The sequence below is a fragment of the Pyrus communis genome, chromosome 1 (assembly GCF_963583255.1).
Source record: "Pyrus communis chromosome 1, drPyrComm1.1, whole genome shotgun sequence".
Lineage (NCBI taxonomy): Eukaryota > Viridiplantae > Streptophyta > Magnoliopsida > Rosales > Rosaceae > Pyrus > Pyrus communis.
Genome location: NC_084803.1, coordinates 32430270 through 32502358, shown reverse-complemented (window position 1 = coordinate 32502358; position 72089 = coordinate 32430270). Strand labels below are relative to the sequence as shown.

At 37.7% G+C, this 72089-nt stretch overlaps 5 protein-coding genes across 5 annotated transcripts; 2 read left to right on the top strand and 3 right to left on the bottom strand.

Moving 5' to 3' along the window:
* Positions 1–4207: 4207 nt before the first annotated feature.
* LOC137728435 (E3 ubiquitin ligase BIG BROTHER-related-like) lies at positions 4208–5154 on the bottom strand. The gene has a single exon (XM_068467221.1). The coding sequence runs from the start codon at positions 4998–5000 to the stop codon at positions 4353–4355; it is 648 nt and encodes a 215-aa protein (XP_068323322.1). The 5' UTR covers positions 5001–5154; the 3' UTR covers positions 4208–4352.
* Positions 5155–6603: 1449 nt separating this feature from the next.
* Positions 6604–9556, bottom strand: LOC137737794 (proteasome subunit beta type-3-A). The gene is made up of 7 exons (XM_068477353.1): positions 9341–9556; positions 9048–9229; positions 8814–8921; positions 8602–8691; positions 8316–8400; positions 7597–7691; positions 6604–6942 (listed from the first exon to the last, which is right to left on the bottom strand). Exons 1-7 carry the CDS (start codon positions 9344–9346, stop codon positions 6894–6896), a joined length of 615 nt encoding a protein of 204 aa, XP_068333454.1. The 5' UTR covers positions 9347–9556; the 3' UTR covers positions 6604–6893.
* Positions 9557–24849: 15293 nt separating this feature from the next.
* Positions 24850–33290, top strand: LOC137733886 (beta-galactosidase 16). The gene is given in 20 exon segments (XM_068473094.1): positions 24850–24950; positions 25204–25421; positions 28959–29054; positions 29160–29272; positions 29451–29517; positions 29641–29733; positions 29908–30051; positions 30177–30271; positions 30382–30421; positions 30424–30486; positions 30588–30669; positions 30814–30932; positions 31029–31190; positions 31268–31449; positions 31533–31621; positions 31741–31850; positions 31989–32189; positions 32268–32413; positions 32500–32854; positions 32960–33290. Coding segments are annotated over 19 exon segments (2433 nt in total). The 5' UTR covers positions 24850–24950; positions 25204–25253; the 3' UTR covers positions 33068–33290.
* Positions 33291–33327: 37 nt separating this feature from the next.
* LOC137733893 (N-glycosylase/DNA lyase OGG1) lies at positions 33328–35631 on the bottom strand. The gene is made up of 3 exons (XM_068473107.1): positions 34896–35631; positions 34205–34415; positions 33328–34033 (listed from the first exon to the last, which is right to left on the bottom strand). Exons 1-3 carry the CDS (start codon positions 35561–35563, stop codon positions 33779–33781), a joined length of 1134 nt encoding a protein of 377 aa, XP_068329208.1. The 5' UTR covers positions 35564–35631; the 3' UTR covers positions 33328–33778.
* Positions 35632–40934: 5303 nt separating this feature from the next.
* On the top strand, positions 40935–49780 carry LOC137709587 (SWI/SNF complex subunit SWI3C-like). Its single transcript, XM_068448649.1, has 9 exons — positions 40935–41103; positions 41276–41812; positions 42355–42893; positions 44185–44548; positions 44645–44718; positions 45559–45686; positions 46006–46079; positions 46153–46337; positions 48855–49780. Exons 1-9 carry the CDS (start codon positions 41085–41087, stop codon positions 49314–49316), a joined length of 2382 nt encoding a protein of 793 aa, XP_068304750.1. The 5' UTR covers positions 40935–41084; the 3' UTR covers positions 49317–49780.
* Positions 49781–72089: the final 22309 nt, after the last annotated feature.

The following is a 72089-nucleotide window of genomic DNA, read 5'->3' as shown; positions in this document are numbered from 1 at the left end:
GCTTATGTTGTACTTTAAGAACAATTAGCTGCAAAATAAAGCAGTTGAACGTTTGATAAACTTTATTTTTAAAAGTGTTGTAAGTATGAAAAGTAGTGTAAAAGCGTTTAATAAATTTTAATGTAAAAATTTTAGAATTGTATATAATGACAAATATGCATGATGGCTTGGATTACCAAAAAAATATATATATATACATGATGGCGTGGGTGATGACAACGACGACGATAGCAAGGGCCATGGTTTGTGATGGTGCCAATGATGGGGGTGTGGTTGTTGGGCTGCAGAGGCAACAATGGTGGTAGGGGCAACAACAACAACAATATTGGGGGTTGTGGTGACAGTGGTGGCGGTTGTGGTGGCAGTGGTTGCGGTTGTGTTTATGGTGGTGCTGGTGGTGACAACGATGGTAGTGGCAGTTGTGGTGATAGTGATGGCGGGTATGGCTATGGTGGTGGTTGTAGTGGTGTAAGTGGTGGCGCGATTGTGGTGTGGTGGAAGCGGCAACCATGGTGGTGCTAATGGAAATGGTGACGTAGGAGGTTAAGGTTTGTAGTGGTAGGTGATGGTGGTTACTTTGCTCCAACGTTCTAAAAGAAGTTAGGTGCTAATTGGGCGGTGAGCTGGGGCTTAGCGCCTCATCGGCTAGGCGGGGCTTAGGCACGCGCCTAGGCGGACTAGGCGGATTTAAGTAAATCTATTATATTTCGTGTAAATAAGTGTCTTCTTATACTTAAAATTTATATACTTTCTTCATAAACCACAATATAGAATGACATACATATTATTAAGTATTGGAACATAATGAAAAAATGGGGAACAAGGATATAATGTGTCTTCATTTAAGTATGCAACAAGTCTCTTACAATTTATTGAAAAAAATAAAATTTAAAATGAAAGTTATCTATTTTTTGTCTAAGTGAGTCGCGACCTAGGCAGGTGCCTAAGCGGGTCTGGAGAGTTAGGCGGTCTAGACGAGCGTCTCAGCAAGTCTAGGCAACCTTTCTTAATTTTCAAACGCCTAGACATTAATCGGGGCTGTAACCAGCCACCTATTATATTGAATGCATCTCACATTAAATTTAATACTAAATAACTTATTTAACCTACTATACAATGACAATTTCAATCTTAAAATAATTAAAAAAAATTCTAAATACACCCCAAATCATTTTAAATTGTTTATCTCAAAATTATTTATCTTCTTCAACTCTCAGACAAAGTGAATGTTCTTGATGATCTTTAGATGAAGGCACTGGTTTTTGTTGATAAAGCTTTCTCTTGCTTATGAGGCAAAGAAAATAGTCATGAAGTAGTGATATCAATGCATCTCCAGGAATAGGGAAGGAAGTCATAACATGTTACAAAACATAAGCAGTGCCCATCAATGCTCCGTTGGTTTCTTGTGTGCTGTTTATTAAAGCAATGAAGATATAAGAACGTGTTGAAAGTTTTGTACTTTCTGTTTTTTATTCTTGGGTTTTTGTTTTTGTAGTTGAATGAAAATGCATAAACAAAAACTGCAGTAATTGTTTGACACCCAAGAGCTAGACATCTCTTATGGCTCTCTCCATATGTCTCTTTGTGCACACATAATAATCTTAAAACAAGAAGAAGGATACTTCCTTGATCTTTTTTCAATTCCATGTTATTTCTTTACTTAAAATAAATAGAAGAATGATACTTCCATGATTTTTCACTTGCACCTAAGATGTAAGATGTGAAGAGTGTGAAGTGTATATAGAAAATATGGGGTATAGAAAATATAAAGTATATGTTGAGAGTGTGGGGTGTGAGGGTATTATGGGGAATTACGTGGGGTGTATTAAGTATGTGGGGTGCATTAAACAAAATATGGGGTGTTAATATAAAAAGTCTTTATTTTTTTAATATTAGATAAAATCACATGTGGATAAGGCTTAAATAAATAAATAAATAAAATAAAATTATTGATCATATTTTTGTTTCTGTGATAGAAGAATCAATAGTCTTTTTACCGTTTTTCAGTTAATAAAGAAAATTCTATTAATATGTAATTTAAAATGCATTGACATCAACAATTGACATCATATATACATGCCTAAATACACAATGCATTAATAATAATATCTCAATATTTTATATTTATACCAACGATCGACAATTATCTACCTTCAACATTGAAAACCTTCCGACTCATTTACACTAAAAGAAGAAAACCTACTCGTGCACTATCTAATTTTTCTTGTCGTTTGTGTGACAAAGTAGAGCATGCATGAACAAATTAAGGACATGACTTTTATTCACAATAGTTGAAATTTTAGGTGTTTGCCAAATTAAAATATTGCGCATATGTCCAATTAAGGGTCTAAGATTTGTAGTGGCCAACGGTGCAGGTGGCGACAAAATTAGACCTGCTGAGACCGACCCACAGGGCAGATACAACCTGTAGGCGATTAGGTTAATGGCGGCGCACATGAACCTTTCAAACTTTTAATAATCCTCCACTTTCCTTGTAGTCTCTTCTTCTTGTGTCCGTATCGGATTAAGATATAGCTGTTAATCTTGACAATTTCTTCGTTTCCTTGCCATTGAAAGGCTTCACGTTGGAAGGGGATTCTTCTACCCTCCTATTTCCATTTACTTCTTTTATATATTATTTTTTATCTTATTATTTTTATAAAAAAATCAATACAAAATATTGATATAATTTAAAAATAACCATTCAAATAAGAGAGCATAAAAAAATAAAAAAATTAAGAAAATAGAGAATTCTCCTCTCTTCATGTTTACATCATCTCCTTCAACATATGCTCAAAGCAGCTCACCATTTAAATGAGAGCGGATTGGACAGTTCACTTTATTCTAGGTATTTAATCAATAGAATGTCAGATTCTAGATTTTATGAAAAAAATAAATTAGTCGTGGAACTTATTAGATTCATTTTGGTGATTTGACCTGAATTCGACTGTTCAATTAATTTAGATTAATGTATTGATCTTCGTTTGATAAACTTATAAATATTCGAACTTGAGTGTTTATTTATTTATTTTTGAACAATTGATATTATCTATATTAAGGCGATGTAAGGTGATGTGGGAGTGTGTTAAGCTTTACAATGACTTAGCAATAATGTGGTTCAAATTTGTTTTTAACGAGAATCAAATCTAAGACATCTCACTTACAAGTGAATAAGAATACTACTAGACCATAATACTAAATGGTCGAACTTGAGTTATGAAAAACAAAATATATTGTGTCAACAAGTCTCATCTAATAAAGCGGGGACTCTTGGTACTAAATCGGTCATTTAGAATTAGTTTGGGATTGCTGTGCTTTTTTTTTTTTTTAAATTGCTTATGTTGTACTTTAAGAATAATCAGCTGCAAAATAAAGCAGTTGAATGTTTGATAAACTTTATTTTTAAAAGTATTGTAAGTATAAAAAATAGTGTAAAAGCATTTAGTAAATTTTAATGTAAAAATTATATAATTGTATATAATGAGAAATATACATGATGGTGTGGGTGATGATGACGACGACGGTAGCAAGGGCCATGGTTTGTGATGTTGGTGGTGATGGTGCCAATAATGGGGTATGGTGGTTGGGCTGCATAGGTAACAGTGGTGATAGGGGCAACGACAACAACGATGTTGGGGGTTGTGGTGGCAGTGGTTGTGGTTGTGGTGGTGACGGTGACGACAACGATGGTAATGGCCGTTGTGGTGGTAGTGATGGTGGATATGGTTTGTGGTGGTGGTTGTAGTGGTGTAAGTGGTGGCGCGATTGTGGTGTGGTGGTGGCAACAACAATGGTGGTGCTAATGGAAACGGTGACGTAAGAGTTTAAGGTTTTTAGTGGTCGGTGGTGGTGGTTACTTTGTTCTACAAGGATTAAATATGTCTAGAAGGATAAATAATATATTTTTAAAAAATTAATAAGCGTATTACAGGAATTAAAAATATTCATTAAAAGGCTCAACTTCGCTTTTTATTAAAGCAGTTGCTGTTGTCTGGAAGTAATTACTTTTAAAATAAGCAGAATATTTAATTTTTACCAACATTTTTTTACTGCTTAACTTTAAAGTGAAGTAGATTTTGGTGGGAAAAAAAAAATAATATCAAACTGGCCCTTAGTTGCAACTTGCAACCTCAATATGCATAGTTTTACAAAATTATTTCAGTTTAGAGAGAAAATTATAGATAAAGTATATTCTATGGTCTTTTATTTCTTCATTCATTACCAAATTCCAACTAATTACACCATTCATTACCAAATTCCAACTAATTACCTAGAACTGAAACACAAATCTTGTACATTTATACTTTGCAATCAAACCCATAAAATAAAATGAAATGCATAACCCTAATTATTTATAAATTCTTGGTCTTGGATGATGAGGATGGTGATGAAACTTCTGTGCTGCAAATAGGACAACTCTTTTTAATCTGAAGCCATTGGCTTATACACTCCCAATGATAAGGGTGTTCACAGGACAATGCAGCTAGTAATTCACCATCTTCATATTCGATCTGACAAACCACACACCGATCGATGCTAGTCTTGCTCTGATCGACCGCTAATTTGCAGGTGTAGGGATGCAAACATGTAGAAATCTCACTGCTGGGAAGTCCTCTTTTTTCTTCCCCTATGAACTCTCCAAGTGCTAACAATTCCTCATAAGTTAGTTCATCCACGTCCAAATCATCCATTTCTTGGTAGCTGCTGCTGCTGCTGCCAATTTCTTCGTCCTCAAAAAACCTGAAATCACCAGCATCAAATTGTCTGCTTTCGGAGAAAGCAGCGTTGTCTGGATCATAGTTTTCATTAGAGGACGAAGAAGCATCATCAATTTCAGCATCGTCTTCTTCACTATCGCTTTCTATGGTTTCGAGCATTGTGTAGGCCTGCTCTTGCTCTTGCATAGCCATGGCTAGAATGAAATCTGCGCTCACTTGGTTGAGTTCGGTGAAAGGGGTCCTCCGGGAAGATTGTTTGGCTCGTTCTTCTTCTCCGTCCATTGAAAACTACGATCAATCTCTTCCAGAAACGCAGTGTCAAAAAACCAGATTCATTTGAGATATATGAGGGGAAACTATTGGATTATTTTTATGAGGTTTCTTGAGAGAAAAGGCAACGTCCCTTGGAAGCAATGGGAAACCTATTCCTCATCGATACAAGTATTCCAGATTCCTAGTTCAAATTCGTGTGCCAAAGAAAATGATCTCCCATAATTTACAACTTCTTAGTCCAAAATTTTGGGCTCCTAGGTTGTGACTTGTACCCTACGCAATCGGCAATTCCCTCTCCGCTGGGCAAAGACAATCCTCTTGTCAACTTGTTCACATCCATGGTCCCCAGAATAATTAATTATGAGGTTAAGCAGATGATTAGCAGAAGGCCTTTAATCATAAAGAGATTTTCTATTTCTAAAGACTAACACAACTCTCGTAGTAGAAGACCAAGCGATCAGACCGAAAACTGTTTCGGTGTTATCTTTTGTTTTCGTTTAAGAAATTGTGCGAGATTACCTTTGTGTTCTTGGTTTCATGGGTTGATTCAAGGTTTCTTCATGTCTACTTATGTGAAACGGGAGGAACTCGTGAATAGAGGAGAGAAAACAATCTAATTATAAAAGGTTCAAGTATTGTTAGTGTTTAAAATATCGGTATACGTGGAAATATCGATATGCAAATATGTGAAAATATCGACGGATATGTCGAAATTGATATTGGTTGCCTTCGATGGAAATGATGGAAATTTAAGATGAAATTTTAAGAATTATCAAATATTGGTTTGGACAAAATATAAGAGACTCTCCGATATTTAACAGATGTATCAGAAATACCGACGATATATGTCGATTTTAGCCTAAACTTAAGAGTTTGTCCGACATGAGGTGAAATTTAGACTTTCCCCCATTTCCATATATTTCTCTAATTTTTTTATACTTCCATCAAAATATCTCATATCAAAAAAATATTAAACATTGAGTATTGTATATTACGCAATGTAACATGAGATCCACATAATTTTTTTTTTTTTAATTTTATTCAATACAATAATGGTAGAAAAGTCAGGAATCAAGTCGTTGTGATATTTAAAGTAAACAGGTCAAAAGAATTCAACCAATCCCATATGGGGTGGGGTATAGCGTAATAATGTTCGTGTAAAACGGTGGCTCGGTGAAGGAATATGCTTTATTTGCCACCACTGACTTGCGTATGCCACAAGCGAAGCGATGACACCAGCATTGAACTAGTTGAGAATGTTGTGAAAGTGTTGCTGAATAGACGCCAGACTAATCCATTCCTGATAAAAAGATCAAGTTTCTCCCCAAAACATTGCTCTCATGGACCTTGTAGCTCAGTTGGTCAAGAGTTTTCATCCCCTACACCCGAGTTTCAAGTTCGATTACCCCTCTTCCAATGTCTTGCTTACGTCAAAATACGAAAATAAATATCGAGCTTATCCAGTACCGATTAACACGTCGGTCGGGTTCTCCCACTCTCGTCAAAACGCAAGACTTTTGTTAACAGCATGTCTTTCACCATAACACCACTTCTACGAAACAGAACTGAACACAAGAGAGTAACATCATGTGTTCCGAATACGCACCACGAATAAATTCGAGATAATGCTTAGAAACAGCAAATACATCTGGATAAATTCGAAAACTGTTCAGAAACATTCATGAGCGTGCCAACTGAAACATATTTGAATTCCCGGCATTTTCTCCAAGTGACCTATGATCCCAATGTCTATACTCGTCAAAGTACATTAAATCAAAACATAACAAGGGGCCTATGATCGCCAAGAATGCTTATGTTCACGTCAAAGCTACATAAACACTTGAGGAAAAGATGCAGCCAGAACAAAACGCAAGAGGATTCACTAAAAGGCATGCAGCGAGGTCAGTCCATTCTTCCCTTCAAGATCTTCTCCTGCACTTCAGTTGGTGTTCTGCAGAAAAATGAATGCACGTGTTAAAACGGGTAGTGTTACTTCTCACATAAATGAAGGGAATTAAATGACCCTCACAAATCTTAATTACTGTGAAGTCGTAACATAGGGAGAATAAGGATATAAAGAACATGAAGGAAAAATCAACAACAATGGATTTGAGAATTCAGACCACCAAAGAAATTGATTCCTGAGATTCCAAATAATGTTAACCGGTTAGGGAATTAGGTTTTATTTACGCTCTACTGTATCACCAACATGATAACAAATCCAAATGTAACGGTAAGAGTAGCCACTGGTAACGACAATGTAGCTTTAACCTTCAGGACAAACAACATTCCTGGATTTCACATAGCATTAATCATATTATGTAAAGCACAATGTTACAGTGTTTCACAATTATTTCCCCGATATCAGGTTCAGCTGAAGTATATATAGCTACTTGCTTTATTTGGCAGGCAAAGAGATGGAAGAAATGATTCGAATCCTATATCAGCATCTTGAAGTATGAATGACAAAACGAACAATAGAATCTTACAGTGCTTCAAGAGACATTCGCTCTCTATGTACACACCTATCTTCATTTATAATACCGTTTGTATAGAAATTGCATGATAAGAATATCTGAATAAGTAAAGAGAACGTAAGGCTTACACGACAAAGACGTGGCCTCCCCAACCACTTAGACAGTCTCGATCTACTGATGAAAGCAATGCTTGAGAGACAGTCTCAAACAATTCCTCTGGTTCCTGATTGACAATTGGTAGACAAACTCCTGTTAGAGGCTTAGAGCTGTTCTCATTAGTAATAAATATAATAAAGGAGATGGGCATTTTAGCGGTACTAGGAGCAAACATTATCACAATGATCTAATTGATCAGACAGCAATAAATTTTCAGCCCCACAGAATCCTCTACATGATTATTGAAGTTCAGTTGGCAATGGAGCCAACTGTTTATCTCTATATATGCTTTTATTTATGTAGCATTTCCCCTGAATTATATTGCCCCTTCCCCAACTCCTTTCAGTAGTAGCAACACACACACACACACAGAGACAAAAGGGTGCAACTGATTGGAGATCTCTCAGCTTGTTTTTTTTCTTGATTTGAAGAGCCCCATTCTCAAAGCAACAACACATCTATACCATTAAATATGAATCACAGTGGCCTGAGACAGCGTGTCACAGTTACGTGCCTGAATGTTCATTATATATGGGAGACATATGATTCAACAGAATATCTGAAGCACCTAAAACTGAAATTCTCATATCTGAAGAAGTACATAAGCAGATCAACGGCAACAACAACCAGATCAAATAAAATATTGACCAACCATTGATAAAGCTAGTGCAAATTGAATAGAGAAACTAACCATATCAGGCTTGAACATTGCCTCACAAGCACCATAAAGGGACTCGGATGCAGTACCAGCAACAACAAAGTCTTTTGCTAGTTCCCTACATATACAGAACACAAGTAACGTCACAACAAGAAGCAAAATCCACATCAACACACAAACAAAATAGAAGTAGCAAGCATGAATATTTATCCAATTTGGGAAGATGAAGAAACAATTTTGAAGTCCTTAGCATATGGGCAGCTAAAAAGTTATGAGAAAGTCGAAAAAGAAAACGAGTGAAAGACAAAAAATAACTTACTTGGCTCCAATTGAATCCATAGTACAGATGAATGGCTTGTCTTCATCACCTAACCCAGCAATTACAGGCTGAGTGAAGTAGGGACCAAACCTAAATCACAAAAAGCAAGACAAACCTTTAGTTCCTCATCACATTAGACTAAAGTAATCAATACCCATTAAACTTCCTAAGTATATATAAAAAAAAGGATCAGATTTGAGCAAATTCCAAACCTTTTCTCATACAGAATAGCCGAAACGAGGCTCGCAAAAGTCTCGGGCTTCATATCCCTCTCCTCACGAAGCTGGTACAGCTTGTGCCGAAACATGAGCCTCTGATACCTACAAGTTCACACCAAAATCCCCAAAAATCACACGAAGGAACGCAAAAATAATATATGTACATATATATATATATATATAGAGAGAGAGAGAGAGAGAGAGAGAGAGAGAGAGAGAGAGATGTACAGAGTCTGAGCGTCCGTGGCGAGGCCGGAGAGGCCGATGAAGAGCCTATCATGGACTTGGCTAATCCTCTTGAAGTCGGTGGCGACGGTCTGGAGCTGAACACCGAGGCGGCGATCGCTGGCGATGGCGAAGCAGTTCTTCCCCACCATTGCGACCAGTGCACTCCCATTGTACTCGGTGATCTGGCAACCAAAATTTTCAAAACAAAAATCAAAATCCCCCGTTGGGTAATTACGAAAACCCTAATCAGCATCTGTGCGAGTAAAGAATCAAGCTTTGCATCTTCAACTTACCGACATCGGAGAATTAGGGTTTCTCAAAAATCAGAATCGAAATCCAATTGCTTTCACAGACAACTGAAAAGAGAGGGGGAGAGAGAGATCGTTTCGTTCGTGGAAATGCGTTGCGCACAAGAACACTAAATTATAGGTCGCTTGATTTCTTCGGCGTCACTCCAGCCCTTCCTTCCAGTGTTTGTTTTTTTTCTTTTTTCTTTTCTTTTCTTCCAGTTGTGTGTATTGGGTCAAAATTCTAGATATGGGCTGTGCCATTTTCTTATGCATCAAAATATTAGATTGGGCTAGGTAGAGCAAATTTACCCAACTTGTTCCAACCATTGGGCCAAATATGAGTTTTAACTCAAAACTCTTCTTTTAGGGTAAATTTAGTCCAAGATTCCTCTTGGATTAGTGGACTGACCTACCATATATGTGTATTTCGTTTTAGTTTTATATTTATAAATTTATTGAATCCAACAATTAAAATCTAAAAAATCTAATGATCTAAATTTAAATCTAACGTCTAAAATAATTTAAAAAAAAAAAATTCTTTCATGTGTTTCATATTCTTTCATAGTGTTTCATGGTGTCAGTTTAGTGATTTTCAATATTTATCGGAATATAAATATTTTTAGGTTAAAATGTTCATAACATTAAACTATATAGTCTACATAATTTTTTTTAAAGTTACTTTAAGAACAAAATTATCCTAAATTCATTCTTTAAAGTCATCTCCAATAGAAAGTGTGACAACCCATCCCAAAATTTACCTTCGATGGTGTGGAATGATGATTTTGCCCTTGGACGTTAGTTGGTGTTTTGGGTGATTTGTTTTCTTTTGTTTTGGGTTGGCTGCCTTCAGGACACACACAACCCTAAACCAACCCATGGACCCTCCCTCTCTCTTCTCCCTCTCGGATATTTCTATAAATTCCGTACAAGTTATACGGACAACCTTTGATTCAGCCATTTCCTGCACGGATCGAGACCTTGAAGGTGGATTTCATGTTCCTTGTAAGCTCCTGAGTACATCCATACCATTTTTAGAACTTGAAACCCTTAAAAACCCGAGAACCCGAGATCCCAGTTTGAGGTACTGTTCATGCATACGTAAATACGAAGGTTTCAGAGGATTCTAAGGTTATATTGAGCTTTAAGACACTCTCACGAAGCTCAGAGAAGCATTTTGGAGGAAATTGGACGTCAGGAAACTCGAGAATAGTGAGTTGCAGAGGTGACCGGAATATCACGATTTTTCCGGCGATATTCCATCCTTGTTGGGGTTCAAATAGGTAAGGGAATGTTCTACTTGTTGTGAGCTTCAATTTGGTACTGATTTCATGAAATTTGGATGAAAAACGATTGAGATATAAAGGTTTAAAGTTTTTCCCAGTTTCCGGCGATAGCGACGGAGTCTCGCGACTAGCCAGAGAAAAAAGGGGAATATTCCGTTAATCTTAATGGAATATTCATAACGGCAGTTAACGGCGTCAAGTTAGTTTTAACGGAATATGCTTGCTTTTGGACGAAATATTCCTAACGGCGTTAATTATTTTAAAAATATGGGGATGTTCGTGAGGTTGAGTAGATCACGTTGGTATATTCAAACACCCCGTTTGAGCAATGTATGAGAAGTTATTACCTAGTTTTGGGTTATGTGCGTTAAATTAATGTTTATATGGTTGTTTCGCATATATATGAGACCTATCATGATGACGAACACAGTTACTCGAGGCTAGGGGGCTACAACCCTTCCATATACCAGTGAGTGGGTATTTTCCTTTTATCGTATTTATATGACTGATAATTCCACAAACGTTTACAAATTGAATTTCATATAATTTCTGTTAATGCTTTGGAGGACTAGTGTGAACTACCAATGGCTTGATCCCTGTTTAGGGTACGTAGGCAGTCTAACGAGACGTTAGATACAACCATACAATAAACGAGACTAAATAATTGAGACAATAGCCTTGCTTGTGGAATTGAGCTATGTCACATCCTCGCCCGGAGCGGATCGCTTCCCGGGCCCGCTCTACCACCGTAACACGATATTGTCCGCTTTGGGCTTACTATTCCCTCACGGTTTTGTTTTTGGGAACTCACAAGAAACTTCCTAGTGCGTCACCCATCATGGGATTGCTCTAGCCCCCTTCTCGCTTAACTTCACAGTTCATACGGAACCCGAAGCCAGTGAGCTCCCAAAAGGCCTCGTGCTAGGTAGGGATGGGAATATACATTTAAGGATCACTCCCCTGGGCGATGTGGGATGTCACAAACTATGTGAGGGAGATCGGTGAAAAATGTGAGATTTAACCTTAGGTTTTGGTATAACTAATGTTGGTCATCAATTAAGATGTGAATAATCAAGAAATTGAGGTAAGGAAAGCTAAGTAGTGATAGTTAATTTAATTACTGTCTATTTGGACTTATCACTGATGATTCTTCTCGAAAGTAAATAGTTCGGGAGTGGGGTGTTACAGTTATGCATTTCATGCCATTTGTATATATGTTTATATATCTGGTAATATTATATATATTTGGAAGCATTACGAAATGTTTAGGTTTAGATTGTATCATGGTATATTCATACATATATTACCTGAATCTAATTATTGTGAATGCTTTGAAGTGTCAAATGACGCTGTGGACGCTCAGGTAAGATTCAGGTATGTACACTTTGATGGTAATGATGGTAGTGAGTACGATTGTATTGAGATATGTTAGAGCTCATAAACCTGCACCTCGGTGTTAGTGCTCCGGCCCATGGCCAGGGCCTAGCCTTCACGTGATTGTTCACCTCTCGCACCACACGCTCACCTTGGATCCAAGGTAGGTGCTAGCCTGTCGTACAGACCACTTTAAGTGGTTCCGACTCGTAGGTGACTTACGATACTTCGCACAGCCTTCACGTGATCGTAGCACTTGAGCGTATTTATTTACACCCAGCTTGTTGTACAGACCGCTTTAGGTGGTTCTGACTCGTGTGCAGGATTTGGTAGATGAGCTATTGGCTATCATATTATTGAGCTATTGGCTAGCATATTATTGAGCTATTGGCTAGCATGTTGATGAGTTATGGGCTAGCATGTTATTGCGCTATTGACTAGCATTTATTTATGAGATACAGATAAGTCGTACAGGTCACGATAGGTGACTCCGACTTATGTATTAGTATTGATTGATATGATATGTGTACAGTTGTACAAGTCACCATAGGTGATTTTGACTTGCATGCTAGTATGGTTTATTAAGCACGTGATTATTTGTATTGCTATTGAGATGCTGGATAGTGGTATATTTTCGGGTTTACTATTAGTATGCTTTTGATTTCATACTCTTACGTAGTATGATTTGTTGGAAACTAAACAGGTTTTACAGCGAGGGGTTACTACTTTTGATAATGGAAAATGATTTTGAAAATCCTTATTTCGATCACTCACTCACATTTTCTATTTATGCACCCCTCCAGGTACTAGCAGCAGAGTTTCCATATCGACGAGGATTTGTGGCACTTCCTAGTACAAGTGGCTTTTTTTTATGGCATAATCATTATCTTACCTTACTGTACTATATCTATGCTTTGTATCACACCTTAAATGGGTTCAGACCCGCTCACCGCGCACTCGTGTACTTAGGCACTTTAAGATTTTAATGTATTCACATTTTATACATTATCCCACTTTATGGCTTCGTCACCTTCCTGGTGTCGGCCAACATGCCTCAATTTAGGGTCTTAATGGATATTCCAGATCAGGGTGTGTCAGAAAGGGCTATACATAGTCCCGTCCAGAATTGTAGCCTTGCAAAAAATTATTTTCAAATGAACAATGCCAGGAAATATTTACCATCTCTAACCGAAACGTGCTATGTTTTATCATTTCAATAATTTATCATTTTTAAATTTGTTCTTTAACTTATTGGTTAATTGATTATTTTTAAGTTTGTTCTTAGACATTAATTTTTAAGATCACAATTTAATTGAAATACATCTCAAATATTAAAACTACAACAACTTAAATATTGAAGATTACAACATCTGAAATGTTAAAACTACAACAACTGAAATATTACAACAACTTGAATATTAAAACTACAACAACTTAGATATTAAAGATTACAACAACTTAAATATTACAGACTACAACAACTAATAACAAGGATCTATCTGCCCTTACAGGAATATAGTCAGATGTTGAAAACAACTACCGTCGGGCAATAATTTCTTTTTTTTTCCTTTCAAAATATGCCTTACCCATTAGTGTGACAGCTCGTCCCGGATTATTTGTACCGTAGGTGTGAAATGACGTTTTTACCCCTAGTGGATATTTGTCATTTGTGTGGTTGTTTTGGGGATTTAGTTGGCTGCATCTAGACCACACACACACACCCTCTCATCGCTATCTCCTTCTCGTATACCTTCCCTGTCCCGTCTCTCTCTCTCTCTTTTTCTTCTTCGTATGGATAAGACCCAAAACCCGTGAAAACGTTGTAGATCGAGGTGGAAAGTTATACCTTTGTGTTTGTGAGGATCATACGAGTTCAACGATTTCACGTTGAACCATGGAACCCCGATTATGGTTACTGTTCATGCACACATGAAATGTTGCTTTTCAGGGAATTTGAAGCTTGTAGGAAGTGAGGTCTTTAGGAAGCTTGGGGTGGTTCGTTGGAAGGATGGTTCGTTGGAAGGATTTGGACGTCGGGATCGTGAGTTGCAAGTTTGGTTGGATTTTGTGAAGTTTCTCTGGCGTGATTTCGTGAATTTCAGGGCTTGAAAGTGGTAAGGTTTTGTTCTACTTGTTGTAAGCTTCATTTTGGTACCAATTTCATGGAATTTGGTTGAAAAACGAGTGAGAAACAAAGGTTTGAAAATTTTTCGATTTTTTGGCGACGGCGATGGCACTGGAGGTATGCTGGAGAAAAAGACGGAATATTCTTAACGATGGAATCTGTTAGTTTTAACAGAATATTCCTGACGGCGTTAATTGACTCCGTCAGTGTGCCTGGCACGTGGCGGCGCGTCTGGCTATGCCTTGGCCTGCGCATGACGGCGCGTGGGAGGTCAAAAAATTATTTTAAAAATATGGGGATATTCGTGAGGTTGAGTAAATCACGTTGGTGTATTCACACACCCCATTTGAGCATTGTATGAGAAGTTATTACCCAGGTTTGGTTATGTGCTTTAAATTAACGTTTTTATAGTTGTTTCGCAAATAGGTGAGGCCAATCCCGAGGACGAGCGTAATCACTCGAGACAAGGGGGTTACGACCTTTCCACATACCAATGAGTGAGCTTTTAGTTTTCCGTATATACCTATATACTGTGGTTTTTCCCAGAAAATGAAATGGAATGTTTATATGTTTTAAATGCCATGCATTGTGTTTGCCTATTCATTTATGCATTAGTAGTTGCGTATATGTATATTTGGTGTTGCGGACGCACAGGTAAGTGCCAGGTAAGTTATGGTATGATTGTGATTTGTAGTTATGTGAGATGCATAGAGAGCTCATAACATGCACCCCCGGTGTTAGTGCTCCCGCCCAGAGCAAGGCATAGTCCTTCACGTGATGTTCACCTCCCGCACCACACGCTTATCTTGGATCCAAGTTAGGTGCACAGTCCTATCGTACAGACCACTATAGGTGGTTTCGACTCGTAGGTGACCCGCGATTATTCGCCCAGTCTTCACATGATCGTAGCACTTGAGCGTATTTATTTACACCCAGTCCTGTCGTATAGATCACTTTAGGTGGTTCCGACTCGTGTGCAGGTATAGTTAGTGAGTTGGGGATTTGAGCTCTAGATTCAGTCGTACAAGTCACGTTAGGTGACTCCGGCTGACATGTTATTTGCATTGTTTGACATTACCTAGGTTACTTACATTTTATGTGGAGGCATTCGACATGGCATATTTATGAGCATGTTTTCGATATATATGTATATTCTATTTTCTGGGAAGCTATACAAGTTTTACGGCGAGGGGTTATAACTTTTGATAATGAAATGATTTTGAAAAGCTTTGTTTTTGCCCACTCACACTTTCTATTTTGTGCCCCTCCAGGTTCTAGTTTGGATTGCTCTTTTGGTGGCTCACGAGGAATTCACAGCATATCTGACAGATTATCACCAGTGTAGGACCCCCTCTGGGTGTGTTTTAGTTAGTGTTGGTTCCTCTGGACTGCACTAGGTTTTCTGTGCTCTGAATATTATTTTTCACACTTACGCTTGCACATGTATGTTAACTACTCTATGTGTAGTTTGATTTTTATTTATTCATACTTTTATTATTATTCTTAACTTCCGCATTGTGCACATGGTTACGTCACTCTCACGTGACGGCCAGCATGCCTTGATTTCGGACGGGGTGTGTCAATTGGAGTATAATTCATGGTGTCCATTTCCATGTTCCTTTTTCTTACTTTTTTTCTTCAATTTTCTAGCCTTGTTTCGTCCCATAGCCTTGGGTATGGAAGATTGACTTGGAGACAGATTTTCTTCAATGATAGAAGATACTTCTTCATCCCTAACTATAGCGGAAACATTTCCAATCACTGGCGTAGGACCATATTTTTCTTGAGGTGGATCATGAAATAATACCCACCCTTTACAAATTTCCCAACAACCTTGATGAGTAAAGGGTTTTTTTCATGTCATCCATATACAATTGCTCCGCCTGGCGTTCCCAAAAAATATAATTACAAAAATTAAAGAAAATTAATTTATGGAATTAAATGTAATATAATTAAATATTTAAAAGAACTTGTGAAAACACTTACTTCGTCGTATAGATTGGCTCCACTAGCATGTCTTCTTTCGGCCATTATCAAGACTTGATGTCATTTATTCAACCTTGGATGAAGTTGTTTTTACCATTGTGAAGAACAACTCTCGTGGTTTCTAGGGTTCAGTGGAGTGGTGTCTTCGTAGAACTCAAAGTACTTTTTGGACCATATTGTTTGAGAAATACCCTTGATACTATCTTCTGAGACACATCTATAAGCCTTGCAAAGAGCTTCATCTTTTTGGGTTCAAGTCTTTCCTTTGGTTGAATATGTGGTCATTTGTCAAAATATTGAAAAATTTAAATTTAGATTTAGGCTGACATTACCTTTTTAAGTTAAATTTGATATTCTGATTTCATAGTTGATACTTGTTTAATGTGATTCGATTGTTTGAGTCTAGTATTGAACATATCTACCACTTGAATATTTTTAGTAAACGGTTTAAATTTGACGGCGAAATACGAATAGCTTAATCCCGTTTGAAGGTACATAGGCAGTCTAACGAGGAGGTTAGATGCAGCCATAAAGTAACCAAAATAAAATTTAGAATAATTTTTTTTTTTAAGGAGATTTAATATGGTTAATATAGTAAAGAGTAACCATGACTTTATTTTGGCCTATCACCGATTATTGCTTCCAAATAATTTATGGATTGTTACATTTATTCATATGAGCTTTACCCTGGTAGCAATTTACATTTTTAAAGCTCAAGTTTGGATCGTGTCTCGCACCTTGGTTGTAAAATTGAACATCATCGTTCTTATCCTTTCGATTTCATCAACCTCACTTGTAGTCACATCATCGCCTTAATTACTGCCACGAAATGAGGTGGTGATTGCTTCAAGGGAAGCAACATTCACTTCTAAGAGTGGTGCTGATCCAATTGGTCGAGACTGATGATTTTTCATCAGGAGTTCATTGTTCTACTCAACCACAAGAAGTACTGATATCAACTAGTTGTACTTTGTAAAATCGCCTCTCTATATTGTTGCTGCATGAGCAAACTAGAGGCATGAAAAGTACTAAATGTCTTTTCTAGCGTATTTTCTTCATTGACATCCTCTTCACAAAGTTTCATCTGAGAGCTGATTCTAAACATTGCATAGCTATACTCAGGGACAGACTTAAAATCTTGGATTCACACATGTGTCCAGTAATAACAAGCTTTTGGGAGAATCACTGTTTTTTTGGTGATGATATCTATTTCTCAATGCATTCTGGAAGAGCCAGTGGATCTTTAACTGTCAGGTATTCGCTCTTAATCTTTCATGAATGTGCCAACGAATAAAGATCATGGCTTTCGCCCGATCTTAGGAGGATGTTGTGTTTCCTTTCTTAATGAGGTCCCCAAGATTTCCTGCCTCAAGATTGGCGATTATACTGCACCATCTAAAATTACAGTAAAATTAAGTATGTAGTGTAGGATGGGTCGTTATACCACACTATCTAAAAATGCAATAAAATTTAGATAAATAAACAATAGGTTAGTAATTAGGAGCTACACCAAATAAGAAATAAAAAAATATAAGTAATTATTATGTCGAGGACTAGTAGAAGACATGTGGTAGCAACTCTTCCATGTGGTGGCGAAGGATCACAATGCAGGTGACGAAGAGAATGAAGAGAAACAGTAAGATCCTTACGGGAATCATTTTTTAGCAAGGAAATGAAAAATGGTTAGGGTTAGAGAGCTGTGCTGATAATGTGTTATAAATAGGCAAAAGTGAGAGAGAAAACATTTTTACTAGAGATTAAAGTGGAGCAGGAGCAATGTTTCACACTGTTTTTGTAATTGTACCATACAATGAATGCAAGTAAAGAAGGGAGGGAGATTAGGTATTCACTTTCTACCAAGGACGAAGCTAAAGATCTGCATGGATGGGGCATCTTTAAACAACAAAGTAACAAATTAAAAAGCTCAAGAATATACTAAACAAAACACTTATAAATTAGTCCATAAGGTTTTTCATACAACATATCACAATATCTATCGATGTGTTTTTATGTTTTGAAAGCGTTGCATGACAACCTTATTACCAATATCATCAAACATCCGCCCCCTCTGAGCCTAAGGTGGCTCCGTCTGTGCTTTCTACCTTTGATCTTGTGTGTTGTACTGAGGACGATACAAACATATCTCTATATCGCAGCAGGCGGCGGTTTCTGGCGAATGAAAACCTCATTTTTCGACTAACTCCAAAAATCACCAAATTTCACAAAATTGTAGAGCATAACTAGGGGAATAATTTTCATACTGAGCCGAAGTTCAATTTGGTCAAGAAATACCTAAAATTTCCCTTAATCCTTCGAAAATCTTAGAAATAGGTGTTACTCGATTCGTTTTCTTCGCTGCTCCGCTGCCCCCACTCTTGTTTGGGATTTGATCCATACCTCAAGGGGAGTTAAACAAGGGTGGTGGTTGACGATGGTAATTGCAGAAACGGCGGATTGCCGCCATGACACCCACGAAACCGACGAGTTTCATTCTTCGCGAATCTAAGGTTAAATCAAATGGAATTTGGGTGGAAATGGAAGAGTAGAGGTCTGGGTGAAGTGTGTAGGTGGTGGTTGGGTGGAATTCGTCAAAAAAATCAACGAAAATCATCAGAATTTGCCACCCAAAACCAGGTCGTGTCACGTAGGGAAAACAGATCATGGGTGGATTCGATTCCTTCTTTTTTCTCGTTCTCTCCTTGCTTCCTCTTCCCATTAGTTAGTTTTCCCCTTCCTTCCTCTCATTTTCTTTCTTTCCACCATCACAGCCACACACGTGGCATCATCTCAACGGTCTCTGCTCCAACAAAGTGAAAGCCTTCTAGAAATGGGGGTCAAATGACCAAAATGCCCTTATCTTTGTTCGTTTCTATCTCCTCCATTATAACTCCTTTTGTGAATGGTTTTCGCCTACACATTCGTGAGATCAAGCTCTATCCAAATATGTCCTTGCATAATTATGTTTAGCCAACAAGGGGCATTTTCGTCTTTTTGACTTATTGAAATAAAATTATATGCTATGAATATAAATGCGTTGTAACTCCGAATACGACTACAAAATATTTAATTAGCGATAAAATTTAGAAGCGGGATTTCATTTCCCCCCATTTGAATTTCATAATTAAATTATATATTTAAAAATAATCAGGTTATTACAATAACACTCATAGGAATCCTGAAGGAGTCTATAATAGGTGTGGTTGGAATGGGCATTGAGCGCGTACCTGTTGTACACCGAAACATCCTGTAGATCTTTATCAAGCCTCCCTCAAAGGAAAGAATGTCGAGACTAATTTCATCGACTAGGCTAATTTAATGGATATATCTAATCTAGTATTCGATTTATTAGGTTAATTGAACACAACCGACTTTGTTGTGGAAAGGGGGAATGAAGTTCATGGGTCCAAATAAATCATTTTTATTTTTATTGTACTCTTGTTTTCATTATCTGAACTTGTTGTTTAAAGCTTGCATTTCAATTCAATAAAGGTGGCATTGCAGCTTCCCTTTTATTATGAATAAATTGTTTTTAATTTTGATTGTCTTACTCATAAAGGATGGAAAAAAATTGTGGCAGTTCTCAAAACAAGAATAATGGCGAAGATATCTGTCTCGCAGACTACACAACCACACATACGATACTTTGAGATTGAAAATATTTCTCAAGCCCGATGCTTACAAAAGAAAAAGTAATAACAATATCTGGCCAATTAGACGCAACTAAAGGCTCAGGAAAAGCTTAGGTCATGTTACCAAATGGAGCAATATTCTCCATACAAAATAAGTTATACGCTACTTGATCTACAAGAAATTTATTAAGTTTTAAAGATATACGTCCAAATCGATACCACATTGTAACAAAAAATGCAGATAATGTGAAATATTTGTGCATCACCTCCAATGATACCCAGAAGTGTACATTGAAGAAGTTGTGTAGTTTATCAAGTGAATTGTATTATACATATATAAAGACAATTGAAGCACATAATGTCATAAGTCAGAAGTTCATTGATCCAAAAATTGACATGTTTTGGCATGACTATTTGGGTCATCTAAGATCCACCATGATGCGTAGGATCATTACCAGCAGGGCTGGCCCAAGCCCAGTGCAAGCAGGGCAACCGTCCGGGGCCCAAAAAAATTAGGGGCACCAAACTTATTAGTGTACAAATTTATATACGTTTTCATAAGAATATAAATTTATAAAATTGGTTTAATGACAAAGAAATTTAACCAGAACCGGTGATTTTGTTGTTGGAAATTAATGAGGAGGTCTTGGGTTCAAAACACCATGTGCGCTTATTTAGATTCCAATTTTTACAAATTTCTTTTCATAACAGTATAAATTTATAAAATTTGACTAAGTAATTAGAAGTTTAATAAGAAGCAATGATTTTTGTACTTAAAATTAACGAAAGGTCCTAAGTTCGAAATGCTATGTGCATGTTTATTGTTTTTAATTTTTACGAATTTTTGGTTGGTTGTTAATTTATGTGACATTCCACATCACCCAGGGGATCATCACTACCTAGCACGAGGCCTTTTAGGAGCTCACTAGCTTCGGGTTTCGTAGGAACTCCGAAGTTAAGTGAGAAGGGGGTTAGAGCAATCTCATGATAGGTGACCCACTGGGAAGTTGCTCGTGAGTTCCCAAAAACAAAATCGTGAGGGTGTGGTCGGGGCCCAAAGCGGACAATATTGTGCTACGGTGGAGTTGGGCCCGGGAAGTGGTCCCGCCCGGGCCCAAGGGAGTGATCCTTATATGTATATTCCCATCCCTATCTAGCACGAGGCCTTATGGGAGCTCACTGGCTTCGGGTTTCGTAGGAACTTCGAAGTTAAGCGAGAAGGGGGCTAGAGCAATCCCATGATGGGTGACCCACTGAGAAGTTGCTCGTGAGTTCCCAAAAACAAAACCGTGAGGGAATGGTAAGCCGAAAGCGGACAATATCGTGCTACGGTGGTGGAGCGGGCCCAGGAAGTGATCCGCCCCAGGCCGGGATGTGAAAATTGGTATTAGAGCCTAACCCTGGTCGTGGTGTGCCGACGAGGACGTCGGACCCCTAAGGGGGGTGGATTGTGACATCCCACATCGCCCAGGGGAGTGATCCTTATATGTATATTCCCATCCTTACCTAGCACGAGGCCTTTTGGGAGCTTACTGGCTTCGGGTTTCATAGGAACTTCGAAGTTAAGCGAGAAGGGGGCTAGAGCAATCCCATGATGGGTGACCCACTGGGAAGTTGCTCATGAGTTCTCAAAAACAAAACCGTGAGAGAATGGTAAGCCCAAAGCGGACAATATCGTGCTACGGTGGTGGAGCGGGCCCAGGAAGTGATTCGTCCCGGGCCGGGATGTGACAATTTATTTTTAATTACTAGCTAGTAACTATATGGGTTGCTATTTTTAAACATTCGTTCCAATTCAAGTTTAATCTTCAACAAAGGGTAATGCGTAGACTAAATTTGTAAATCATATGACATGTCATCAAAATGTTTAATTTGGTGCCCATTCATTACTTATACATATCCCTAAAGACTTGAAAATATCATTATTTTTAATCATATATTGATGAAGTTAGTAAATAAGAAAAAACACCTCAAGATTTATATAAAAACACTTTAAAAGTTCAGATGGAAGACAAAACTCATAATCTATCTACTTGTAAACCTGAAATTTTTTGGTTTTCTTCTCTCGGTACAAAATAAATTAGTTTTTTTTTGTGTTTTAAATTACTGAGTTTGAAGTGTTTTTCTAAATATAATTGTATCAATGTCTTACATGTAAAAACAAATAATTTTTTATATGAAGTGAGGGCACATTTTTTTGCTTCGTTTCGGACCTCAAAAATATCTGAACCAGCCTTGATTACTAGCTCTAATGGGCATTCATTATTGAGTAGACATATTGTTATATCAAATGATAACCCTTGCAAGGCTTGTTCTCAGGGGAAGTTGGTATAGTTGACCATCACAATCAAAGGTTGATGCTGAATTTTCATAATTTTTGCAAGAGTTCAAAGAGATATTTGTGGGCCTATTCAACCACCTTGTGGACAATTTTGATACTTTTATGATTTTGGTTGATGCATCCACTTGATGGTAACAAGTTTGTCTCTCGTCTACTTAAAATGTAACTTTTGCGAGACTTCTTGCTCAAATAATTAAATTTCGAGCACAGTTCTCAGGTCATCATATTAAGTTAATTCGAGTATGAGTTTCTTATTTTTATTAAAATACGAGTACTATTATGGCGAATAGAAACTGAAATTGAAATTATTCTGAAGTTTTAATTGGTTTGTTCTCCCCTCACTTTCATCTAATGGCATGATTATTATTGCGAGTAAAAACTGAAATTATTCTGACTATGAGTTTCTTAAGTTTATTTAAATATGAGTATTGAAACAATTTTTGAGTTGCTTACTTGGAACAGAAATTAAATTTATTTTTTATTCTCGAGGTTATTTTTGCCAAATATTATTGAGGTCTTTGGATTTACAGAAGTATGGGTATGAGAATCATTTCACATCTTAACTCTTCTCTATATTTACTCACACACGTGAACTTGAAAGAAAAAAAATTTGAGCTTTCGCTTGTAATATGTAATGTATGAAAATAAGGAACCATATCAACTAACGGCTAATTGATCCGGTTGTCTTTTTAAATTTCCTTTATTTCAAAGCTCTTTGATTCTATCATTCTCCCATTTTTGTTAAGTAAACATACCCTCAATTCTTAATTTATCTTGTGTTTACTAACACACATTGGAAAAGGTGTGAATTTCCCTTTATATTTCATTAATATAATACATATATCGTCGAATAAGATCAACTAGGCTGATTCTTTCTTTTCGTCTCCTATTCATAAGTTTTCTCATCTCATTCCTGTTAAGATACTGTATACATGACATAAAAGGATCTCATGCCTCAGTCGGCTATGAGCCCTTTTTCATTCTGTTAGATAAGAATTCGAACTCAACTTATGCTCATTTCCTTTCATTTCATCCCACTTGATCTAAGGCACGTTTATGGGCGCCATTTCGACCGATTTGTCAACTATCTTTTTTTATTTTTTTCCCAATGTAAACGATATTACTACATTAATTTATACTTTATTTATTTATTTTGTTCCTGTTAAGTATGCATGCAACAAAAGTATCTTGTACCTCCTGTGTCACCTATATACGTTTTTTCTTTTGTTACATAAGAATTTGAACTTAACTTATGCTCATTTTCTTTCACCTAGTGATTTTAATTTTAGGAGCATTACGGTCGTCATTTCGACCAATTTCTCTACTGACTTTATGTGTCTTTTTTCCCGAGGGCTATATAGATTGAAGTTGTGGTTTAATCTAACTAGCTAGAAACAATGAAGAGATATATATGAATTATAACGTGAAGCCTTGGTATCTCTATAGACATGGTGTATCAATAACAGAAGTATATTTGGAACTGTTACAACTGACTAGCTTGCAAGATGCATCCAACCCTAGCGATTACACAGGTCACATGTGAGATATATACTAACTGAATATTACATATGCATCATGCATGCTGCTCATGAAAGGCTTGGATATCTTATCTCAAAGATTTTGGAAACCCTTTTGGTTATTTTGTTCCTAGTTTGCTTCAAAGAACCAAATTTAATTAAGTTGGTGGTTATATTTGAGGATGCTTGACGTTTTTGTCCCTTAAAACAAGCGTGTTGCCGTGGTGTAAGATGCAAACATTTCCTTGTCTAGAACTGCAAAACTTCATCTTCAATTCAAGCAACGTACTTGGAATGTCGTCATTCAAATTACAACGCGTGTATTTGTTTTAGCGTACTGTACAATAATTCCCTTCGTGACTTGTGTTTCCGATAACTTTAAGAATTTCTTCTTCAATTAGTTGTGATCCTTTTTTATTTGCCCACATTGACTATTGGAAGGGCAAGAAATGTCATACATAGGTTATCTGATTTTCCCCCTTTAATCAGGAGCAATTTCGTATACATGTTCTAATTAGTGTATTCTCAAATATATTTGTCACATCCCCTAAATTATGGCAATATATATTGACCAAAATCCACGTAATTTTAGTGATAGAATCTGTTATGGTAGAATACGTACATGATATTTATATGTCACACTGATAGAACCACCAATCTCACCAATACAAAACCAAATTGGCGTGCTGCAGCTAACCACTTGTTACACTTTTTCTAGCAAATTAACGAGCCATTCAATTAGCCTTCTTACACTCTTAATCTCATACTATAGCTATGCAAAGTAATGTTCTGTTATCACATTTATATTGTTAGACTGTAAATCTGAACCACACATTCAAACAAGAATCAACATGAATGTTTGTCCAAATTCTGCGTTGGACAATTTAAGCATCATACATTACTAGTATGACAAGAACACATTAATTTTTATATTCGTGTACATGTGTATATATATATATATATATATGTATGAATATATTTTGTTTAATTAATTGGTGCAGTTAATATTGCCATCTTATTTACGTATTCATCTTGCATATCCTAATTGATTTACAACTAAATAAATCGCTCGTTCTTGATTCCCACACCATAAAACAAACCCCGAATTGTAGGTTTGTTAATGGATTTGAATTAGATTCCAAGCCAAAAAGGTAATCATAATCCAAGGCCTAGACACAGAATATATATATATATATATATATATGTGTGTGTGTGTGTGTGTGTGTGTGTGTGTGTGTGTGTGTGTTATAAGTAGTAGGAAATCAAAGAGGACATGTTTGAATTGAAGGCTCTCAAAAAGTTAATAGAAGCCAGTGAAAGGGTCCAAACCTCTAATATCATAGCAGATTGCAGTAAGGGTAGGCTGCACCAACGAAACCCTAATCTGCCTTTTCTTTATTTTGGTCCGAAACCCTCATACAAGTAATTTGCATATTTTCGACAAAGTTCTATTACGCTCCGGTTATTTATACTCCGAAGTTTTCCGAAAGCATATTAGAAACCCCTTTTGGTCGTTGAGGGGATAAGGTTCATATCATTTACTCATAGAATCATAGCAACCCAATAAGCTTCTGCCAGAAATCTTTAAACGCTTTTCTTTTTTTGTGACAGAATTTTAAGTCTTAGCAACAAAAAACAAATTTGAGGCTGTGGAATTTTATATGGAGATGGTGAGGCTTCTTCTCTGCAGTTTTGCATTGTTGTTAATGAGCTTTGCCTGCAAGTCTGATGCTGGCGACGTTACGTACGATGGAAGATCATTGATCATCAATGGCGAACGTAAAGTTCTGTTTTCGGGTTCAATTCATTATCCAAGAAGCGCTCCTGAGGTAAACTGTATTGCATTCTTGTGAATAATTCTTTTGTTTAATTTTATTTCATAGTTTTATTACAATACAAATTCTGGGTTTTTAGCTTGTTCAGTTCTCATCGTGTTAGGTAGGCAAGTAGAGCTGCATCCTCTCGTTTTACATTTGTTTTTTCCTTTTCTTTTTCTACATTTTTTCAAATACTTTTTATTCAAGCCAAGAAGAGTCCCCATAATACAAAAAAGCAAAAATATTCTTTTTATATTTTTTATAAAAGAGCCAAAAGAAATTTTTGTCAAGGCTAAAAAAATGGGCATTTCTTGCTTTAATTGAGAAAACTTTGAATTAGAAAAAAGAAAAGGATTTTCTTCCAAGAAAATATATATTATTGCGGAGAAAATTGCATCTACTGATGTTTGTGAGAAATCTGTGTTAAAATGGTAAACAATTGCTAAAAAATTCCCTTTTTTTAGTACATCCATACATTTTTATACAAAGTGGTGGGAGAGTTTGGTTAAGTCACACAATAACCAACCTAATTTGGCATTGAATTCGCCATCCATGAAATTCGAATATAAAACCTATCACTTCTAAGTAAAGAGGAATACCACCAAACTATAATCCTGAGTGAATGTTAAATTTGTGTTAGGGATTCATGAAGTAATTTTTTTTTTTTTTATATGTTTTGATCATCAAAGAAATAGTTAAGTGATTTAGTAGGTGACGTTGTATCGTTACTATGTGTTTATAGTCAACGACTTCAATTAAGGTCATACTATTTTTCAAAAAGGAAGTTAGCTATTTTCTCCATATGCATTTTTTATTTCTATTTTTTATACTTATTACTTGATACTTGTATTTAATTAATAAATTAAATTACATAATCTTATTTTTAAGGAGAAAAATTAAAATTTTGCATTAATTATATAATTTAATTTGTTAATCGAAGGCAGATCACATTCCTCTTTCTTTTTTTTTTCAATTGCATGATATTGACTCCAATTACATGATCTCATGTAATTGCCTCAAATTTCTAGGCAATGTAATAATTATGGGGTTTATGTGAATTTTCATGCGTTCAAATCATTCCTTTTAAAAATTATTTTCCAAGTCTAGTAAAAACTTTAACAAATAATCTACCAAGCATGGACACATTAGTACTCCTTGTACTTCGATGTCATGTTGTGTTGTATTTCTTTATGGTTATACAATAATTATTCTTATTAATTTTACATATCATTGTATCGTATCATGTTGTATTTCTGCGTCCATCTCCATACATTGTTGCAAATAATCGAATAGGTCACTAAAGAATGCACGCGAACCATATGGTTTTATTGTACCAATTTTTTCTTGTGTCATTCTTCCTCTCACATCCACTGTTATATGAAATATTCAAAAAATCCAACCTTATGACGTGAAACTGATTATTATACGATTTAGATTAGTAATACAAGGTTATATTTAAGATTAACTCTACGTGGACTTGTAGTAATGATTTAAATGTCATGATGACGGATGGTGAAAGCGTTTTATACAAGTCATTTTCCTACTTTGAATCTAAACAACAAAAATGAATTTAATATACTTTAATTACTATTATATTGAATCTCTAAGTCATTAAAAATTTTCACCATTCTACTCCAGTGGCTTATTTACTGATTCATAATAAAAATAAAAGAAATTGAATTGAAGAGGAGTTAGGAATGAGGTAGAATCATAATCAAATTCTTATTGAAACTGTTTATTAAATTTTTCTGAATCAGAGTAAAAAAAGTATTGATTTCATTTATACCGTTTACTTATTCACACGAATTGGAAAGAATACCAAGGTGATTACTAAAATATCCTTACTTATATGATAATTGGATATTTTTTAAAAAAAACTAAATTAATTATATTATTAATAATGCCTTAACTGCTTTTTTTTTATTTTTTATTATTATTGTTTCTTTATTTATTTTTATGGAAGGCTTGACTATTTAAAAAAGACTTATTATATTAACATCCTACAAATTGTTGAATAAACCTCACATACTTAATACACCTCATATTTACTTTTTCAATGAAAATTTATCTTAATACACCCTACATAGTTCCCCATAATACTCTCACACCTCACATTCTCATTATAAACTTTACATTTTCTACATACACTTCCCAAATCTTATAAAGCTTTTAATTTGGACAAAAAATGCCGATTGGAATTTTGACAAAAGATGTCGCCTGAGATTTAAAGCATATGTGTGTTGTTTTTAATTCCACCATTAAAACTGATGTCATCTGTTTTTAATATTTCGTGGTAATTTTAGATGTTTAATTCTTCATGTAATCCTTAAAAGATGAATACGAACATAGAAGCTTGAACAACACAGCAAAAGCAAGATTAAATAATTATCGATGTCACCAAAATCACTAAAACAACACAAAATATGAAGTCTTAACTCATGTGAAGCTTTCGAAACATCAATTTCATGTTTCATTTGTCAAAAATATTTTTTCTCAATCAACATGTTTATAGTTTCATTAGTTAGGGTTTTGTTCAACAATAGAGAGTCGGAGAGATTTTGATAGTTAAAGAAGATAAATAATATATTAAAAATGATTTGGGGTGTATTTAGAATTTTTTTTTTTTTAAAACCTAATAAGGTCAAAATTGCCATTACATAGTAGGATAAATAAATAATTTAATATTAAATTTTAATATAGGACGTATCCAATATTTTGTAAGGTGTTAATATAAAAAGCTTTTAAAAAAATGTGAATTTGTTTGTTTAAAGAGAGAAGAATTCTTCAACAGCACCTGACAATAAAACCCAAAAATGGAAGATTCTTTCCACCAAGTCTCTTAAAGCAATCTTGAAAATTTAATCCAACTGTTAAAATTATTATGACTTTTAAATCCAGCACCCAGAAACCGCTACCACAAAAGCCAGCGATGGGACCCAGAACCCAGCAACCGCCACCCCAAAACCCAACAGTCTCCCTGACCAGTCGCCTCCACAGAAGCCAGAAATTCGTCTGCCTTATTTCTTTCTCAAGTTTTGGTGTTATGGAATCAATTTGTGGTTTTGGGTGAGGCGATTTGACAGTCATGCGAGGTAGTGGGGGTGAGGCGATTTGACGGATTTGAGTTGCAAATGTTTTGTGGCCTGGCCATGTTATTGATGGCGCAGGTGGCGCAGTGGCGAGGTAGAAGGGAGATGGAGAGGGAGAATGGTTGGGAGTGGTTGTAGTGCTCGTGCTCTGATAAGAACCGAATGAGGGCGTAATTGGTAAAGGGAGTCTAATTCTTTCAAAATGAAGAGTTGGATTCCTAAATTTGTGTGGACTCAACGTGCATTTTGATAGATTAAGTAAACAAAGGATTGAAAGAGCATTCCATAATCGGATTGTAAATTGATTCCGGTTATGGGTACTTAAACGTGCCGTAAGGGCAATGTATTCAATTCTTCTATTTTTCAATGTCGTTTTTACAATATTATCATGTATGGTTTATTATTCATTGATTTTACATTCATAAGTGTTATTTATTTTCAAATTTCATGTCCTTCTCAGATGTGGCCATCTTTGATAGCCAAGGCCAAGGAAGGAGGAATAGATGTGATACAAACATACGTGTTTTGGAACCTTCATGAACGCCAACAAGGAAAAGTCAGAATTTACTTCCCTCCCTTATTCTAATTTTAATTTAATTTAATTACATGCTAACTCAGTCACTAATAATGGTTCTGATTCTGGTTAGTCTTTGTTTTGCAGTTTGATTTCAGTGGAAGAAATGATATAATAAGCTTTATTAAGGAAGTCCAAAACCAAGGCCTTTATGTCACCCTTAGAATCGGACCTTTCATCGAGAGTGAATGGACATACGGGTAATGATATTTTGTCGTTTATCTAGCATGTTATATCATCAGAACACCCTTATATTAATAAACATTTAATTTGACTAATAGTGATGACGAACGATTGGCAACATAACGTGTTAGATTGTTTAGCATGTTACGCAATTAAATACACTACCATGTTAATGTTATGGTGGGGATGCTGCAGGGGTCTACCAATTTGGTTAAGGGATATTCCTGGCATTGTCTATCGATCCGATAATGAATCATTCAAGGTAGATAACTTACATTTTTAAGGGGTTTAACCATGTGTTCGGGATCGGTATTTCTTTCTAGTTGTAAATGAGATGTCGCATGTTCGAATCCATTGAAATCCGTTATCATTTTGTTAATGGCAGATTGAAATGGAAAAATGGACAACCAGAATAGTCACCATGATGAAATCAGAAAAATTGTACGCTTCACAAGGTGGACCAATTATATTGTCACAGGTAAAAAGCCCATACTCCATAACACAAACTTATAAATTGCAATATTCGTTTATGTTTCCATTGTCATACTGCAAATTTGGATCATTGCATGCTCAGGTTTATTTTTGCTTGGAAGTCGCAAGAAAAAATAAATGTACCCTATAAATTGACAGTGTATTGCATACGTATATGTAGATTGAGAACGAGTACAAAATGATAGAGCCAGCTTTTCATGAAAGGGGACCTCCTTATGTTCGTTGGGCTGCAGCAATGGCGGTCGGGCTTCAAACTGGTGTGCCCTGGGTTATGTGCAAACAAGATGATGCTCCAGATCCCGTGGTTAGTTTAGTTTCTTTCCATTCACATGCGCTTGCGAAGTTTGTCAGGCAGTTTGGCATGTTATGTTGTCGTATAAGGTCGGTTTTATTCTAAGTCTTTGACAAGTTAAATCCCGAAATCTGCAGATCAACACATGCAATGGAATGAAGTGTGGAGAAACCTTTGCTGGTCCTAATTCTCCCAATAAGCCAGCACTATGGACAGAGAATTGGACAAGCCAGTACGTCTTCACACTCTAAACAGAAAGTTTCTTTTCCATTTCTTTATCGAACAAAATGGTTATCAAACGAGCTTTTAACTAATGCCAAGATTTTGTTCTTGATTTTGAAGATACCAAGTATATGGTGACAAACCATTACTAAGATCGGCTGAAGATATCGCGTATCAAGTTGCACTGTTTATTGCAAAGTTCAGAGGAAGCTATGTAAATTATTATATGGTATGATCATCTTGACAAGATATAATTATCAAACTAATAAAACTGAATTGAATCAAACATGATGTTTTCTGCTAACAACGCGGTTTTGATCCAGTATCATGGAGGAACCAATTTCGGAAGATCAGCTTCTGCATTTGTGATCACTAGCTACTATGATGAAGCTCCTCTTGATGAGTATGGTAAGATTCTGAATGTAGGCTTTCATGAATCAATTTCGTTAGTGTTTTATAGAAAGTGAATTCCGATTTCTACAACTCGTTTTCATTTGAGTGTGTTCTGTTTTCATATTGTCATTTTAACTGTTTACGTGTTGAGTTCTGCAGGTTCAGTAAGGCAACCGAAATGGGGTCATCTGAAGGAACTGCACGCTGCGGTAAAGCTAGCCTCCAATTCTCTGCTCTCTGGAGACCAAACCAATGTCTCTTTGGGTGAACTGCAAGATGTAAGAACATTGACGAGAACTTCTCGGCATTTTCTTTATTTCTTTCACCGTGATTGAGTGCGATAAGAATAACGGGGCTTCGATCTTTCTCAACAGGCCTATGTATTCCAAGTTAAGTCTGGAGAATGTGCTGCTTTCTTAGTGAACAAGGGACCTAAAGATGCGAGTGTTGTCTTTCAAAATTCTCCGTATCAGTTGCCTCGAAAGTCAATCAGTATCCTGCCAGACTGCAAAACTGTAGCCTTCAACACTGCAAAGGTAAGTTCACATCCATCAACAATTAGTTGAGATATTTCAGACATATTTTTCGACCACTGAAAAGTCTCCTTCGACAGGTAAACGCACAACAGTCTACTAGATCATGGCAGGTAACCCAAAAGTTTGATTCAACAGAGCGATGGGAAGAGTACAAGGAAGCTATTCCTAATTTTGACAACACCGTGTCGCGAGCAAACACATTGCCAGAGCAATTGTTCACAACAAAAGATGAATCTGATTACCTTTGGTACACTATCAGGTAAAACATCAACCAGACGGAGGATTTGATGAATTTAACTGTATCGTTTACTGATATCCTTTCGATTGATTGTCCAAATGCAGCCTTAAGCAAGATTCAAATACTCAATCTAAATTAGTTGTTCAATCGCGAGGACATGTCTTGCACGCGTTTGTAAACAGAGTATTTGTAGGTAAGTTTTGCATCTCACTATGTCTTCCTTCCTATCCCCACACATCTCTCAGATTTGTTGTTCGATTGCCTTATTGATCACCAACTTCACATACTTCGAAATGCTTCGTTATTGTTTAGGATCTGCACATGGAAGGCACGGGAATGAAAGTTTTTCCTTGGAGCAGACTGTTACTCTTAACAAAGGGGTGAACTCCCTCTCATTTCTTAGCGCAATGGTCGGATTACCGGTATTTTTCAGTCTCACTTTTTCCAATTTCTGTTTCTCCGTTGCATATTTACCATAACTGTAGCAAGGAAACACACAATCCAAGTCACAATCAAGTTATCTGCATGCAATTTATGTCAAATTTACGTTTTATTTGAAGGATTCGGGAGCATATCTAGAGCGTAGAGTGGGCGGATTACGTAAAGTACTGATTCAAGAGAGAGAGATGAGCAAAAACTCATGGGGCTATCAGGTTGGGCTGTCTGGAGAGAAGTTAGAAATCTACACAGATGCCGGATCAAGTAAAGTTCAATGGAATAAGTTGGGAAGCTCCGCTAATCAACGACTCAAATGGTTTAAGGTATGACTATTGGTTAACGAAAAATGTATCTTGATTTCGTTACGTTGGCTGTTTCTAAGTCATTGTCTCTGTTGGCAGACTCATTTTGATGCACCAGCAGGAAATGATCCTATTGCATTAAATCTCGGTTCCATGGGAAAGGGTGAAGCTTTCGTCAATGGACAAAGTATCGGTCGATATTGGGTCTCGTTCCAAACCCCGGAAGGCAAACCTTCCCAGACATGGTAAGAGTTCATACCAACCCTGTAAATTTGTTATCACGATGATATTTTGTAAGCACAAGCGTTTACTTGAAATGTTGATCTTTCAGGTACCATGTACCTCGAGCCTTCCTCAAGCCTACCGGCAATCTATTAGTTCTCCTGGAAGAAGAAAATGGCGACCCCCTCAAAGTTTCACTGGATAAAATTTCAGTAGCACAAGTATGCGGGCATGTTTCCGAGACACATTTACCCCCGGTAGTCAAATGGCTAGGTCTGAAAACTCAGAACCAAAACAACACTAGAAAGAACCGCGACAGAAAGCCAAAAGTTCAGCTCAGTTGTCCTCCCAAGAGGAACATCTCCAAGGTCTTGTTCGCAAGCTTTGGCAACCCTTCTGGTGATTGTCAAAATTATTCCACCGGAAGCTGCCACTCATCTATTTCTAAAGCAATTGTAGAGCAGGTGAGCATCACTTACCGTTTTACAGCAGTCTCAGAGCTCCATTTTGTTGCCCCCAAAATCGAAAGAACTGATGTGCATGTTTCTTATGATGGTTTAATTTTTCAGGTTTGTATTGGTAAGAGGAGATGTTCTATCCTTGTATCGAAGAACAGGTTTGGCGATCCATGCCCAGGCATCAGCAAAACTCTGTTGGTCGATGCACAATGCACGTGATGCAAGTATAGTTTTCGGGTCATCTGTTACATACAGGTATAAATTGCTTATACAACTCTCCACAAGTGTAGAGTATTACCTAAAGGATATGAGGTGTCATCGTATTATATTTGAAATAAAGTTTGGAGGGTTCTAAGCTTCTCGTTCAAGTTTTTGTCAAATAATGTTAGTAGCCAACTTCGATCTCCATTCACATAAACGAAACAACGATATCTAAGGTAACAAATCAATATATATATATATATATATGTCCAAACAACTTCATAAATTAAATACACTTCATGATTCTTGATTGAGATGCAAATAATGTTTGAACAAACATCAATTTGTAATCTACTGAAATCCAATAATATGACTGCCAAGAAATATACCTTAACAAGGAAGAAATACAAGCAGTGATGATGCAGAGGAAAGAGCAACGTGCACCGGAATGAGAATGAGCGGATGAGCTTTGAAAGAAATAGGTGACGGAAAAATTCATAGAATGCAATGTGAACCTGGCCTTCCAATAGGCAGTGCGTAAACCACGTTCATTCATCTTACAGAGTTCTGATTTGCAAGGAGTTCATTATGTTGGAGAAAATCGTCTTGCACACTGAGCTTCAATACTGCAGTATTTAACAATTAGACGCCTTGCCGCATAATAAAAGTGATGAAATCATCTAACTATAAGGTTTTAACTCAAACGTCCAGATTCCAATTGTCAAGTCACTAATCAACAGTTGAAGTATCCACGACAGTGTGTGATTCACGATCCTTTTTCTTGGTAGCTTTACTCTCTTTTGCACTTGTAAAATGAGCTGGTAGAAGGTCCTTTTGTGAAGGTAATTCAGCAATAAAAAGCACAGTTTGAGCCCATCCTGCATATTTCCCGTATTTACTCACAAATGCCTCCGCCACACGGACGCAGAGCTTAGGCGTCAGACGAGCACCTGCCAGCTCAGGTATGAGGTATCTTGTAGCAATCTTCCTCATCCAAAAATCATTGAAACATCAGCACTTCATGGATTTTATAAACAATGCAGATACGCTACAATTCCAATCAACAACTCACCCAGAAGCTATGAACAAAATTTAATAGCAGCATATAATGCATTTGTGACTCGTGAAATAGAAATTTGAGCAGTAAGAGCATACCTGCCACACATGTGTATCAACAGGAATGGCATGGTGTTGGTCGAGCGAGAATAGAGCTATACATGCCGCCACCTTGGGACCAACTCCAGGCAAAGTCAAAAGAGCTTCAATCACCTCCTCAAGCTCCATTTTACGCAGAGACAAAAGCCACCCTGCACCTCCACCAGGTTTTAACTGCAAAGCTTTTACAGTGCCAGTAATGTACTTGGCCCTGCCCGTACAAACCAACCCAACAAACCAGATCTCAATGTTGTAAACTTTACAACCCAACAAACCCTATATATATTACACACACACAAACAAAGCAGACACTCAAGCACTAACCACGACATTAACCACACGTTCTGAACCATTCCACAATAATTCCCATGATCTGAACCCATCAATTTTTAGTTCATGATTGAAAAACATCCCTACAAAGTATCTAATTGTGAACAGAAAAATACAGAGACACAAACTCTAAATGTTTAAGGTAATAATCAAATGGCTAAATGATTTCCGAGATCGGTGAAGTTTTGCAAGGATGATCTTTGAATACTAGTGAACAACTCAAAACACGAGATGAGATCAAACCGCGGCGCGCACCCAAACAAATGGTTAGCGCCGTACGAACTTACTAATTAGTTAGCGCTTCAGCGCTACGGTTAAACAAACAATATACATATATATAAAGTGATTAGTAATGACAGACCTATAGCCAAAGCCAGCTTCTCTGAACTCTTTCTCTGACACCATCGACAAGCGCTCCAAAGATGGAAATTCATGGAACTCAAAACCACCAACAGACCCCAAATGGTTCCCCAACGACGACACAAAATCCACCATTTTTGTAATCCTCTGAATGTTGTTATTCGACGAACAAAGAAACTGAACCAAACATTCAACCGGGTCTTGCCGCAGCACTCTAGCCCCGCCCAAATACCCAGCGAGCTCGGCGAACCGCGAATCCGACGCCGAGAAAACCTCCCACATTCCCGCCAGAGATATACCCATATTGAGAAAATCGAGCAGGGCCGCCTCCGCGCCGCCGCGCTCGGAGGAGGTGGTGCTGTGTAGGCAGTAAGAAACATCGCCGTTCGGGAGGTGCTTGAGGGAGACAAGGTGGCACCCGACGACGCCGGTGTACTGGAGAGGGCCAGTCTGCCGCCACCGGAAGGTTTGGCCGGTGGGGAAGGTGAGGGGAAGGGAGAGCTCCGATTGGGTGAGGTTGAGTGGGACCCACTTGGTGGTGGGTACGAGGGGTAATTTGGGTCTTTTGGAGTTGTGGGTTTGCGGAGTTTGGGGGGTCGATGGAGGAGAATTGATGGGTCTTTGTCGCTTGCTCATGGTTGAGAGAGACCTCAGGTGCAGTGGGAGCATGGAAATGGTGGGTACGAATAAGAATTTTCTGAGGTCTGCAGAGCAATTCCCTCCAGACCGGCGGAGAGGGAAAGGTAGGAGAGGCATGAGGGTAAAAAGGGAAGTTCGGTTCATCAATATGCATGGGGCCAAGCCCAAACTGGTTTATGTTATTTGGGATCAATTCCAAGCCCAAATCGTTTTAGGGTCTGTTTGATATCTATTAAAATAATGTCATCGTTTCTCAAAACATTTCTTAAAAATATATTTTGAAAACAATTTTTTTTAAGATTCAAATATTTGTTTGGTATGAGATTTAAAATTATTTTAAATCTTAAAAATTAAACTTGACAAAGAGATCTAAAGAGAGAGGTCGAATGAAAGGGAGAAAGAGGAAAGAAAGAAATAGATGACAGGAGGAGAGAGAAAAATGAGAAAAGGGTCAAAGGAGATAGCGAGAAGGAGGAGAGAAAAATAATAAAGAATCAAGTGAGTGGAATGGAGGAGAGAGGAGGATAGAGAAAGAAGTAAAATGAGAGGGGAGGAGAGAGAGATTTGGAGTAAGAGGGGAGGAGAGAGAAAAAAAATAAGTGAACTTTAAGTTTAAGAACTCTAAAAATTCACTTTTGATGTTTTTAGAGAGTAGGTTATTTTTTTAAAATTAGTCTTAAATTCAAATTTTGAAAATAGTCCTGTCAAACAAGTTTAAAAAGTATTTTTGAGTTTAAAAAGTTAACAACAACAACAACAACAAAGCATTTTCCCACTACGTGGGGTTGGCTATATGAATCCTAGAACTTCATTGCGCTCGGTTATGTGTCACATCTACAAAAAGTTAGATTTTTTTTTTCTTTTCTTTTTTGTTAATGTTCAAATTCTAGAACATCTTAAATTTAATCCTTTTGAAGTATAGAAAAGAAGAAATCATAGATAAGTGTAAGAACGATGCAGTGTAAGTAGGGCTGGTCCAAAGATTTTTGAGGCCCGGGGCAATGTGAAAAAATGTGCCCTCACTTCATATAAAAAAAATCATTAATTGTTTTTACACGTAAGACATTGATAAAATTATATTTAGAAAAGCACTTCAAACTCAGTAATTTAGAAATACGAAAAAACTAATTTATTTTGTATCGAGAGAAGGAAACCAAAAGACTTGAAGCTTATACAAGTAGATAGATTATGAGTTTTGTTTTCCATTTGAACTTTTAAAGTGTTTTTGTATAAATTGTTCTTATTTACTAACCTCGTCAATGTAAGACTAAAAAAATAATGATACTTTTGAGTCTTTAGGGATATGTATAAGTAATGAATGGGCACCAAATTAAATGTGACATCCCATATCGCCCAGGGGAGTGATCCTTATATGTATATTCCCATCCTTACCTAGCACGAGGCATTTTGGGAGCTCACTGGCTTCGGGTTCCGTAGGAACTCTGAAGTTAAGCAAGAAGGGGCTAGAGCAATCCCATGATGGGTGACCCACTGGGAAGTTGCTCGTGAGTTCCCAAAAAACAAAACCATGAGGGCGTGGTCGGAGCCCAAAGCGGACAATATCGTGTTATGGTGAAGGAGCGGGCTTGGGAAGTGATCCGCCCCGGGCCGGGATGTGACATTAAACCTTTTGATGACACGTCATATGATTTGCAAATTTGGTCTAAAAAATTAGTCTACACATTATCTTTTGTTGAATTTTAGACTTGAATTGGAACAAATGTTTAAAAATAGCAACCCACATAGTTACTAGCTAGTAATTAAAAATAAATTAACAATCAAACAAAAATTTGTAAAAATTGAAAAAAATAAACATGCACATAGCATTTCAAACTTAGAACCTCTCGTTAATTTTAAATACAAAAACCATTGCTTCTAATTAAACTTCTAATCATCTAGCCAAATTTTATAAATTTATGGGAGTTTTAACGAAAAGCCCGCGGTACTGTTTACTTTAACGAAAAACCACATTTTTACAGTAAAAAATTAATCCTGGTACTATTCACTTTACCCTTTAGTTTGTCCTTATCGTTACAACTCAAAGTTTTCAAGCCATTTTCATTAGTTTTCCTTAAATTTATACTGTTATAAAAAGAAATTTGTAAAATTGGAATTTAAATAAGCACACATGATGTTTTGAACCCAATAATTCCTCATTAATTTCAAACAACAAAATCCCCGATTCTAGTTAAATTTCTTTGTCATTAAACCAAATTTTATAAATACCAAAACGTATATAAATATGCCACACTAATAATTTTGGTGCCCCTAATTTTTTTAGGCCTTGGACGGTCGCCTTGCCCGCATTGAGCCTGGGCCGGCCTTGATTGTAAGTGCAAAGCAAAGGAAAGCAAAGATGTTTATGTACTAATTGTGAGTACAATTCTCACTGATCTCATTCTTTTTAATAATTAACGATTTAATTCATTAATGTGACATCCCGTCCCGGAAATACCGAAATGTACGTATGAAATTACAATTTTACCCCTAGTGTGCTTTCGTCACGTTTTGGTTGTTTGTTGTGTTGTGGCATGTGTTTGGAACCTCACACACACTCCCACACACACACAGACACTATCCTTCTCTCTCTCCCTCTGTCTTCTCTCTCTCCCGAGTCCTCTATCCTTCTTCTTCTTCCTAAAAACGTACGGACCAACACACATACCCCTCAAACTGTGACAGATCGAGGGAACTAAGGACACCATTCAACTCGTGAGGTCGAGGCGAGCACAACCATACCATTTTCAGGTAGGGACCTCAACGTTTTCACGTCGAATTCACAAGCCCCGATTTATGTACTGTTCATGCAAAATTTATACGTTGAGTTTTTGGGATTTCTAAGCTCATAGGTAGCTTGGTGGTGTCCCAAGGAGCCTCGGAGTGCTTCGTTGGACGAAATTGGACGTCGGGATCGTCCTACTCGAAGTTGGCCGGTTTTGGTTGTTTGCACAGGTAAGATTTCGTAATTTTTAGCCTTTAAATGTGGTCCAACGTGATTCTACTAGTTTAGGGCTTTCTTTTGGTCCAAGAATCATAGAAAATGGTTGAGAAACGAAGGAGATTAGTAAGTTTAAAGTTTTTCCCAGTTTCCGGCGACCGGAGTCCGGCGAGGGTAGGCCGGAGAAGAAAGGGGAATATTCCGTCAAGTTTGACGGAATATTCCTAACGGCAGTGATGGTATCCGGTTAGATTTGACGGAATATTCCGTCAGTTTAACGGAATATTCCTGACGGCGTCTGTTGACACCGTCAGTGTGCCTGGCACGTGGCCGCGCGTGGGGGGCGCGTAGGTCAGTGCCTGTGCTGGCGCGTGGGGGCGCGTGCGGGGTCCAAAAATTATTTTAAAAATATGGTTGTGATCCTGAGGTTGTGTAGAGCACGTTGGTATATTCATTTGTCCATTTGGAGCAATGTATGAGAAGTTATTACGAGAAACGGGTTATGTGCTTTAAAGTTAACGTTTTTATAGTTGTTTCGCATTTAGGTGACACGTACCCAGAGGACGAGCGTGCACACGCGAGGCAGGGGGGCTACGACCCTTCTACATACCAGTGAGTGGGCTTTTGGTTTTCCGTATATACCTATATACTATATTTTCCCAGAACTTGAATAAATGTTTATTCATTATGCCATGCATTACATTATCGTTTTTCGTGCATCGTTGGGTACGTTATTAGTTGCATATATTTATACATATGCATATGTTATATATATATTTATATGTGGGTGCTGTGGAGGCATAGGTAAGTGCCAGGTAAGCGTTAATTAACGATTGCATTACATAGTGTTTAGAGATGCTTAGAGAGCTCATAACCTGCACCCCCGGTGTTAGTGCTCCCGCCCAGAGTAGGGCACAGTCCTTCACGTGTTGTTCACCTCCCGCACCATACGCTCAGCTTGGATCCAAGCTAGGTGCATAGGCCTGTCGTACAAACCACAATAGGTGGTTCCGACTCGTAGGTGACCCGCGATTATTCGCACAGCCTTCACGTGATCGTAGCACTAGAGCGTAAATATATGTTACACCCAGGCTTGTCGTACAGACCACTTTAGGTGGTTCCGACTCGTGGGCAGGTTTAGATATCGAGAGTGAGATTTGAGCTCTAGATGTAGCCGTACAGGTCACGTAGGTGACTCCGGCTGCCTGATTACATGATATTGATATGGTTATACCTGGGCACTTGCATATCACTTTGAGATTGTGGCATGGCATATCTTGAGTATGATTGGTATACCCTTGAGCATGTTTTGCATGTTTACACATACGTATATATGTTTATTTTCTGGGAAGTATACAGGTTTTACGGCGAGGGGTTAGAAAGTATTTTTGTAAATGGTTTTAGAAAGAATTGTTTTTGCCCACTCATGCTTTTGTTTTGCGCCCCTCCAGGTTCTAGTTGCTTAGCCGTTGCGGTGGTTCCCTTGTGAGCTTTTCGGCGTTCTGACAGACACTCCACATCGTAGGGTCGCCTTCGGGCGTACTACTGTTGTCGTTTTATTTGGACTGCTATAGACCTGCTCTGAATTTGTATCGCACTAACTAACACTCATTCTAGTACTTGTATGCTAGTTTTTTTTAATTATTCGTACTTTTATATTACTACTTATTAGCTTCCGCACGTGCACATGGCTACGTCACCTTTGTGTGACGGCCAGCACGCTCCGATCTCGGTCGGGGTGTGTCAATTAACGTTATCGTTTGTAAAAAAAAAAAAAAAAGGTATAAAGAAGAATTAATTTACACACATTGAAGTACATAAAAAGAAAGTAGTCAAAGGCAAGGCAATAGTGAGTTAGTTTGACCAAAGAGTGTGATGACCAAAATAATGTACTTTCTAGTTAATACAAAGATCGACTCTGGAAAAAAAAAATCAATTAAATCATAAGTCACTTAATCATAAAAATGTCATATTTTATGTTTTTAACTTAATAACATGGTTCAATTATTTATTAAATAATTTTAACACGACTCAACGATTTAATATTTTGAATGATTTTTGGTAGTTTGATCTTTAAAGGATGACCAAAAAAATAGACTGTTGGAATTGAGATGTAACATTACGAGAATGAGAAGGAGAGTTTAAAATATCCAATGAGAAAGATTGCTAGCATGGTACATAACCAAATACAGATTAAGTACATGTACGATTTACATTGTTAGTATTGAAGGAGGAAGTAGTTACGTGCATGAGTGATTTGATTCAACCAAATAATTGATTAAGTGTGTACATATCGTGCGTTGTAAGTGTAGGAAAAAAAGAAGTTACGATTCTAACAAGTGCATGTACAACGCGCTGAGCGATTATGAAAGAAATAACCAAAAAAAAAAAAAAAAAAAAAAAAGAAAAAAGAAAAAGGAAAACCCTGAAAACTAGAATTAGCTCAGCAAAGCAAGCAAAAACACAAAGCTGAGAAGAAACAGGGAAGGCAAAGCACTAGGCTCTCTCTCTTCTCTCTCTTCTGTCTGTGATTGTGTGTGTCTCTGCCTTTGATTTCTAATTTTGCGCCAATCAAAGTCCCCACAAATTTCCAATTCACTCTCTCTCTTAAAAATGCCAGCTTCTCCTTCAGGTAAAACTCAGACCTAAACCCTCTCTCTCTCTCTCTCTCTCTCTCTCTCTCTCTCCCTACACCTCTTTCTCTCTCTAGAAATTCAGACTCACATTTCAATTGATTACACACACAGCAATCCGCACTCCACAATTTCTGTTTTCACTCCAACATTGTTTTGAATTTTCCACAGACTCACACGGCAAATGGAGGAAGCGAAAGCGCGACCCCCAAATTCGCCGGAACAAGCGCGAGGACGACGACGACGAAGACGACGACGCCTGTGCCGCCGCCGACGACGACAACGAGCTCGACCCGAACGACGACTCGGAGGACCCCCAACATAACCCCCCATCCGCTGCAGCACCCGATCCCGTCCCTCACGAGACCGAGGTCCTGGACGGTGGGGTCCGCGTAAGTGACTTCCCTCCCGTCGTTTTGCGCACCGTCAACCGGTCCCACTCCTCCGTTCTTGCCCTCGTTGCGGTCGAGCGAGGCAATCATTCCGGCGGGGACACCAAGGGGCCCGCCAGTTCCATTTTATTGGAGAATGTGTCGTACGGTCAGCTCCAGGCGCTGTCCGCCGTGTCTGCCGATAGTCCGGCGCTGGATCCGGACCGTGCAGATGGCTCCGTGGCGGCTTACGTGGTCACTCCGCCTTCGATTATGGAAGGCCACGGCGTTGTGAAGCGGTTTGGGAACAGAGTTAATGTGGTTCCAATGCACGCAGGTATATATGGTTGTCCAACTCGCTCTTGACATCTAGTTACTTGTGAGCTCAATAAAGTGGAAAACAGTTGCTAAAGTAGTAGAATTTCTGAGTATTTTTTTGTTAGCTGCAGGATTTCATACTTGTTCTGTTGTGCAAGAAAGTGGCTGGGAAGTTTTTTATATTTAATAACCCATTTCGAGATTGGTTTTTCTGGAGTATCTTTGTTGTACTCTTATGCTGGTGTCTTATGGAACTATCATGGTAGCCTAATAACTGAACTGACCTGACTCGACACTTGTCTATTGTTTGGTTTGCTGACCTGGACAGACAATATGACAGTTATGTAATTACAAAAGATTTACTTTTGGGTTCAGACTCTGCTAACCTCTAAAATGATTTGGATTCCTAAGCGTGTATCGCGTAGATTCTATATTTTCTGCACCTTAAAGCTTTGAGATTGCTTTTGTTGCAAACCGCTATACATGTTTATTATGCATTTTTGTGTATGTAGATGCATATTAAATATGGATTTCTCTTTGTTGGGATTCTCCTGTTTGCAGATTGGTTTTTACCTGCCGCAGTGCATGGGTTGGAGAGACAGGTGGTGCCGCATTTTTTCTCAGGAAAATCATCAGATCATAATCCTGAGCTATACATGCATTGTAGGAATGAAATTGTTGCCAAATACATGGAAAATCCAGAGAAGAGGCTTGCATTTTCTGATTTCCCACAATTATCTGGTCGTCTAAGTACTGAAGATTTGACTCGAATAATCCGTTTTCTTGATCACTGGGGAATTATCAATTACTGTGCTGAAGCACCCAGTCATGAGCCGTGGAATGGCAGTTCCTACTTAAGGGAGGAGGTAAATGGTGAGATTCAAGTGCCATCAGCTGATCTCAAGTCCATTGATAGTTTAATCAAATTTGACAAGCCCAGATGTAGGCTCAAGGCAGCTGAAGTTTATTCTGCATTGCCATGTCATGATGATGATGATGTCTCTGATTTGGACAACACAATTCGGAAGCGTCTATCTGAAAACCATTGCAATTACTGTTCTTGTTCTCTTCCTAATGTATACTATCAGTCACAGAAGGAGGTACATATCTATCATCTCATTCATGTTATGTTTATTCTGTCCATAATTCTATCAAATGGGTGGTATTTTTTCTTCAGAGGATGAATGAAACTGCAGGAACAAATAATAATAATTTGCAGTACTTGCTGGCATGTTACCTTCATGTTGATGTGACTCCCAGACCACTGCAAGATACCACAATAATTTTTGATGAAAATTTAACTAGCTTGTCTAAACTGACTCAACTTATTGGCATCCTCAAGTGCAATTGAACTTTCATGATTTGATATTGAGCATTATACTGGTTCTTGTGATAACTTTTAGCACAATGTCAAATTTTCCTTTTCCATATTAGATGCATTACTATTAACAGCATGTCCTCGACACCTCATGTATTTTGGCCCGTTATGTTATTTTATGTAAACGCCAGCAGAATAGCTGGTGGCTCTATCAATGGCAATGCTATTTCAAGTCTTTGTTCAAGTTTGGACATGAATACACCTTTAAAGCTTTAAAACCATCCGGTATGAAGTTAATACCCAAAAGTTAGAGATAGGGGGCCAAGTTTGGACACAACTATACCTCTAAAGCTATAAAACCATCTGATAGGTAGTTCATAACTAAATATAGATAGATAGGTAGGTAAGCTGACTTTAATTTCATGTTAATTCAAACTTATAAGATTTTGCCCTTTATTAAGGAACTTTCTTACCCTAAGATTTTTCCCTTGATAAATTGACTTATTCATCTTATATATTTTTTCCCTTCAAAGTAGAAAGATATTATTAAACAAAAAAAAAGAAATCTAAAATGGGATTTATTTAGTTCAAAAGTTGCTTCTATTTGATTTAATAAGATATTGAGCACAAGCGATATTGTTTTACGGGCTTCAATTAGTTAAATTAAAGGATTATAAAAAGAAAGAAAATCTTATTGTAATTTTAAAATAAGCAGCCCTTTTAATTTGTGAATTTTCATATAAAAGATTAGGTGCAAACATACGAATTGACTAGTCTGTGCCGATACCTGATGAGCATGAACCAAAGGTTAACTTCTTAATTTCAACAGCCTTCAAGGCACTAATTCTCTTCCAGGTCTATTTCAAGCATTAGAAACACATTTGAAACCCCGAGCTATATTTGAATGATGTTGAAGTTTGCCTTTATATGTTAAAAGATAGTACGTCACCTTGATGAGTTTGAGTGGAGACAAAAGATCCTTGTAGCTGAACCCAATTATTTATATTAATTCTTAGTATAGTTTGGTTGAATTCTTATTCTCTACTGTAGTTAATTGGTGTATTGTGCTTCAGGTTGATGTACTGCTGTGCTCTAATTGCTTCCACGAGGGAAGATATGTTGTTGGTCATTCAAGCATAGATTTCATAAGGATGGATTCAACAAAAGATTATGGTGATCTGGATGGGGAAAGTTGGACTGATCAAGAAACCCTACTGCTGCTCGAGGCAATGGAAATACACAATGAGAACTGGAATGAAATTGCTGAGTATGTTGGTTCAAAGTCAAAAGCACAATGCATCCTTCATTTTCTTCGTTTGCCTGTGGAGGATGGCCTGCTTGAAAATATTGAAGTTCCGGGCATGTCCCTGTCTTCCAATTCATTGGATAGAGATGGTCATGGAGGATTTCATTCAAGTTCAAATGGGGATGCAGCAGGTTTTTTTTTTATTTACTTATGGTTCTCATTCTTGAGTAATCCTGATGTATTTTCTGCATTACATTCCGACTTATCTTTTCACAATTTGTCTTTAGGATCCTGCCTACAAGATGCTGATTCTGATAATAGGTTCCCTTTTGCGAATTCTGGGAATCCAGTCATGGCCATGGTAGGTGACTAATCTGATGCATCATGATCCTTTATTTTCTTGTAATTCCCTTGAAACATATGGGCAGGTATCCTGGAAAGGTACTGTCCCAGTTATATTAAAGGAAGCAAGATTAATTATTCTTTACTTTTGTATCTTTGACACACCCCCAGTACCAAAGATAATGGAAGCATTTTCATTTCTTTTCATGAAGCGACTTTTTCATCTGTTTGGAAAATGGAAATGCTTTAAACAGATGCAGCTAGACTATGCAGTCAGGACTCAGGATAAATATATTTATAGTGGCAAATATTTTAATAAACTGAGTATATTTGATTCTAAGTTATCAACTAAGACGATGAATGCATACATGCTTGTGGGAACTTGTGAAGCTTTTCAATGGTTCAGTTTTTTGTTCTTGTTGCGTGGTTGGGTCTAGGACCATGCATTGTATACATTCATTCTGAGGGTGCAAAGCATTCACTTGATTATAATTGGTTTACATTCTTGTGAGAGTGGTATTGAGGCGAGCTTACAACTAGTGCAAGCACACAAGAAACAAACGAAGAAGAATATGAGATAAAAACTGATAATAGAGGGTTGAGTAAGTAGATTTGAAGATTGCATGCTCTCTTAACATTGCGTTATTAGAGTTGTTGTGTAATTTGATTAGTTGTTTAAAGTCATGCTGAACAAGGTCTAGAGGGGATCTATCTAGATATATGAATGCAGAATTTATCGAAAGGGATAAAGGTTCTAGATTTCACTTGAGTTCTCAATTATGTGCAAATTTAATGAGATAAAGGTTATCCAGACTTCACTTGTGTTCTTACATAGCTAACATGTGTATAATATTTGCAGGTTTCATTTCTGGCCTCCTCTGTTGGGCCAAGAGTTGCTGCATCTTGTGCCCATGCAGCCTTGACTGTATTTTCTGAGGATAATGGTGTATCTGCCTCTGCAAGTATTATGGAAGGATCAGGCCATAGGTGATTTTCCTTTTTTGTAATGTTTTACAGTTTAATATATCCCTCATTTCTTTTTTTTTTTATCACCAAAATAGTTACCTGTGGAGTTCATAGGACTTTTAGTGGTTAGACATCCGCAGTTAACCCCCCTTCCCCAATTTTTAACCCTCAAGTTGGTTTGTTAAATTCCTTTTGTAAAAGATGAGTTCTCTTGTACTGCTAATCTAGTAAACATGTTGGAAACCCCTAAAAAGTTTTTCATGTTGTAATTCCCCCATGTTCTTTACTGATATTGCAAAGTCTTTTCTGTTCCCCTAAAACTTGTTTCTGACCTATGAAGGACGAACTCTGAGAATATACAAGGTAGAGAAGGTGGTGCTCATGGAAATTCTGCAAATTTACTTCAGCAAAAGGGTAAGCCTTGAGTTTTCTATGTTCGTCTTGGATACTCTCTTCCAGTTATTTATGGATTAAATTCAAACTTCAGAAAAGAACTCAGCAGCCCATGGTTATTGGGGTCAAAATGAGGCAGGGGCGATTCCCATACCTGCAGAGAAAGTTAAAGCCGCTGCCAAAGCCGGCCTTGCTGCAGCTGCACTAAAGGCAAAATTGTTTGCTGATCATGAAGAACGGGAAATTCAGAGGCTATCTGCTAATATTATAAATCATCAGGTATGAATATTGCTAAATGTAACTGTTTCTTTCCTTCTTATTTGTGTTTTTTCTTTTCTTGTGTTAGTTAAAAAAAGAAAAAGAAAAAGAAGAGAAGACTTCCATTTTCTTTTCTCATTAATAAGTAAAAATGAGACTTTTCTTTTCATCAGATGAAAAAAAACGCAGTAAAAGAAGATATGTGAATATGGAGTTGAATCTCTTAGGAACCAAAACCAAGAGAGGTCCTTTTTCGATCCGACTTTAGCTGCTTACTTAAAAACCATATTTTGTTGTGTTGTTATATGGAAAATTAGAGAACTATTGGCATGCGCATGTGTGTATGGGTAGGGCTATGTCTTTGTCTCTTGTATTAATTTAATCCAATCGTAACACAATTCACGTATTACTGTCCTTTCTGATTAGCATTGAGTATATAGGATCTTGGATTTTAGTTCAATTTATTTTGTGTCTGGGTAACCTTACCTGGGTGTTGGACCAAATGGGATCCTGGGCTTACAACCCCGGTATGGATCATCTCCATTGAAAATTGGTCGAACCAGTACCGGCTAATATCCACGGTTAATTCCTTGTGTTTTTGCTCAGAGAAACTTATTTCATTTTGCCACGAGCTGCTTTATGTGGTGCTCAATTTTCAACTTCTATTAACGTTCATTATATGGCATATGCTTAGAAGTTATTATATAATTAGAAAAGTGTATCCACTTCAGGTTCTGTCCTCGATCTCACACTCACAGGAATACTTTTATATTAGACCTGACATTTGCTTACACGACCTATTAACCCGACCCGAAATGACACAAAATAATGGATTTAGAGTCAAAACATTAACTAATTGGGTCACACGTATAACTGGTTCTTAACAGGTTTACCCGTGTTAATCGGTTTCAACCCGATAAGAAAAAAGTTAGTTTTATAATTTTAAACTACTAAAAAACTTTACGACAATTGCCATAATATTTATCTCACATAAGTGAGATAAAAAATTCCAAAGTAATTTAAAAATACCAAAGCACATTTAAAAATTCGTAATAATTAATTTACAAGTGTGAAAAATGTGAAGAAATATGCAAACGCTCGTCATCGCATCCTCTACGTTTTGACAATGGATACATCGTCGTTTGGATTTTAAAATCCTAGTAGATAGTGTTTTTAGGGGCTTTCAAAATAAATAAAAATTCATAATAATTAATGTATTAGTGAGAAAATATGAAAATAATATACAAACGCTCTTGATTGCATCCTCTATGCTTACACGTTGTTTACTTTGTTGTTTACAGTTTTAAAACCCTCCAAACCCTCATGAATGGTGTTTTTTGTTTGAGTACAAAATTAATAATAATTAACGTAGAAGTGTGAAAAATGAAAAAAAATATATATATAATCACTCATAACGACAAGCTTTACAACTTTCGTGAAGGGGTTAACCTTGAAATTTGACACCATAAACCATAAACTCTAAATTTAGATTTAACCGTTGGTTATCGTTTACGCTCTATTCTTCTCACCTGATTTTGTTTTCCATATTTTTATTTTTGAAAACATGATCTTTTACCAGATGCAGAAAAATGAACGCTTCAGATCGTTGATATCACATTCCAATGTTTATGGTTAGCTGAAGTATGAGTTTTATATAGTATCTAGAGAGTTTATAAACTCCGAGCAATATTTTCACTAAACGTAAAAATCTGAACGTGATATAAACGATCCGAATCGTTCATCTTTCTGCATCCACTAAAAGACCATGTTTTAAAAAAAGAAAATCTGAAAAAATGAAATTTGCTGAGAAGAATGGAGCGTACACGTGAACGACAATAGACCTCTTGAAGAGTGGACCATTTCCCTTGGTGATGAATGAAAATTGAAGGGTTTTATTGTCAAAAAACAACGTGCAAGCTTTGAGTGTTATTGGCAAGTTTCTGACTTTTGAAAAAGGCTCCACAACCCTGAGAAAAACAACTCCAATTTGCATATCCTTGAACATTTGATATTTGTAATAATGCACTAATGTTTTTCATTAGGCTCTTATTTTGGGGTATGTAATGCTTGAAGACAAATGTGTTTTTATGTTTTGAAATAATATTTATGTGACAATGTGGTATGTAGATACTAATTTAGTATTATGTTTTTCATTTGATTATTTATTGATATATTTTCTTTAACGGGTAAGGGGTCGGGTCATATTACCCGTTAATATTAACAGGTCGAGTTTGGGTTGGGTCATATTACTCGTTCATTTTACTGAGTGTTACATGACACAACCCGTTAAGATTATTAGTTGTGTCACGAAAACGAATGACACGAACACGGGAAACACAATGCGAATCCCAGGTTTATTTCGTATCCTTGGTCACTGGATATTCTCTGAAAGTCAAAAGCCTATTTGGGCATAACATTGCCGTACTAGTGGTTGGTTCCTTGAGTTGCCTATAGCTCACTTAGCAGGGTTTATTTAATAACGCACGAACGTCATACTCAAACTGAATAAGATTATCTTAAATGTGCAATTTATGACAGTTGAAGAGATTGGAGCTGAAGTTAAAGCAGTTTGCAGAAGTGGAAACCTTCCTAATGAAAGAATGTGAACAAGTGGAGAAGACAAGGCAGAGGATGGCTAGTGAACGTGCCCGGATCATGTCAACTCAGTTTAGACCTGCTGGAGCTTCGCCCATGAGTTCAGCAGGTGCTGGTCCTTCCATGTCCAATAATAACATTGGTAACAATAGGCAACAGATTATGTCATCTTCAGGTTCACAGCCAAGCATATCAGGATACAGCAACAACCAACCAGTCCATCCCCGTATGCCATTCATGCCACGTCAACCAATGTTAGGGTTGGGGCCGAGGATACCCTTAACATCCATACAGTCATCCTCAGCGGCTCCAAATGCCACGTTTAATTCTGCAGGGACTGTCCAGTCGACGCTAAATCATCCATTATTGAGGCCTGTACCAGGTACTAGCTCCAGTTTAGGTTGAAAGAAACCGAAAGGAAAAGGTAATGGATAACATAGATGTCATTCACAATCAGTCTGCTCTCTTATTTTGTTTTCCTTTTTAGATTGGAGAGGGCCTGTATGTGCATTCTCTTGATTATTAAAATTAATTTAGCTAAAAATGAATTGTGTTGTGAAAATGATGTTTGTCGTCTATACCGTTCTTAATTTTCCCTTTTGGAAAATGCTTCCTTGCCCATTTCTTCTTTTTTCATCTCTAGAAAGTAGTAAATGCACCTTCGAAAACTCCAGTTGTAGAATGCCGATGAAGGTTTTGGTTTTCCGAAAAGGATGAACATTTCAATTTTGTCTAGTAGTACATGGTTGAGTGGTATGATCAAATGAATATTGTAAGAGTATCGGAGTATCAATGAATTATGGATAATCACTAAATATAGTAGATTGATATTCGATACCAGATATAGTTTAATGGCCCCTGTTTACCATTTTCTTTGGGCTGTTGAGATACGATTTGCCTTTGATTGTGTCAAGATATATGTTTTCCTTGATTGTTGTAATTGATTATGGAGACCCCTCCTGGCTGGTCCCCTCCGCCTCTGAAAATTAAAAGTGTCCTCCTATATGGCACTCTTCTCTCCTCGCCGGCTTCGTCACCTGACGACTCCTCCATATCATCGTTTCCTCTTTTCTTTCTACTCTGTTCTCTGGTAATGGCAGAGATAATCAGTCCCAAAGATGACGCACTGGTGAAGCAGGTTAGGCTTCACAACCGTGACGTAGTGATACTTGTTGAGACTAAAAATAAAATTTATCGCTATGAGTATCTTATTAAGGTGCTTCGAATGGACTTTGTGCAACCGGTGGAACCAAGGGGCATTGGTGGTGGGCTATGTATTTTTTGGAAAGAGGACGCAAGGATCGCACTTGTTAAAAGCGACAGTTTCTTCATTGAGCTCGGGTTTGGTGATGATCGGTGGAGGAAACTCGGTAAAAGAATAAGCTATTCGGCTGGGAAGTCCTTATTAATCGGGGATTTTAATGACATTGTCGGTGATGAAGAAAAGGAAGGGCCAGCTATTAGATCACCAAGAAGGTTTTTTTACGATTCACGATGGGGGGAAATTCAAGAGTGCCGAGGTTTAGTATTGGATTCTTGGCAAGAGAGGATTGATGGATCGTTGGCTTTCCAGGTGAGTGAGGATTCATTTCTCAAGGCCAATAAAAGGAATAAATCTTGGTGGGGTTGGAAAGGAATTATACTTAGTCGACAATTATTACGAGTTGGGAATGGCTCAAGTATTAAAGCAGCGAATGACCCCTGGATCCCAAAACCCAACTCGTTTAAACCTTTGATGAAGCAAGGGGCCACAGCTCCACAGGTGTATTTTCTCATTGACCCCGTGACTAAGGAATGGAAGGACGACCTTGTGGCTGAGTTGTTCGAGTCGGAGGATGCATAAATTATTAGATCGTCCATTTGGCACTACACGAGCAATGGGATATATACGGCGACACCAGGGTATTTTGTTGCGCGTGAAATGATGAAAAATGGATTGAGACAGTGACGAGATGGAGGAAACCAGCCTTTGGAAGGTTGAAACTGAACTATGATGCGACATGGAGGAAGGATACAAGAGTAGGTGGTGTGGGATTTCGCGGGAATTCCGAAGTTGGCGGGAGGGGAGGGTGACCCATTATGGTTGAGGCAGCTGCTATCCGTTTGGCTCTGGAGATGTGTATGCTAAGGGATATTCCCAAATTAGGTGAGGTGCTCGAGGTTGAAACCAATTTAAAGGATTGGTTCAAATGCTCAACAAAGAGGCCCAAGCTGATGTTTCTATAAGGGTCTTTTTGGTTGATTTTTGGAATATGATGTGGTCATTCCAGTCGGTGAAGTTTATCTTCACTCCTCGGCAATGCAATCGTGCAGCCCATATGGTGGCGGCGTACGTTTTGAAGCATGGTGGGATATTTGGCTGTGATGAATTATGACCATAATTTGTGTTTAATATTTTAGTAGAAGATGCAAATGTATCCACTCGTATTTGATTATTAATACAATTCTACCTTCCGGCACAAAAAAAAAAAAAAAAAACCAAACACCATGGCCACCAATCGTGATTCATCTCCTACTTCTGGCTTAACAAACCAGATGCAAAAATATCCTCCACCATGGATGACTCCACTGATCCTTCCGACCCCTATTACGTACACTATTTATTTCTTCACACTCAAAGGGTAGTGGGATGAACTGCCCTCTAACCAGATAGATTCCTGCTCATGTGGGGCATTAAAGTCTCTGACTGAGCGCGAAGAACAACAACGCTTGATGCAGTTACTAATGGAACTAGATGAATCCTATTCTACTGATTTCCCTATCCATTCCTCTCCATCTGAAACCTCAAAACCAAACAAACCTTCTCTTCCCGTCACCGGCGTCTCCTAATTCCCCTCTACCCGAGACCGCTCCCATCTCTTCTCCCCTTTGCTCCACCCCCGCTTCGTTGTTCGAATCGAATCTCGCAACCGTCAGTCCTCCTTCACGATTTCCACTGTGACGCACGTGTGCCCTCCGCACCCGTCCAATCATCTTCTTCTACACCAGGTACGAGCATTAGAAACCCTCTTTCCAATTATTTTTCATATCACAATTTATCTCATCTCCATAAAGCTGTTGTTGCTGCCATCTCCAAAATAGTTTAACCCACTACTTATACTCAAGCATCCTCTGATCCTCTTTGGTGTGAAGCTGTGGCCAAGGACATTGGGGCACCAGAACAAAATAACACTTGGGGGTCCTCACCTCTTTATCTGCAGGCAAGAAACCCATTGGATGCAAATGGGCATTCAAAGTTAAGTATAATTCCAACGACACCATTGAACGATACAAGGCACGCCTTGTTGCCAAAGGGTACACCCAACAAGGTCTTAACTACAGCCAAATTGGTGACATTTCGGTGCCTTCAATTGGCACTTCCATCAATTGGATGTTCAAAACACTTTCCTTCGTGGCGACTTGGACGAGGAGGTTTATATGCGACTAACTCCCGGTCTTTGCCGATAAGAAGAGAACATGGTGTGTTGGCTCCAAAAGTCACTCTACTGCCGTCGCACAAAACTGTTTTGCGCAACGAAGGTGAACCTTCGTCGCTCAAAGTCAATGACTTTTTCCTTAGAAAATAGAATTCGTTTCTTTGTCTTTACAAAAAATAAATAAAAACAAAAATATGAGTAATTAATTGTGACACGTTCACTAAAAAAAAAAAAAAAAAATCCTTTTGTGGCAAATCATTTATCAAGAAAAATAAATACACTTAACACAAAAGCAAAAAAAGAAATAATAATAACATGGTCCTCAGTGTCTACCATTTATATTTAATATTAAATTATTTAAAATTATTAATATTATGGGCAAACGACGGGAATTGAACGCGCGCATGGTGGATTCACAATCCACTGCCTTGATCTACTTGGCTACATCCGCCCCCTGTAGTATTACAAATTAAAAAAATATCCGCCATTTATCATTACTTGTAAGATAAAATACAACCTAAATTGAAAACTTTATTCTTTTTTTTTTTTTACTAAAAAAAAAAAAGAATAAAACAAATAGTTAAGTAATAACTAAACAAATACTAAGACTAAATAGTAAAGGAGCAATAACAAACCTCCTGATATAACAAGAAATTTTTTATTACTCCTTTACTTTCAAGAAGGTAGAAAATGCAGACCCAGTTGCAGCAGGTTTTGGGCGTGTCTCCTTCTTCTAGGTGAATATAATGTGACATTTTAAAAGTTTAGTTTAATAAAATTTCTGCAGGCAGACAACTTTAATCACCTTTTGTAGACCTTAATGAATGGTTCCAAAACTAAATTATTTCTTCCTTAAGATTTTGTGGTATCCACTAGTGTAAATATTTTAAATTGAATATCGAATTCGTTCATTGTATTCATATAGGGTCAAGGAGTGTAGCCGTAAAAAATCATCAAAATCGGAGTTAAAATAACGGTTAAATCGTGATTTTTCGTTTATAACCGTTGAAAAGTTTTGTCCCGTTGCTAGATCTCTGAATTTTTTTTTTTTTTTTTTTTTTGTGATTTTTGGCGTATGCGATCTCAAAATATATACAAACAAGTGTGATGGTTCGATCGTTGAAACTAGTTTCGTATAATGTGTATCCCATCAAGTTCAGTGGTATATATTGATGAGTCCATATTATACCATATATTTTACCCTATTCTTAGTTATAGTTTATTGGTTATTTTGGTAGAATTTTGATACTTTGTTATATATTTTCAATGTAGGACATTCAACTTCATCTAGAGTAAAAAGTATTCAAACAGATGACTTTTGGAGTGATTTTAATTGGAGGATGTTTGTGAGTCTTTCAAGCCGTTTGACCGTGGCGATGAAATAAAGGCCTAGCGCGCAGCTTTCCTAGATTGATGTTTCTGTACATTTGAGTATTTTGGAGGTCAAGATGACATATTTTAAGGAGCATTCCTTCGAGAATTTGTTAGGGACATCTCAAGCTTTCAAAAGAGACTTTTTGGGACCAAATCGGAGTTGATTTGGTCAGTCAAAAGTCTGATTTTTTGAGAAGTCCAAATTTCAGTTCAAATAGGAAACCTTTTATTTCTTAGTTATCTTATTCTATTATGTTTCCTAGTTTTTAGAAGACATTTTCTAGGTGGGATTTTATTTCGTAGTAGTATAAATAAGGCTATTTAGCCATTAGAGAGGGGGAAGGGCATCAATTTGGAGAACTTAGCTAGGCTTTGACAATTTGTATTTCAAGGTGTTTTCTATCCTTTTCTATTTCAATAAAATTCCTTTTGTTTTATGGTTGTTTGTAACTAATTTTCGTTTGCTAGGGTAATGCCGTGAGCCTTAGCATGAATATGTAGTCTTTATTTAATTGCCTATGATATTATGCATGCATGTTTTAAATTATTAATCACTGTGTTTAAACCGTCTCTATATCTTAATGCTTAGCTACCATTAGGATGTCTAGATAAGTAATCAGATGTAATTCGATTGGAATAGCATTGGAGGATTGAGTATTGCTTCTTGTGATTGATAGTTGTAATTTCACCTAGGGCGAATGCCACATCTTAGGGGTGTTTTTCAGAGGGTTTTCACAAAGTGTAATGAGTCATGCATGCTTATATTTGATCTCAATGCCATAGACAGATTACATGTTTGATATACGTTCTTACTTGAATGCCACAAATAGAATATGCATAAGGAAAACCTAACCTTCAAAGTTGCATGGGTAATTTATAAGTAATTAGTAAATCTACATAGGATTGTTAAGGGGATGGTAGAACCCTAGTGCTTTTCCAATTTTGTTTCTCAACGCCTTTTCTCTTTGATTTGTTTTCTTCTTAACTGGTTATTTGTTGCTTTTCCTAAATTAATTTTATTAAATTCGTTTTTATTATTTACAAATGCAAAATCAACCTTTTTCAATCTTTGTTTTTAAATAATTAACAAAGATTTTGGTTTTGCATAAATTGTTTTAAATAATCCATGCGGAAAACGACATTGCTTGAGCCGTTTATACTACAACTACCTTGTTCTCTTGCAAGTATTTTTAAGTGTTTTTATTCCTACTTTTGCAGGTGGTAAAAAAAAAAAGAAAAAAAATATATCAAGTTATTATGTGTGAAATGTTAAATAAAGAGGATGAAAGGTAGAGATTTTAGTTGAGTCTCCTTAACCATGTTAGTTCACTTTACACCAAAGGAAGTTCATGAATTCTTTTCTAATTGATTCTAAATGGCTTAGACTCCGTGGTGGGATTGATTGGAACTTTTGGAAAGATGTTCTAATTTTTAACGTTTTCTATGGATTGCAACTTGAAAGTGAAAATTTTGTGTCTTAGTTAGTTTTGTTTATGACACACCCCGACCGAGATCAGGGCGTGCTGGCCGTCACACGAAGGTGACGTAGCCATGTGCGCGTGCGGAAGCGATTAAGATATAGTAATATAAAAGTACTAATAATTAAAAACTAACTAGCATACAAGGTACTAGTGTATGTGAGACACAATTCAGAGCAAATCTACAACAGTCCAAAAGGAAAAGATACGACATATTTACACCCGAAGGTGACCCTACAATGGTGAGTGTCTGTCAGAAATGCCGGGACGCCCTCTGGGATAAACCACCGAACCTGTTAGACCACTAGAACCTGGAGGGGCGCAAAAACAAAAGCGTGAGTGGGCAAAAACAAAGCTCTTTGAAAACTCTTTAGCAAAATACATTCTAACCCCTCGCCGTAAAACCTGTATACTTCCCAGAAAATGAACATATATACGTATGTGTAGGTATGCCAATCATGCTCCACAATATGCCATTCATGCTCGAGAATATGCCACAACAGAATCTCATAATCAAATATAAATGCTCAAGCGTAATTCACTTCAATAACATATAATCTGGCAGCCGGGAGTCACCTAACATGACCTGTACGGCTGCAGATAGAGCTCCAATCTCAACTCAATATCTGAATCTGCACACGAGTCGGAACCACCTAACGTGGTCTGTACGACAGGCTGGTGTAATATATATATGTATGCTCTAGTGCTACGATCACGTGAAGCTGGGCGATAAATCGCGGGTCACCTACGAGTCGGAACCACCTAGTGTGGTATGTACGACAAGCCTAGGCACCTAACTTGGATCCAAGGCGAGCATGCGGTGCGGGTGAACATACACGTGAAGGCTATGCCCCAACTCTGGGCGGGAGCACTAACACCGGGGTGCAGATTATGAGCTCTCTAAACATCTCAAACTATTATTGCATAACAACATGAATACCGTTTACCTGGCACTTACCTGTGCGTCCACAGCACCAATACACATATATATATATATATATATGTATGCCACTACTAATACATGCGATGATGCGTAAACAACATTCATATGATGCATGGCATAAAACAAATAACCTTTTCTATTTAATTTCTGGGAATTAATATGTATATAGGTATATACGGAAAACAAAAGCCCACTCACTGATAAGTGGAAGGGTCGTAGCCCCCCTGCCTCGAGTGTGAACGCTCGTCCTCGGAAAACGAATCACCTATACGCGAAAAAGCTACGAAAACGTTAATTTAAAAGCACATAACCAACTTCTCGTAATAACTTCTCATACATTGCTCAAATTGGACAAATGAATATACCAACGTGATCTACACAACCTCAGGATCACACCCATATTTTTAGAATAATTTTTGGACCACGCACGCGCCCCCACGCGCCGGCCAAGGCACGGACCTACGCGCCCCCCACGCGCGGCCACGTGCCATGCACACTGACGGTGTCAACAGACGCCGTCAGGAATATTCCGTCAACTAACGGAATATTCCGTTAAATCTAACCAGATGCCGTTACTGCCGTTAGGAATATTCCGTTAAACTTAATGGAATATTCCCCTTTCTTCTCCGGCGAGACGCCGGCGCCGGAAAACTGGGAAAATTTCTAACTTAGTTTTCTCCTTCGTTTTTCAACCATTTTTCATGATTCAAACGCCAAAATGAAGCTTAGGACTAGTAGAATCACGATAGACTAGTTTCAAGGGCTAAAAATTGCTAGATCATACCTGTCCACAACTTCAAAAGTCGGCCAACTTTGAACAGGACGATCCCGACGTCCACTTCCGTCCAACGATACACTCCGAGGTTCCTTGGGACCTCACAAACACAACTACGAGCTTCAAAATTCCAAAAACAAGCTAGTTTAAGGGTTGCATGAACAGTACATAATTCGGCCATTGTCGAAACGACGTGAAAACGTTAGAATTCTTACCTGATTTTGGTATGGTTGTGCTCCTCACAACCTCACGAGTTCAATGGTGAAATGGGTTTCTTGATTGGTGAAGGTTTGAATATGTTTGTGTGTAGTCCGTATGTTTGCAGAAGGAAGAAGAAGAAGATGGACTCGGGGAGAGAGAGAGAGAGAGAGAGAGAGAGACAGAGTGACAGAAAGTGAGGGAATGAGGGAGGGAATCCCGGGAGAGTGAGGGTGATGTGTGAGTGTGTGTGTGGTCCTACAACACCACACTACACAAAACTACACGTAAGTTTAACGAACTAGGGGGTAAAATCGTAAATTCACACGTACGTTAAAATGAAATTTGGGACGGGATGTTACAGTTTAAGTTTCTAGTTTGTTAATTTTTATATTTGTTTTTGAGTTTTGTTTTGCTTGAGGACAAGCAAAAAGCTAAGTTTGGGGGTATTTGATGAGTCCATATTATACCATATATTTTACCCTATTCTTAGTTATAGTTTATTGGTTATTTTAGTAGAATTTTGATACTTTGTTATATATTTTCAATGTAGGACATTCGACTTCCTTTGGAGCAAAAACTAAACAAACGGATGATCTTTGGAGTGATTCCAATTGAAGGATGTTTTTGAGTCTTTCAAGATGATTGTATCAAAGTTTCAGATTTTTTTACCAAGTCGTTTGACAGTGGCGATGAAATAAAGGCCCAGCGTGCAACTTTTTCCAGATTGACATTTCTGGACGTTTTGGGTATTTTGGAGGTTAAGATGGCATATTTTGAGGAATATTCATTCTGAGAATTTGTTAGGGACGTCTCAACCTTTCAAAAGACACCTTTTGGGACCAAATCAGAGTTGATTTATTCGGTCAAAAGTCTGATTTTCTAAGAAGTTCGAATTTCAGTTCAAATGGGAAACCTTTTATTTCCTAGTTATCTTATTCTATTATGTTTCCTAGTTTTTAGAAGACCTTTTTGAGGTAGGATTTTATTTTGTAGTAGTATAATAAGGCTATTTAGCCATTAGAGAGGGGGAGGGGCATCAATTTGGAGAACTTAGCTAGGCTTTGACAATTTGTAGTTCAAGGTGTTTTCTATCCTCTTTCTATTTCAATAAAAGTCCTTTTATTTTATGGTTGTTCGTAACTAATTTTTGTTTGCTACGGCGATGCCTTAAGCCTTTGCATGAATATGTAGTCTTTATTTAATTGCTTATGATATTATGAATGCATGCTTTGCATTATTAATCACTGTGTTTAAACTGTCTCTCTATCTTAATGCTTAGGTACCATTAGGATGTTTAGATAAGTAATCAGATGCAATTCGGTTGGAATACCACCAGGGGATTGAGTCATTCTTTTGATTGATAGTTGTAATTTCACCTAGGGTGAATACCACGTCTAAGGGGTTGTATGGTTTTTCAAAGGGTTTTCACAAAGTGTAATGAGTCATGCATGTTTACATTTGATCTGAATGCCACAGACGGATTGCATGTTTGATATACGTTCTAACTTGAATGCCATAAGTAGAATATGCATAAGGAAAACCTAACCTTCAAAGTTGCATGGATAATTCATAAGTAATTAGTAAATCTACATAGGATTGTTAAGGGGATGGTGGAAGCCTAGTGCTTTTCCAAATTTGTTTCTCAAAACTTTTTCTCTTTGATTTGTTTTCTTCTTAATTGGTTATTCGTTGTTTTTCCTAAATTACTTTTATTAAATTCGTTTTTATTATTTATAAATTCAAAATCAACCTTTTCCAATCTTTGTTTTTAAATAATTAACTAAGATTTTGGTTTTGCACAAATTGTTTTAAATAATCCCTGCGGAAAACGATATTGCTTGAGCCATTTATACTACAACTACCTTGTTCTCTTGCAAGTATTTTTATCCCTACTTTTGCAGGTGGTAAAAATACTATCAAGAAATTGGCACCGTTGCAGGGGTTTGTTTTAAATAATTTGTGTTTATCAACTTCTAGTTAATTATTTTTTGTATATATCTTTTTATTTACTTGATTTTAATTTGTTTTTAGGTAACAATTTTTTGGTTTTAAGAGCATTGTAGCAATGTATTGGTTTGGAGCCACACAAGAAACACTTACAGTTTGTGCGCTTTGAAATTTGAATACTCATGATATTATGTGTTGTCCTCAGCGACAATTTTTTTCCAGAGTTCGTGCAACACCATATCAATATGAAGAACAATTTTTAGAGGCCTAGATGCACTTCCTATTCAAATTTTTACAGTCCATCATGGCCAGTGTATCAAAATTCTATGTGGGTAAGCAATCAACAGACTTTTAAGCAGCCCAGTGGGTCACATAAACCTTCTTTGGAGGACTAGATCGCTAAATTGGAAGAGTCCACTAGGTTGTATACGGAGAGCAGCACCCAAAAGATGCAGAATATAATAATTCAGTCGACAATCTAGTGCAACAAATTGGGCAGCTCACATATCAATTGGCAGAACAAGAAAATGATTCCAATTCCAATGTCCATAATCAACCAATTGCGAACCCGCATGGTTCAAAGGAGTGCTCGGCAGATCAAACATTGAGATGGGAAAAAACCAACGATACTTGGACGGAAAAATATGAAATATAAGAGCCATCAGCCAATGACACATGCCCAACAGAGGAAACAACGCCATCTAACCTTGAACTTTCCCCTGAATATGTTATTACTCAAGCTATTGAGCCACCTATGCCTTTTTCCCAAAGGCTGCAGCAAACCACAATAGATCATCACATTCAAGATTCTATGCAGACAGATGCAAAAGTGCACATTAATATGCCGCTACGGGATGCGACTGAGAAAGCTCCAAAGCAATCACTAAATTTCAATTTATCTGACGCTCCAAGGCAACCTGCTAAGCAGCAGAAATGCATGAATACTCAAACAGATTTGGATACAAGGCAGACGGGTGGTGATGAGAAAATTTTAAATGTTGTACTGGACAATACACCAGCACAACCGATCATATTTAGAGAAATTTGGGAAAAGTCCTACAAGAAGGCCAAAATCTACAAGGAAAAGAAAAGGCTTTGTGATAGCCAAATTCTTCGTCAAGAAATTCAGCCAACGCAAAAATTGTGGGTGTTAGATTTGAGGTGGAAGTTAACTCAACGGAGAGATAAACATTGCTTGAAAGGAACCTAAGTCATTACAAAGATTCATTCATATAGAAGGGCAGACATTAAGAACTCAACCACAACATTTAAACACTCGGTCAATAAACATCAAGTCACTCATTACCTAATATTGCCCTATGATGCTATTAAAGATTGTTGACTCTACAAGAACAAGTGACATGATCACCAACCTTCCACTTCGTCTAGCTATAGACTACTAAAGCGCTTATTGGGAGGCAACCCAATTTTTCTAACTCTTTTCTTTTTATTTTGTGTATTTTATTTTCTTGCTTTTATTCCTAATTACAAAAATCACAAAAAAAAAAAAAAAAAAAAATCAGGAAATTGAAAAAAAAAAAATGTTATTTTTCTTTACTTTTTTAATTAGTTTTTTTATTTTTATTTTTTTTTATTATTTGTGATTGAAGGTTGCATTCGGAACTGATTCGATTTAATCTCAACTACTTGTGGATTCATACATTCATCCATTCATCTCAGTATATATGCATTCAACCATCCATTCATCACAACTTTGCATTCAATATCAGCATTAAAGTGCATAAATTTAAAAGGAAATCCAACTGGAGTTTGAGTTTCAGAAACGTTACAGTGGGTTTGCAAAGAAGACTCAGTACCTACTTGGACCCACTCCACTCATCCGCTCTCACATTTTGTAAAAATACACACACACACACACACACACACACACACACACACTACAATATAAGTTTAGGGGTGGGATCTAAGTAGCACAAAGGACGTAGTATTCCAGTAGAGACCAGATTCAATATCAGGCACAAAAATTTCTTAGACCTTCATCACATGGTACATGGAAGCACATGGGAAAGTAATACATAAGCATATAGAATTCACTGATCTAATACATGCAAGAATAGATTGAAGATGGGGGACTTAGAAATTATACCTTTGGCTTTAGATTTGAACATTTCTTGTTTTGTCTACCAGTGCATTGCTAGATCTGAGATGTTGTAGCAAGTCCGTTGTCTATTCCATGGTACTGATGTCAGCTTGAAGTTCCTTGCACATATAAAGACCATATGCATGTGTTAGTTTTGGTTTATTTGACTGCAATGCACAAATTGAAACTGTAACAAAGAAGTTTGGTGGAGAGTTTTACCTTTGCGCCTTTCGGCTTTTGGATCAGACGAAAATGAGGCCTGCAACTCTGTTTGCAGGCAAGATGCACTCCATGAACCTCTTGTTAAAATGTCCCACATCGGTGGGGATAATGTCCCACAATGGGTTTAAATATATTTACCCCACTCTAACTAATAACTAGTTTTTTTGTGGTAAAACCCTACATCTGACGGATTGGGCATGTGGTAAAGTTAGGGACAATATTGGTGTCGTTAGAGTGAGGCAAGCCCGACGATCTAAAAATCCAACATGGTATCAAAACCCACAGTTTCGGGCCTGTGCAAGCCGACGAGCTTGTCACCCATAAGGAAACAAGTTTGAACTCTAAGGATGCGTTTGTTACACCGGACTATCTTGGACTGGATTAGCTTTAGGGACTAAGTTGGACTGGCTTAGACTAGACTAAGTTGGACTGATTTAGTGAAGCGTTTGGTACAATATTGAACTAAAAAACAGGATAATTAACAAACTATAATATTATATTACTTAATACATTTCCAACAATATTTTATTATTAATTCAACATTTTTTTTTTCTTCTGAAAAACTCTGCCCCTCTCTGGAAATTTCTTTCCTCTTCTCCCTCTTTAGCTCATGTCCCATCTATTTTTCCTTTCTCTTTTTAATGCAAAACCCACATCATTCCCTTATTTCCTTCGAACTCTATAATCTATACAACCAATCAATCATCATCTCTATCAATTATCTGATTGACTCCATTAATTTTTCCAATTTCTTGATTTTCATTTTCCGACGAGTTGGTCAAAGTGTTGATCAAGAAGGAAAGAAGCTTTGAGCATTATTTGAAACAGAGAAAAGGGTTTTTTAGAGATGGGTAGAAGAAGAAAGCAAAGTCTAGGGGTTTTCTGGCAATTTTCTGTTCATCCCCAAAGCTAGCCATCTGGGATTTTTTTGGGAAAAAGGAAGAACAAGCACCGCTGGCTGTTAGCCACGGTGACGATGACGCAGAAGAAGAAAGAAGCCCAAGGATTGGATGTCGCTATTAGCAAGCAAAAGCTGGGGTCTAGATCTTGGCCTCAATTTTCTTTTAATCCCGCTTAATACTAAGTGAAAGTATGAGACTAGATGATGGGGTTTAGCGAAGTAGGGATGGCCTCGTAGTCGAGGCGAGTCCCATTTATTGTATTCAAAGGCCTTATCAAACGTAGAATAATACTTCCAGTTAAGGCAGTCCAAGCCAATCCCTCCTAAGGAGGTGAAACAAACACACCCTTAATATAGGGACGAACGCTAAGTTCCATTGAAAACAAGTGTTGCCAATGTGGATCTTCACGTGTGAACCACTAAATGAAGTTACATGTGAGGGGGAGTGTTAAAATGTCCTACATCGGAGGGGATAAAGTCCCACAATGGGTTTAAATATGTTTACCTAACTCTAACTAATACCGAACCTTTTGTGGTAAAACCCTACACTTGACGGATTGGGCAGATGGTAAAGTTAAGAACAATATTGGTATCATTAGAGTGGGACGGACCCAGCGATCTTAAAATGCAACACCTTTTTGCTGTGTTGTTGATGAGTGAGAAAGTGAGAGAGATTTTTCATTTTTGTAGAAAATGAGGTTAAAGAGTTTAGAGAGAGGCTCTCAAACGGCGAATAAGGAGAAAGATGACTGATCGAAATGTGGAAGAGAGCCGTTTGGCTCTGGGCTCGAGAATGAAAAAAGATGGCAATGAGGTGTTCATGCAAAAAATTTGTATAGTGGAGCTTTAGGGTTTCAGTCACCTATGTGTATTGCATGTGTTCCAAGCGTCTGACTTCTGTTTGTGGTGTCTGCAATCACGTGGGCTAGTTTTCAAATCAGTGCATGGATCTTTTCAGGGCCTAGCCTTTTGGTTTCAATGGCTGCCACTCTTGCTCCATGTTTCTTTGTATCAGGCCCCATGTCCAATGCCATGTCCACATTTTCAAACCAGGTGCATTCTTTTCATTTCTTTTCTTTCTTTATTATTTATTTTGTCACTTTTCATTTTGTTTTTGTTGTTTTTCTTTACTATCTTTTAATTATTGTTAGGTTTAGTTAGGTTTCGTTTTAATATTTAATTTTCCTTTTAAGGTTGTTTCTTTGATTTCATTTATGTTCCACACCTTGTGGACAATATGTGATTTAAATTTGGGGGTGAGAAATAAGAAATTTTAGATTTTTAATTTTTGAGTCAAATAAAAATTTTCATATTTTAAGTTAATATCCATAGTTTATTTTAAATGTTAGAACAAGTGGACATGGTGAAGATTAATCCCACAGTAGAGTCTTTTCCATTTATCGTTACTTAGACACTAATTCATGAGTTATACTTTGAAAATTTGTACATTCACATCAACATGGTTTGTGGGAGTGAGATTGAAACACTTACTTTTAGTCTAAGTGTATTTTAACTTTTGTTCTTAGTAAAGTAAAGTTTAGTATGTGTTATCAATAAAGTAATAATTGTTCTACCCAAGACTTCGCTTAATAATCGGGCTAGTCCTGCCTGATCAATAGTGATTCTCGTGTCAAACGGTAGAGTCTTGGCATGGGGCAGGGTGGTTAGTTGGTTTCGTAGCCTTTTCAGCTCGAGTTAATAAGTTTTTAGGGGTGTTCTACTCCTAGTGCCCTAAAGCCTTTGTGGTTTGGGAGTCATTGACCTACAACTCGCTACATGGGTTGTGTCATAGCTCAGTCCTGACTCCGCCGTAGCACGGTATTGTCCGTTTTGGGCCATGCCCTCACGGTTTTGTTTTTGGGAACTCACGCGAGAACTTGCCAGTGGGTCACCCATCCTAGGATTGCTCTGGCTCGAACTCGCTTAACTTCGGAGTTCTGATAGAATCCGAAACCAATGAGTTCTCAAAAGGCCTCGTGCTATATGGAGGTGGGCTTGTACATATAAGGTACATCACCCCCTCTCTTTTGGAGGCGGTTCACTTTACACCAAAGGAAGTTCATGAATTCTTTTCTAATTGATTTTAAATGGCTTAGATTCTATGGTGTAATTAGTTGGAACTTTTGGAAAGATGTTCTAATTTTTAACATTTTCTATGGATTGCAACTTGAAAGTGAAATTTTTGTGTCTTAGTTAGTTTTGTTTAAGTTTCTAGTTTGTTAGTTTTTATATTTGTTTTTGAATTTTGTTTTGATTGAGGACAAGCAAAAAGCTAAGTTTGGGGTATATGATTATACCATATATTTTACTTTATTCTTAGTTATAGTTTATTGGTTATTTTGGTAGAATTTTGATACTTTGTTATATATTTTCAAGGTAGGACATTCAATTTCCTCTAGTGCAATAAGTAAACTAACGGATGACTTTTGAAGTGATTCCAATCAGTGGATGTTTGTGAGTCTTTCAAGATGATTGTGTCAAAGTTTCAAATTTTTTTACCAAGCCTTTTGACCGTGGTGATGAAATAAAGGCCCAGCGCGCAGCTTTCCCAGATTAACGTTCTGGATGTTTTGGGTATTTTGGAGGTCAAGATGGCATATTTTGAGGAACATTCATTCTGAGAATTTGTTATGGACGTCTCAAGCTTTCAAAAGAGGCATTTTGGGATTAAATTGGGGTTGATTTTGTCGGTCAAAAGTCTAATTTTCTGAGAAGTCCGAATTTCAGTTCAAATAGGAAACCTTTTATTTCCTAATTATCTTATTCTATTATGTTTCCTAATTTTTAGAAGACCTTTTCTAGGTAGGATTTTATTTTGTAGTAGTATAAATAAGGCTATTTAGCCATTGGAGAGGGGGAGGGGCATCAGTTTGGAGAACTTAGCTAGGCTTTGACACTTTGTATTTCAAGGTGTTTTCTATCCTTTTTCTATTTCAATAAAATTCCTTTTGTTTTATGGTTGTTCGTAACTAATTTTCATTTGCTAGGGCGATACCTTGAGCCTTAGCATGAATATGTAGTATTTATTTAATTGCTTATGATATTATGCATGTATGCTTTGAATTATTAATCACTGTGTTTAAACTGTCTCTATATCTTAATGCTTAGCTACCATTAGGCTGTTTAGATAAGTAATCAAATGCAATTCGGTCGGAATACCACCAGGGAATTGAGTATTGCTTATTGTGATTGATAGTTGTAATTTCACCTAGGGCGAATACCACGTCTTAGGGGTTGCATGATTTTTCAAAGGGTTGTCACAAAGCATAACGAGTCATGCGTGTTTATATTTGATATGAATACCACAGACGGATTGCATATTTGATATACGTTCTAGCTTGAATACCACGAGTAGAATATGCATTAGGAAAACCTAACTTTCAAAGTTGCATGAGTAATTCATAAGTAATTAGTAAATCTACATAGGATTGTTAAGGGGACGGCATGTTGATGCTAGAAGGTAGAATGTTCGTGCCTAAGAGTGTGGAGTTGAAGAAAGAAATTCTCGATGAAGCACATATCTCGGCTTATGCCATGCATCCAGGAGCTACAAAAATGTATCATACCATTCGACCATTTTATTATTGGCCGGGTATGAAGAGGGAGATAGCCGAGTATGTGAGCAGACGTGCTGTTTGTCAGCAAGTTAAAGCAGAAAGGAAGAAGCCGTTTGGGTTGTTGCAGCCGCTTCCCGGTCCAGAGTGGAAATGGGAAAATATCACCATGGATTTTGTGTACAAGCTCCCGCGTACACATAATGGCTTTGACGGCATTTGGGTGATCGTCGATCGACTCACTAAGTCGGCTCATTTTATTCCTGTGAGAGAGAAGTATTCTCTGAGCCGTTTAGCGGAGTTGTTCATTTCGAAGGTTGTGAAGTACCACGGTGTCCCAGTGAGTATTGTTTCGGATCGAGATCCACGATTTACGTCGAAGTTTTGGGTAGCTTTCCAGGAAGCTTTGGGCACGAGATTACTTTACAGCACGGCGTATCATCCACAGACAGACGGACAGTCAGAGAGAACTATTCAGACCTTGGAGGATATGCTGCGAGCTTCGGTGTTGCAGTTTGGTGACGCTTGGCACCAAAGGTTGGATTTGATGGAATTTGCTTACAACAACAGTTTTCATTCGAGCATTGGCATGGCGCCATTTGAGGCCTTGTATGGCAGAGCTTGTCGCACACCGTTATGTTGGTCAGAGGTTGGAGAAAGAGTTTTAGTGGGTCCAGAGATTGTCGAGGAGACTACTCAGAATGTTCAGGTGATTAAGTCTAACCTGAAAGCAGCTCAGGACAGGCAGAAGAGTCTAGCGGATCGGCGTGCTACGGACAGAACATATGAGGTCGGAGATTGGGTATTTCTGAAGCTTTCACCGTGGAGAGGTGTTGTGCGGTTCGGAAAGAAGGGGAAACTGAGTCCTAGGTACATCGGACCATACGCGGTCACAGAACGAGTTGGTGAGGTAGCTTACAGGTTGGAGTTGCCTCCGGAGTTGGCTAGAGTGCATAATGTTTTTCACGTGTCTATGCTCCGACACTATGTTGCTGATCCATCTCATGTGATACCTCCTCAACCGCTTGAGATTAACCCAGATTTGACGTACGACGAGGAGCCGGTGACGATACTAGATTGGAAAGAAAAGGTCCTGAGGAACAAGACAGTGAATTTAGTGAAGGTTTTGTGGAGGAATCATTCCGTTGAGGAAGCCACGTGGGAGACAGAAGATCGAATGAGGGATTTGTACCCTCGTTTGTTCTTTGGCCACTAGGGGCTGCTGTTTGGTTGTTTTGAATTTCGGGACGAAATTCTTTTAAGGTGGGAAGGTTGTGACATCCCGTTCCGGGATTTTTAAAAACGTACTAGTGAAATGACATTTTAGCCCCTAGTTCGTTTCGTTATTTGGTTTTGATTGTTTTGTGTGGTGTTGGCAAGCTGAGGGCCACACACACACACTGTCTCACTGTCTCCCTTTGTCTCTCTCTCTCTCTGTGAGTTCCCCGAGCCCCATTCCCTTTCCTCCTCTTCGAAAACGTACGGACAAACCCACAACCACCCTAAACACTAACAGATCGAGGGAACCAAGGACATATTTAAGCTCGTGAGGTCGAGGGGAACACAACCGTAGCAATTTCAGGTGAGAAACATTTAGTTTTCACGTCGTTTCGAAGTGGTCCGAATTGTGTACTGTTCATGCAAAGTTTGTACATTAAGTTTTTGGGCTTTCTGAGCTTGTAGATGTGTTGGTGAGGTCCCAAGGAGCCTCAGAGTGCTTCGTTGGACAAAATTGGACGTCGGGATCGTCCTGTTCTAAGTTGGCCGGTTTTGGAGAAATTGCACAGGTATAATCTCTTAGTTTTAGCCCTTAAAACTTGTTGGGACTTGTTCTACTAGTCTAGGGCTTTCATTTGGTCCAAAAATCACGAAAAACGGTTGAAAAATGAGTGAGAAAACCTGAGTTGCAGGTTTTCCCAGGTTCCGGCGCCGGCGACGTTGCCGGCGATCGAAGGAAGAAGGCGACGAAATATTCCGTCAATTCTGACGGAATATTCCTAACGCCGTTAATGGAACCAGTTAGTTTTAACGGAATATTCCTGACGGCGTCTGTTGACACCGTCAGTGTGCCTGGCACGTGGCCGCGCGTGGGGGGCGCGTAGGTCCGTGCCTGTGCTGGCGCGTGGGGGCGCGTGCGGGGTCCAAAATTTTTTCTAAAAATATGGTTGTGACCCTGAGGTTGTGTAGAGCACGTGGGTATATTCATTTGTCTATTTTGAGCAATGTATGAGAAGTTATTACGAGAAACGGGTTATGTGCTTTAAAGTTAACGTTTTTATAGTTGTTTCGCATCTAGGTGACACGTACCCAGAGGACGAGCGTGCACATGCGAGACAGGGGGGCTACGACCCTTCTACATACCAGTGAGTGGGCTTTTGTTTTCCGTATATACCTATATACATTTATATTCCCAGAATTTGATTAAAAAGGGTTATTTACATTATGCCATGCACTTTATTATTATCGTTTATGCATCATTGCGTGCATTATTTGTGGCGTACATATACATGTGCATATGTCATATATATTTATATGTGGGTGCTGTGGAGGCATAGGTAAGTGCCAGGTAAGCGTTAATTAACGATTGCATTAAATAGTGGTTAGAGATGCTTAGAGAGCTCATAACCTGCACCCCCGGTGTTAGTGCTCCCGCCCAGAGTAGGGCACAGTCCTTCACGTGTTGTTCACCTCCCGCACCATACGCTCAGCTTGGATCCAAGCTAGGTGCATAGGCCTGTCGTACAGACCACAGTAGGTGGTTCCGACTCGTAGGTGACCCGCGATTATTCGCACAGCCTTCACGTGATCGTAGCACTAGAGCGTATATACTTGTTACACCCAGGCCTGTCGTACAGACCACTTTAGGTGGTTCCGACTCGTGGGCAGGTTTAGATGTGGAGTTGAGATTTGAGCTCTATATGCAGCCGTACAGGTCACGTTAGGTGACTCCGGCTGCCAGAGGATTGTGTGATTGAGATGACTCATACCTGAGCACTTGCATATCATTATGAGATTTTGACATGACATATATTGAGCATGAATGATATACCCTTGAGCATGATTGGCATATCTATACATACGTATATATGTTTATTTTCTGGGAAGTATACAGGTTTTACAGCGAGGGGTTAGATTGTATTTTGCTAAATGGTTTTAAAAGAGCTTTGTTTTTGCCCACTCACGCTTTTGTTTTGCGCCCCTCCAGGTTCTAGTTGCTTAGCCGTTGCGGTGGTTTCCCTTGAGAGCTTTTCGGCGTTCTGACAGACACTCCCCATTGTAGGGTCGCCTTCGGGCGTACTACTGTTGTTGTTTCATTTGGACTGCTATAGACCTGCTCTGAATTTGTATCGCACTAACTAGCACTTATTTTAGTACTTGTATGCTAGTTTTTAATTATTTGTACTTTTATATTACTACTTATTAGCTTCCGCACGTGCACATGGCTACGTCACCTTTGTGTGACGGCCAGCACGCTCCGATCTCGGTCGGGGTGTGTCAATATATTATTGTGGGTTTTATGTAAAAGAAAAAATTGAATTTGAAGGGAGTAAAATCACATTTTTAACAAATTTTATAATATATATATATATTTAAAAAAATATAACTAGCGTGATGCCACAATGGATCGTTGCACAAAGTGTAATAGCACGACGCTACAATAGGGTCGTCACATAAAAACCAATAACGCGATGTGATAATTCTTACCTGCGTCGCGCAAGTTGTTAAAATTGTGGTGGCCCAATTGTAAAAAATCGGTGCTTATTTTTGAATATTTCTAAATTACTTGGACAAAATGGAAAAGAGTCATTCCTCCTCATCCTTCTCGCTCATCTCACCCTCTCTCGCTCCGTCTCACGTAACCTTCCTCTCGATTGCACCCAGCTAGCCTTCTCCTCATCCTTCTCGAATCCTGGTTTCAATGGTATCGATGGTATCATCCTTCTCGAATCCTAGTTTCTCTCTTGTGCACACCCACCCACCTCATTTTTTTTGCCATGGTTGTTGTGAGCGAGACTTCAATTCGTGAGACTGTGGATGCTAAAAAAATTGTAATTTTCATTAACTCAAATGATAAGATTACAAGAGTATTTATATACAAGCTTTTACCTCTACACATGTGTGAACTCCACACTCTAACAAACTATAACAACCAAAACAGAAAGGACAACGAACTATAACAATCAAAACAGAAAGGACAAATATATCTCAACAATTCAACAAACTAAGTTTTATCCTTTTCTACTAAATGAGTTTTATTAGCCCCCCTCAAACTGAACTGAGGAACTCGAAGTGATAGTTTGTGTCTGAGAAGAAGAAATCTCGGTTTTGGCAGTGACTTTGTGTAGATGTCAGCTATTTGATCTTGAGACCAAACAAAATGTATTGAGATAACATTGGAGAAGACCTTTTCCCTTATATAGTGATAATCAATCTCAACATGTTTGGTGCGAGCATGGAAGCTTAGATTCTTAGCTAATGAGATAGCTGAAATATTATCACACCACAGCTTGGGAGCATAGGGGATAACCAAACCATTGTCAACCAAAAGTTTGCAAATCCAAGTTATTTCTGCATCAAAAGTAGCTAGAGACTTGTATTCAGCTTTTGTGGAAGATCTTGCTACTGTGGGTTGCTTTTTAGCACTCTAGCTAATAATAGTTTGACCAAGAAAAATGCAAAAGCCACTAGTGGATCGTCGATCAAGTGAACAACCTACCCAATCTGCATTTGAGAAGGCTGTAATGCTAAGAGGACTGAATGTTTAGAAAACCATAAACCAATATCCAAAGAACCCTTCAAATATCTCAGAATACATTTAACTGCTTGCAAATGAAATAACCGAGAACTATGCATAAACTGACAGACAAGATTAACATCAAATGAAAGATCTGGTCGAGTCCATGTAAGATATCATAAACCCCCAACTAAAGAGCTGTATTTAGTTTGATTTTCCAGAAGAGGTGGTGTGTGATCGAGTTTAGAAGTGCTCAGAGGTGTGGAGCATGGTTTTGCACCATTCATCTTTGCTTTCTGAAGAAGATCAAGACTGTATTTTGTTTGAGAAACAAAGATACCATTAGCTGATCTTTTGACTTCAAGACCAAGAAAATAATGAGCAGGTCCTAAGTCCTTAACAGGAAACAAAGAATTCAGTTGGGAAATCACAGATTGACAAGCTGCAGAACATGGCCCTGTGACTAGTATATCATCCACATAAACAAGAACAAAAACCAATGTAACTTCTCATACCAAACTTTAGGAGCCTGTTTTAAACCATAAAGAGATTTATGTAATTTCCAAACATGATGATGCTTGGTGGGATCCTCAAACCCTGGTGGTTGCTTCAAAAAAACATTTTCAGAAAGATTTCCATGAAGGAACGCATTATTAACATCCAATTGGTTTAGAAACCAGTCAAATTGAGCATCCAAAGTAAGTAGAATTCTATTTATGACAGGTTTAGCCACATGGCTAAAAGTTTCAATACAGTCCAAGCCCTCTTGTTGATGAAAACCTTTAGGAACAAGTCGAGCCTTATACCTGTCAATGCTTCCATTAGGCTTTCTTTTTATTCGAAAAACCCATTTACAACCAACAAGGTTTTGATAAGATGTAGCAGGTACTAAACTCCAGGTATTAGTATTAAGCAAGGCATTGACCTTCTCTTTCATGGCTTGCCTCCAATGGGAATGTTTCAAGGCTTAAATATAGGTAGAAGGTAGGTAATCTGGAGATATATGGAAAGGTAAAGGATGTTTAGTTGCTGTGTAGGCTTTGGGTTTATGTATATCAGATTTAGATCTAGTTTGCATGGGGTGAGTATTGGTGTAGGGTAATGAGGATTGATTTGTATGATTTTGAAGTTCTAAGGAGGGTTGAATAGGTGAAGAAGAGGGTTGTGAGGAGGAATAGGTAAAAAGGGTTGATTGACAGGAGGTGGATGAGGTTGTTGGAAAAAGTTAATTTGAGAAAATGTTAAGGTTGATGGGATAGGATGTGAAGATTTATAAATTTTAGTAGTATGATTGGATGTAGATTTGACAAGGTGATGAAAAGGAAAAGTAACCTCATCAAAAAGAACATGCCTGGAATTGTACACTCTCCTAGTTTTAATATCAAGACATCGATAGCCCTTATGACAGATACTATAACCCAAGAAAATACAAACTGTACTCTTTGGATCCAGTTTTGAAGTTGTGTAGGGTTTGAGCCAGGAGAAACAACTACAACTAAATACCCTAAGAGTTGTATAATTTGGAGCTTTC

What these genes read in the sequence shown, in the direction of transcription:
- LOC137733893 (XM_068473107.1), bottom strand. Translation starts at nt 35,563, where the DNA reads ATGCTCCCACTGCACCTGAGGTCTCTCTCAACCATGAGCAAGCGACAA. An exon ending in GAAGCTGGCTTTGGCTATAG is followed by an intron (nt 34,416 to 34,895) that starts GTCTGTCATTAC and finishes TTGTACGGGCAG; the next exon opens with GGCCAAGTACATTACTGGCA. An exon ending in TTGATACACATGTGTGGCAG is followed by an intron (nt 34,034 to 34,204) that starts GTATGCTCTTAC and finishes TGGATGAGGAAG; the next exon opens with ATTGCTACAAGATACCTCAT.
- LOC137737794 (XM_068477353.1), bottom strand. An exon ending in GCCACGGACGCTCAGACTCT is followed by an intron (nt 8,922 to 9,047) that starts GTACATCTCTCT and finishes GTGAACTTGTAG; the next exon opens with GTATCAGAGGCTCATGTTTC. An exon ending in GCTATTCTGTATGAGAAAAG is followed by an intron (nt 8,692 to 8,813) that starts GTTTGGAATTTG and finishes TTTGTGATTTAG; the next exon opens with GTTTGGTCCCTACTTCACTC.
- LOC137709587 (XM_068448649.1), top strand. An exon ending in TGTGGTTCCAATGCACGCAG is followed by an intron (nt 41,813 to 42,354) that starts GTATATATGGTT and finishes TCCTGTTTGCAG; the next exon opens with ATTGGTTTTTACCTGCCGCA. An exon ending in CTAATATTATAAATCATCAG is followed by an intron (nt 46,338 to 48,854) that starts GTATGAATATTG and finishes AATTTATGACAG; the next exon opens with TTGAAGAGATTGGAGCTGAA.
- LOC137728435 (XM_068467221.1), bottom strand. Translation starts at nt 5,000, where the DNA reads ATGGACGGAGAAGAAGAACGAGCCAAACAATCTTCCCGGAGGACCCCT.